This window comes from Arachis hypogaea, chromosome 3, assembly GCF_003086295.3.
Source record: "Arachis hypogaea cultivar Tifrunner chromosome 3, arahy.Tifrunner.gnm2.J5K5, whole genome shotgun sequence".
Taxonomy (NCBI): Eukaryota; Viridiplantae; Streptophyta; class Magnoliopsida; order Fabales; family Fabaceae; genus Arachis; species Arachis hypogaea.
Window position 1 is genome coordinate 84,612,026 of NC_092038.1, and position 72,089 is coordinate 84,684,114.

General features: G+C 38.9%; 1 protein-coding gene, 1 non-coding gene and 1 pseudogene across 3 annotated transcripts; 1 reads left to right on the forward strand and 2 right to left on the reverse strand.

Moving 5' to 3' along the window:
- Positions 1-4,943: 4,943 nt before the first annotated feature.
- LOC112770548 (uncharacterized) lies at positions 4,944-49,297 on the forward strand (annotated as a pseudogene).
- On the reverse strand, positions 10,188-10,295 carry LOC112793309 (small nucleolar RNA R71). The gene has a single exon (XR_003198007.1). It is a non-coding gene; the product is annotated as a small nucleolar RNA R71 (small nucleolar RNA).
- Positions 49,298-49,848: 551 nt separating the features above from the next.
- Positions 49,849-57,109, reverse strand: LOC112790572 (probable inositol transporter 2). Of its 2 annotated transcripts, none has more exons than XM_025833031.3 (6): positions 56,557-57,109; positions 55,944-56,014; positions 52,323-52,658; positions 51,950-52,057; positions 51,246-51,845; positions 49,849-50,585 (listed from the first exon to the last, which is right to left on the reverse strand). In XM_025833031.3, exons 1-6 carry the CDS (start codon positions 56,687-56,689, stop codon positions 50,112-50,114), a joined length of 1,722 nt encoding a protein of 573 aa, XP_025688816.1. In that variant the 5' UTR covers positions 56,690-57,109; the 3' UTR covers positions 49,849-50,111. The 2 variants fall into 2 exon arrangements, with proteins under 2 accessions (XP_025688816.1, XP_072089261.1); XM_072233160.1 differs by having other exon boundaries at positions 52,323-53,332; positions 56,557-56,836.
- Between the last annotated feature and the right edge of the window lie 14,980 nt (positions 57,110-72,089).

The following is a 72,089-nucleotide window of genomic DNA, read 5'->3' on the forward strand; positions in this document are numbered from 1 at the left end:
ACGGCACGAACTAAAGTGGCACGCCCTAATGATGCTTTAGCCTCTGAATGACACTGGCGTGCCACACCTAGTTGCTCTAGTGGCACGCCTAAGTGAAGAATAGTGATTGGCGTGCCATGCCTTCGATACCAAGTGGCACGCCCCATGTAATTGGCCTCTTCCACCCTCTCTGGAAACTTATACCAGCGTGCCATGCCTAAAGGTTGGCGTGCCATGCCTATGATCTTGTCTCGCTCCACTAAGTGGTGTGCCACGCCTTGGCCTTCAAGTGGAACGCCAAAGTGACTTTTTGGAACTGGCGTGCCACGCCTTGGATACCAAGTGGCACGCCCAGTCCTTATTTGCCTTCAGCCCCTACTCTGGATCATTGTACCAGCGTGCCACGCCATGTTGCTCAAGTGGCATGCCCATGTATTTGCGCAATCTTCAAGCTTGGCGTGCCATGCCTAGGTCTTCAAGTGGCACGCTAAAATGACTTTTGGAGTTGGCGTGCCACACCTTCGACACCAAGTGGCACGCCCAAGTGAGGTTGAGGGGTCAGGCGTGCCACGCCCAACCTGGCGTGCCACGCCCCTTTTGTGTCCTCCATTTTGCTCTCTGATATTTTGTACTAGCGTGCCACGCCTAGTCCCTGGCGTGCCACGCCTAGTCCTTGGCGTGCCACGCCCACATGCATGCTTGGATCTCCTTTCTGAAATTTAGTACTGGCGTGCCACGCTAGTGCATTTTCGTGGCGTTTGCCCCCAAGTGACATGCCAGTCTCACACGCCCAGCTTCTTGTTTGTCTTCTTCCGATTTTTGACACCTTTTTCACCTGCAATTCAGCACAACTCATCTCAAAGTAGTGTACCATAATATTCATCAAATAATGCATGAATTGTACTGATCAAATGAGATTTGTGCTCTTTTATGGTCTTCTTTATGCAAGAAAGAAGGGTAGATGATGCAAGTCATCACTACCTCGCACCCCACACTCTCAAGCATCGTGGTAAAGAAGGTGTCGGCTCGACCAGCTCTTCGGCCCTTTCTTCGTGTGCGTCCTCCCTCCCCGGCAATGTAAAAGAAGAAGAAGAATGGGTTAGTGGTGTGAAGGAGGAGGGTTGGTGGTGCTTTTCAACGTCACCGGAGCTCTCTGCCACTTTCGGAGCTCTCTGCCACCGTTGGAGCTCTCTTCTGACGGCCACATTAGTATTTTCTGTTCACTGTGATGTTATTTTTTCATGTTACAGGTGATTTTGTCAAATTTTAAAATCTTTCGTGGACTATTTTGTCAATAAAAAAAGTCAGGTACCATTTTCTCAGCGTCAAAATCTTTCGATTACCTTTTCTTTATTTGTACTAATTTCCTCAATTGATGCAGTTTAAAACTTTGTAGGAGAATGAAAATAACATCACAAGCAAATAGTATTCAACAATATGATATTGTTATTGTAGCACATTATAATATAATGTGGTACAATAACAATATCATATTTGTTTAGAAGAGAAAGGAGGTCGCGACAAAGAAGAAGCACAAGCAGAGAGAGGATGTCGCGACTGAACAGAGGCTGGCGAGGCTTTGTTATATGCTACTAAATATACCTTCCTGTAATCTGATGGTAAAAATGTACTCTTTTTTGTATTCAAACAAGTCTACAAGTGGTTTTAATAACTAGGTCACTTCTTAAGGTAGTCTTTATCTGAGTATCTGGCTGCTGAGGGAAGAAAGTTATATTTTATTCTCTATTCTTTCTTCTGAGTGAGTGAGTATGAGTATGAGTATGAGTATCAGTATGAGTATGATGTAGTGGTTGCCAATTTAGAACTGTAAATTTTGTTTATTTGATTCTTCGGATGATTGATGGGACTGGGAATCTTATGTGTGATTACCAGAAAAAATTTATTTTTTGAAAATATAATTTTTTTGAATAAAAGAGCTCAACACAAAAAGTGGAGCAAGAACAACAACAAGCAAATAGAAAAGTTAAAAAAGAAAAAAAAACATTACAAAGAAACTCATCAACTATTTTTTGTGCCCCTCCTTCTTATAGTGTACTCCTGATTTTCTACTCCTAATTTTGTATTTGGAAAAACATCTTTAACCACTTGAATCTTATTAAAACTCTGTCAATCCAATTGTAAGATCACTAAGCAAAAGTCCACCAGTTGCATATCTTCTTTTATCAATTCTTACTAAAACTCTGTTAATCTGACAACATCCTTTCTCCCCTCCACCTGCACAATCTCGTTGAAGTCTCCCATAAAGGCTGACATAACTCTGCAATATAACTCAATTTCTCCCACACAACAAATTTCTCTTCTCTTGTATGAACTCCATATACCACATAAAGCATAATTGAAATTATTTTTAGTAAGACCCCTTCAACACACAACCAAAACTCCGCTTTATGACAACGACTCATTTTAAACATTATTTCATCCCAAATTAATAGTAAACCACTTGAGGCACCCTCCGACTCAACATATTCTCATCCCGCAACATCACTCTCTCGAATTCTTATTACATCAAATTTCGTCACTACCGGCCACTTAATCTCAAACAAGCTCAACATATTCAACTTAAATTTTTTTCTTGAGGTTTTTGAGCATGCTCAATATTCTATCACCCATTAACCCCTACCATTCTAAGAACAAATTATTTTTATAAATTATTACACACCTTTTTTTATTTTTGGGCTTGCAACGTCTTTCTTTCTCTTTCTGTTTTGCCAATCTTCTTTTTTGAGCAATTTCTTCATTTTGTGCTTGGAGAATAGCCATAATATCATTTTCTTCATTGTATAAAATTGCACCTGATTCCAACGCTAGATCCCAAGTTTTTTTTATTTTCAAGCATCTGCTCCTCCAAAATATTATTTAAGTTTCCCTCACTTCCTTCATTATTGTCTGAACCACCATCATCAACCACCCTCTTCCTAACTACTTTTTCATCATGTTCCGATAGCTCTCCCTGTCTATTTGTCAATGTTGTTCCCTTTGTGCCGAAACCCATGCCTCTATTATTCACAATGCCATCCCTATCACGCGTTTCTTCATCAACGTCTTCTGTACCATCATCATCAACATACACACCCAACCCACCAGTCCCTCCATTCAATGTCATTGCAGGGAGAGTAGCGGCTTAGTTCTCCGCCACCAACTTTTCCTCGATCTCATGACCCAACATAGGTGGCGTTAGGGTTGCACATTTTTCTTGCCACATTAAACCTCCTTTTCCGCAGTCAGTCTTTAACTTTCCTCCTTCAACACCGATTCGGTCTCCCTCAATCTTCTTTAGGACAGTTTCTAGCGCATGTTTTGCAGATGCAGCTTCCTGCACACTTGTCATAGACCCTTCTCTAGCGTGCCCATCCCTATTGTGAAAATCGTGCTCTATTTCCATCAAGCCTGACTCAGATTCTAGACCCAACCCAACATCACCGAACCGGTTGATTAAGGAAGCCGGGTCCAAAGATCCTTCTCTATCTTTTTTGGACATCTTTGAATTGTTGGGTCTAGCACCAAGCCTAATATGAACCTTCTTTGTCTTATTCCTTTTGCCCCTCCTTTCTAATCCATTAAAGTTACCATCATAAATCCATGTTACTGTATCTTCAGAATCAGCTTCATAATTAATATGATCACATCCCACACAATCTGCTCTCCCTTCAATTTCTTCATAAATTGGTTGATATGTTACCATTTTTACCTGATATTGTTTTGAATGATCATTAATCCACTCATTCAAAATAATTTCAGGAATTACCAACCTGCCCTTATCTTTTCCGTCTTCCCTCAGCTCCCCCACCACCACATCGGCAGCCTAGTCGTTGAATACCGCCAATTTTGTAGCTCGTGCACTCCTTAAGCTCGTACCCACACACTCTCTTTCCGCAACTGTTCTTCGTTGTTCACAACTATAGTCACTTTTTTTATTAGCTTCTTCATAACAATTCAATCCAAAAGCCTCCCATCCCACTTCTTTAACTAGCACATCAAATCTACTGATACCTATTGTGATATGGACCCATTCATTAATCATATCCATGATACAAGTATCAATTTGTACTCGTCCAACACTAAAAGACATGCACGATTCTGTCACTTTGTCACAACCGACTACTTCCCCCCATTGGCCTCCTAACATACTAAAGGTATCTGCTGACCACGCATGTAACGGAACCCCGTAACATTCTAACCATACTCTTTGAGTTTCACATCGCTCTGTCTCATCCCATCTCTATATACTATAGAAGAATTGCAAGAGACTATGCATTTTAAACGTATATGCTTCTTCCACATTCAATGAAGAAACAAAAGTCAAAAGAACTTTATATGCTCTCAATTTCCGTACTTAGACAACTTGAGGCAGGTTTTTTCCAATAATCTTTTTCAAGGAACTTAAATCAATTGCCTTCGTCGTACTGCCGACCAGACTTATCTGTAGCCATTTCAGATTCTCTTTCACCATTGATACAATTATCAAAGAATAGAATGGTTTAATGTTTTGATCTGTCATGCTCATGAGACTGTATTGGCTTCATTGTCTACATCTCTAGCTATATTTTATTTTTGTTATGGTTTTGGTCTACAATAAATCAGTCTTATACCATCCCTTCTAACTTGTTAACAATATATTATACTTTTACAACTCTATCATTTAGCTGATTCGTTATTTTGAAATATAAAATACTGTTCTGGTAGAGTCATCACTTGATAGAGTCGTCTCCCTTTTTGTAGCACATTAAATATCACAGACTAATAAAAACTTTTGGGACTGTATTGTAACTTCCAACCTTTAGGATATTTTGACTCTATACATTGCATAAGTTACATTACTTAATTGATGGATTTCAATTTATTGTTACCAATCATATCTATTGCCAATTGCATGTCAGATCCAGATTATTAAAGGTTATGCCATATTTATTTGAGAGAGAAAGAACCATTCAGCAAATATTTAAGAAGAAGAGGTCAATCGATGCCAAATTCAAGAATGGTAGCTAAAGTTCAAATCTGTATCTATCAAGACCATAATTCATAAACTCCTTGAATCTTTTATTCAGTACCTTCTTGATGACTCTGGGACATTTTTGTTGCCTATTTTTGTGTTGGAAGAAGATGCCTTGCCGAATAGAATTCATAATTTAGATGATGAAGATTTTCAGGTGTCAGAAGGAACTACTGATAAAGCAGAAGAACCTTCTCCACTGCCTTCATTTCCAGAACTTGAGTTGAAAATTAAGGAATCCATTGAGTCCCTTGGGGGTGCAGTCTTCCCCAAGTTGAATTGGAGTGCCCCAAAAGATTCGGCTTGGATAAATACTTGTGGCAGCCTTCGTTGCACCTCTTTCAGTGAGATTACACTCTTATTCCGCGCATCTGACTCATTGGTGCATGATTTGTGCCACGCTTATGACTCTTGCCAAGATAAATCTTCGTCCAGAACCCAAGAGTTTTTTTCTTGCCCTTCGAAAATGGTATCCATCCCTTCAACATGACATGGAGTTTCGTTGCTTTTTGCGAGATCAGAAATTACTTGGAATTTCTCAGCGAGAAGTTACTACCTTTTATCCTCCTTCACTTGAAAAGAAGAGGAGCCTCCAATTGCTGATACAGGGATTTTTCAACAGTTATGTTAGAGATAGAGTTGAGTTTGAAAACTACTCATTTGATGTTTATATTACAAGGGACAAGAGAGTTAAGGTCATGGACTTCAACCCTTGGGTTGCCTTTACCAGAGAGGGAACCTAGAAAGTAAAAAAAAAGGGAACTGTGTATTCTTAAAAACTATTTCGACAACTGATAACAGATGAGCAATAAACATAAAGAAGTTTAACCCCAAGTATGTTGGGTCATTTGATGTATTAGAACAAACTGAACTAGTAGTATCTTAAGTGTTTTTATTACCGTACTTTTGAACTTGTGCAATGCATTCCTTACCTCGCAGCTCTTGAAATGTATTTCTCCATGCAACTTATGTCCGAGAACCTTAACCAGTTCAATTCAAGAAGATCTAGGATTTCGAGTGACTCCAATTAGGATTGACGATGTCAACATTAAGAAACTCCGAAGATAGGAGGTCTCATTAGTGAAGGCGACATGAGAATCAAGTCAAAGAGGAGAAGCATACCGGAGGATTTGAACTAGGATGAGAGAGGACTAACCGTGCTTAGTCGTAAGTAGTTAAATTTGGGAGCAAAATTCTAAATTAGGTGGGTAAGATGCAAAACCCGAAAAATTAGTAAATAATTAGCTAATAAATTAATTATTAATCAGAAAAATTAGAAAATGGGATTCTATAGTTTAATGAGGTAGAGCAAATTAAAATAAGAATTTTGACATTAATTTTAAACAATTTGGCCCAAAATTGAGCCGAACGAACCGAACTGATCGAATTGAACCCAAACTGGACCTGTGGGCCCAACCAACTCCTTTAAGTTAATGAGCATCCGTTTATTCTTCTTCTTCTTCTTCAATGAAGAACCCGTGGAGCATACAAGGAAAGGGGGGAAAGGTTCCAAACCCTTGGCATAGATTCAAACTCATGTAACTTTTGATCTGGAGCTTTGATTGATGCATCGTTTGCAGCCACGCGTCCACAATGACGAGCTCTACGAAGTCCGATACCTTTCAAGGTGAGAAAATCACATTCCTAGCTCTTACTTTCTCTTCTTCGGTTCAAAAATGTTGAGGTTTTGAGGTATTGATATTTTGTGTAATTTTGGGGTTTAAGATCAAATTGTCTTGGTGGACTTACCGAGTCTTGTCCCAATTTTCCATTGGTAAGGTGAGAATTCTAGAACTTTAGTTAATTCCCTAATTTTGTGTGTTGGGTATTAAATTTGGATATGTATATGTGTCGTGATGACTTGCATCATCTACCCTTTTTTCTTGCATAAAAAGGACCATAAAAGAGGCATAATCTCATTTGATCATTGCAATACATGCCTTAATTGATGAATATCATAGTATATTACTTTGAAATGAGTTTGTGCTGAATTTCAGGAGAAAAAGACATCAAAAATGGGAAGGAAACAACAAAACAAGTGGGGCGTGTGAAGCAGGCGTACCACTTGGAACAAACGCCACAAAATTACATTGGCGTGGCACCCCAGAAGCTGGGCGTGACACGCCAGTACAACTTTCTAGAGAGCGACAATGAAGACCATTGAAGGGGCGTGGCACGCCAATTCATCATTTAGAAGGGTTAATCACTAGGGCATGCCACTTTAGTTCGAAGGCGTGGCACGCCAGCTCCAAAATTCACTTGGGCGTGCCACTTGAGGATCAAGGCATGGTACGCCAAGCTTAAGAGACCTACAATTGAATGGGCGTGCCACTTGAGCAACATGGCATGGCACGCTGGTACAAGAATTCAGAGAGGAGGTTGATGGCTAAATGAGGTCTGGGCGTGCCACTTGAGCAACCAGGTGTGGCACGCCAATGAACAAGAAGGCAAAGCAAAGCTGGGAGTGCCACTTGGTGTCAAAGGCGTGGCACGGCAGCCCAATAATTCCACTAAGGCATGCCACTTGAACAACACAGGTATGGCACGCCAATGCACAAAGAAGACCCAAACCAAAGCTGCGCGTGCCACTTGGAGTCGAAGGCGTGGCATGCCAGCTCACATATCTCACTTGGGCGTGCCACTTGTATGACCAGGCGTGGCATGCCAACACTCAGAGAAGCCAAGCAAAAGCTGGGTGTGCCACGTGGTATCGAAGGCGTGGCATGCCAGCAAAGGAATCTCACTTTGGCGTGCCACTTGAACGTTCAGGCATGGCACGCCAGCTCTTGGAACCAAGGCTAGTGACGGGTGTGGCACGCCAGTCTCATGGCGTGGCACGCTGGTAGTGTTTTCCAGAGAAGGAGATAAGAAGCCAATGAACTGCGCGTGCCACTTGAACGATGAGGCGTGGCATGCCAGTAAGGGGATGGGGCATTTAGAGGGGCGTGGCACGCCAGACCATGGGCGTGCCACGCTGGTACAAGTTTCCAGAAAGTATGAAGATGAGGAAATAGCGTGGGTGTGCCACTTTGTATTGAAGGCGTGGCATGCCAGGCTACTTGAGGTTATTAAAATGGCCTGGGCGTGCCACTTTGGCTCGAAGGCGTGGCACGCCAGGTTACAAAGGTCAATTAAAATACCCTGGGCGTGCCACTTTGGCTCGAAGCCGTGGCACGTCAGGGATGCAATGAAGGAGGGCGTTCCACTTGGATGATGAGGCGTGGCACGCCAAGCCAGAATCAAAGGAAGCATGACACGCCAGTGAAGCGCCAGTCACATGCCAGCTGGAAGATCACGTTTGTTAAGTTTCTTTTCCCTCCAAATTGTAATTTTCTTTTCACTTTTGTATTTTCCTTTATTTTTTTAGACCTAGCAGTAGTATAAATATCCCTTGGAAGTATTAAAAAGGGAGATCTGAGTAGTAAGGGGATCGTGGATAGTTCTCGTTGGATTCACTTTTCACTTTTTACACTTTTTCTCTTCCATCTCTTATACTTTCTCTCTGAGCTATGAGTAGCTAAATTCCCTCTCATTGAGAGAGGGAGCTCTATTGTACTTGATGGATTAATGATAGTGAATTTCTTCTTCTCTTCATCTTCTCTTTGATTTGCTAGAAGGAATTTCATTTTTCATGCTTAGTGTTCAATTATCTTGGAAAAGAGATTGAATGCAAAATAGGTTTCATGGGAACCTTGGAAAAGAAAACATGAAACCATGCTAGAAATCCCTTCTCACACTTGAGTAGGATCTGGGTTTTGGTGCTTGGATATGGTGACATATAATCCTCCCTCTACTTGGACCTATGATGATGTGTGGTATAATCAGGAACCAATCATATCTCTCTTCATGAGCAATTAGACCAAGAAATTGGCTATTGATCAAGATCTGAGAGATTGAGTCACCAAGGGATTGGGGCTCAATCAATTATGATTGCCAAGAGGTCAATGAGTTGCATGATTGAAGAGGATATAAGCTGGATTTAATCCAAAGAGACAATATCTCCTGATCTCAATGAATCCCCCTTATTCTTATCTCTCCTATTCTTTTATAGCTTTCATTTACATTATGCAAATCCCCATTCCCTGTTTACATTCTTGCCATTTCTATTTCTGCACTCTATTACCTTTCTTTATTCATTTGCCATTTATGTTTCTGCCATTTATTATTCTGCAATCACAACTTATTCTGTTTAGCTTGACTAATTCACCAATTGATTAAAAATTGCTCAAATCTACCAATCTTTGTGGATACGATCCCACTTCACTGTGGGTTATTACTTGACGATAATATTGGTGCGCTTGCCAAAGAGCGAATTCACCATTTTTATTATGGGGAGTGAATTCAAACTCATCGAGTTTTATGGCGCCGTTGCCGGGGATTGGTTTGAATTGAACAATGATCAAATTGATTGGAGAACTAGATTAAGCATTTCATTCACCTTGTTGCTTTTCTTTTTTTTGTGATCTTTAATTTCTTTTTCTATCCTGATTTTTTTCTTTTTTTTTTGGGATCATCTTAACTATTCACTGCTCATATTTTCACTCTTCTAACTGTTTGATTTATTGCATCGACCAAGCTAATTGCTAATCTTAACTGAGGCTATTTTTTTTACTTGCTCTCTACCTACTGTGTGTATGATAGGTAGAAGGGGGAAAACTTCATCCTCTTTTGATAGTAAACCTGAGAGGACCTTCCTTAGATTAAGAAGGGAGGCTAGAGGCAAAGGCATAGTTGGAGAGGAACCAGGGGAAGAAGATCTAACCACTACCATGGATGACGAAGTGCAAGACAATGTTGGAGGAGGTGCTGGCAATCATGCTGGGCAAGAGAAGAGAGTCTTAGGCTCCTACATCAACCCGAATCCAGGAAACTGTGGCAGCAACATTCTCAAGCCACAATTCATACTAACAACTTTGAGTTGAAACCTCAACTCATCACACTTGTCCAGAATAACTGTTCATATGGAGGAAGTTCCCAAGAAGACCCAAATCAACATCTCAACACATTCTTGAGGATATGTGATACTGTAAAGTCCAATGGGGTACACCCTGACACCTACAAGCTACTCTTGTTCCCTTTCTCACTCAGAGATAAGGCAGCAAAGTGGTTGGAAGCATTTTCCAAAGAGAGCCTAACCACATGGGAGGATGTTGTAAACAAATTTCTAGAAAGATTTTACCCTCCACAGAGGATCAACAGGCTAAGAGCTGAGGTGCAAACTTTCAGACAGCTAGATGGTGAAACACTCTATGAGGCCTGGGAGAGGTTCAAGGATCTAACAAGAAAATGCCCACCGGATATGTTTAATGAATGGGTGCAACTTCACATTTTTTATGATGGACTAAACTATGAATCAAAGAAGGTTGTGGACCACTCTTCAGGGGGTTCACTTAACAAGAAGAAGACCATTGAAGAAGCCATACATGTCATTGAAACTGTAACTGAGAATGACTACTTCTATGATTCAGAAAGAGGCCAAAAGAAAGGGGTGTTGAAACTCAACTCTGTAGATGTCTTGCTGGCACAAAATAAGGTCATTGCAGCACAACTAGCAGCCTTGACCAAGAAGATAGAGAACAACCAAGTTGCAGTTATCCAAGCTCAAGCACCACCCCAAGAAGGAGATGCACTAGAAGTTGAATGTGAGCAACCAAACTATGTGCACAACCCCTCTCGACCACCATATGACTCCAACTCCAAGACATACAACCCAGGATGGAAGAACCACTCAAACTTTGGGTGGAGTAACCAACAAAACCACAACCAAGATTATAACAAGCCATACCAATCCAATTAGTACCAAAATCACAACCCCAACCATCAATCAAACAACAACAGACCCTACCACAATCCACCTAACACGTCATACCCTTCCACCCAGCAAACACACAACAACCACCATCAACACACATTAACCTCAACCATGCAACCATGTGAGATCAGAGGCAACTTTGAAAGAGTGGAGGCTGCAATCGCACAGCTATCATCACAGCTCACAGGGGCCATTTCCACCCTTTTGGAGAGACAAGCACGGGCTGAAAGGAAGATAGATGCCAATCAAGTAGAATATAGATTAAATATGAAAAATCAAGGCGCAGCAATCTCAAATCTGGAAGCACAAGTGGTGATTTTATCTAAGCAAATCCCAATGCTTACACACATATTTCCCAGCGACACCATAGCCAACCCAAGAGGGGAATGCAAGGCCATCACACTTAGAAGTGGAAAAGTGGTAGAAGAGGCAACCCCAAGCCAGGAGAATCATGAAAAGGAAGCTACAGAAAAGCCTGAAAACAAGAAAGAAGAAGATACCCCTGGCCCATCTTCACCGAAGCCAGTCTTGAAGCCTTATGTGCCAAAGGCACCTTATCCACAAAGGCTAAGGAAGGATGGGAAGAATAGCCAGTTTTTTAGATTCTTAGAGATCTTCAAAAAGCTCCAAATCAATGTACCATTTGCTGAAGCACTAGAGCAAATGCCCCTCTACGCCAACTTCTTGAAGGAACTCATGACAATAAAAAGAAACTGGGGAGAAAAGGAGACTGTAGTGCTACCTGAGGAGTGTAGTGCTATCATACAAAAGAAACTTCCCTAGAAAATAAAAGACCCAAGAAGCTTCCAAATCCCCTGCATCATAGGGGATATCAATATTGAGAAAGCCTTATGTGACTTGGGAGCTAGCATCAATCTCATGTCCTTGAACATTATGAGGAGGATGAGAATTGAGGAAGCCAAACCAACAAGAATGGCACTCCAACTGGATGACAGAACATTCAAGTTCCCACATGGGGTAGTGGAAGATTTATTGGTAAAAGTAGGAAAATTCATTTTTCCAGCTGACTTTGTTGTGCTGGATACGGAAGAAGAGGCTAACACTTCAATTATCCTATGAAGGCCATTCCTAGCTACTGCTGGAGCTATCATTGACGTGCAAAAAGGGGAACTAGTCTTGAGATTGCATGAAGAAAAGATGGTTTTCAATGTCTTCAAGGCAATGAGTTACCCCAAGGAATCCATAGGAGAATGCATGATGGTAGACACCATGGAACAGATAGTTCAAGGGGTTTTGAAAGAAGAGCAATGTGAAGGGACTATGGAATTGGAGCAGCAAACACCAAGTGGAGAACTACCACAAGAAATCATGGAGAGTTCAATCATGACAAACCACAAAGACAGCAAGGAAGGAGAGGCACCAAAACTAGAGCTGAAAACCTTACCATCAAACTTGAAATATGCATATTTGGGTGACAACAAGACTTACCCAGTGATTATCAACTCAAGCTTGAGTGAGGAACAAGAAGAGGAACTTATCCAAGTGCTGAAACAACACAAAGATGCTATAGGCTGGACGCTTGCAGACTTAAAGGGGATCAGTCCTTCAATGTACATGCACAAGATCCTACTTGAGGAGGGTGATAAGCCCTCAAGACAACAACAAAGAAGGCTGAACCCAACTATGAATGAAGTGGTCCAGAAAGAGGTGTTGAAGTTGTGGCAAGCTGGGATGATCTACCCCATCTCAAACAGCAATTGGGTGAGCCATGTGCAAGTAGTCCCTAAGAAAGGAGGGGTTACTGTTGTACCAAATGAGAAGAATGAGCTGATACCAACAAGAACAGTGACTGGCTAGCGCATGTGTATCGACTACAGGAAGCTCAATGAAGCCACCAGGAAGGACCACTTCCCCTTACCATTCATGGGCTAGATGCTTGAAAGACTGGTCGGACATGAATACTATTGCTTCCTAGACGGTTATTCGGGTTAAAACCAAATAGTTGTAGACCCCAAGGACCAGGAGAAAACTTCATTTACTTGTCCATATGGTGTCTTTGTTTATAGGAGAATGCCCTTTGGATTGTGCAATGCACCTGCAACATTCCAAAGGTGCATGCTCTCCATATTTTCAGACATGATTGAAAGATTCATTGAGGTATTTATTGATGACTTCTATGTGTTTGGTAACTCATATTCTGATTGCTTGTATCACTTAGCCTTGGTGCTAAAGAGATGCCAAGAGACAAACCTTGTTTTAAATTAGGAAAAATGCCATTTCATGGTTACAGAGGGGGTGGTCCTTGGTTATAAAATCTCAAAAAGAGGCATAGAATTGGACAGTGCAAAGGTGGAGGTGATTGAAAAGTTACCCCCTACCCTGCAATGTTAAAGCAATTAGAAGTTTTCTAGGACATGCTGGCTTCTATAGGAGGTTCATTGGAGACTTCAAGGTTGCCAAACCTTTGAGTAACCTACTCGTCTCTAATGTACCCTTTGTTTTTGATAATGAATGCATGCTAGCTTTTGAAGAACTTAAGAACAAACTTTCCTCTGCACCTATCATAGCACCACCATGCTGGGATTTACCCTTCGAGTTGATGTGTGATGCATCAGATTTTGCTGTGAAGGCTGTTTTAGGATAGAGGAAGGATAAATTGGTGCATGTCATTTACTATGCCACAAGGTTCTTAATGAGAATAAAAGGAATTATACCACTATAGAGAAGAAATTACTTGCCATTGTCTTTACTTTTGATAAGTTTAGATCATATCTCATTGGTTCTAAAGTAATTGTATTCACTGATCATGCAGCACTCAAATACTTGCTTAACAAACAAGAATCCAAGCCCAGACTAATAAGATGGATCCTACTACTCTAAGAGTTTGACATTGAAATTAAAGACAGGAGTGGAGTAGAGAACAAAGTGGCTGACCACCTCTCAAGGATTCCACAAGAAGAGGAAGAGGCACAGCATTTTGCAGTAAATGAAAGCTTCCCTGATGAACAATTGATGATGATCCAAGAAGCCCCTTGGTTTGTGGACATAGCCAACTTCATGGCCATTGGGGAATTACCAACCAACATCAACAAACACATGAGGAGAAAGCTCATCAAAGATGCCAAACACTACATCTGGGATGAGCCATATTTGTTCAAAAAGTGTGCTGATGGAATCTTGAGGAGGTGTGTATCCCATGGGGAAGGACAAGAGGTGCTTTGGCAATGTCATGGATCTGCATATGGAGGCCATTTTAGTGGGGAAAGAACAGCAGCCAAGGTACTCCAATGTGGATTCTACTGGCCAAGCATTTTCAAGGATGCAAAGGACTTAGTGTCAAGATGTGATGAATGCTAAAGGGCTGGCAATCTACCCAAGAAAAATGAGATGCCACAAAGGTTTATAATGCAGTTAGAATTATTTGATGTGTGGGGAATTGACTTTATGGGACCTTTCCCATCCTCCTACTCAAACAGTTATATACTTGTGGCTGTAGATTATGTATCAAAGTGGGTAGAAGCCATGGCCACTACAACAAATGACAACAAGGTTGTAATAAGCTTCTTGAGAAGGAATATTTTCAATAGATTTGGGGTTCTCAGAGCCCTCATTAGTGATGGAGGAATGCATTTCTGCAACAAACAATTGGAAACACTCCTTCTCAGATATGGAGTCAAGCACAAAGTGGCAACTCCTTATCATCCACAGACCAACGAGCAAGCAGAGATTTCCAATAGGGAGCTTAAAAGGATTTTTGAAAAAACTATTGGAAGCTCAAGAAGGGACTGGTCTAAGAAGTTGGATGATGCTTCATGGGCCTACAGGACAGCCTTTAAAACACCCATTGGGATGTCCCTATACCAATTGGTATTTGGCAAGGCTTGCAATTTGCCAGTTGAGCTTGAACATAGAGCATTCTGGGCTCTAATATTGCTAAACTTTGATGAGCAAGCTGCAGGAGAAAGGAGGCTAATGCAACTCAACGAGCTGGAGGAGTTTAGGAACCAAGCATATGAGAATGCAAAAATTTACAAAGAAAATACAAAAAGGTGGCATGATCAAAAGATAGCAAGGAGGGAGTTCACTGAAGGCCAAAAGGTGTTATTGTACAATTCTTGACTCAAATTCTTCCCTAGGAAGCTTAAGTCTAGATGGTCAGGACCCTTCACCATCATCAAAGTGTTCCCCTATTGTCAAGTGGAGCTCATGGAGGACAAAACACAAAGAACCTTCACTACAAATGGCCATAGATTGAAGTATTACCTAGGGGACTCATTGGATGAGAGGAGAGTGAGCTACTACCTCAACTGAGAAAGGAAGAACGTCAAGCTAGTGACGATAAAGAAGTGCTAGTTAGGAGGCACCCCAACACTTTATATCCTTTTGATTTATTGCTTTCTTAGAAGTAGATTGTAAATATTAGCTTAGGAGGTTTAATATCAGTTTTGGTAGTTAGGATATCTTTATGATCTATCTTCTCTTCTATTTTGGGAATTCAACTTGATGAATGCATTTACTGATGATGAGTGATTGGACTGAGAGCTAGCTAAAAAGCTAAGTTTGGTATGGCCACTCACCCACTTAATCTAGGCTTACAACCATTTGGATAAACTAATTTTGAAGAGTAAGCCCAGAGATTAAGTTTGGTGTGGCCACCACCACACAAGGATCACCGAGCAAGCCTAATATCACTCAATATGAAAGCATTTAATATATTGGTAGAAGCCTGAATATGGGTTTTAATATGTTCAGAAGAGATTAGAAGCAAAAGAATGTGAAAAGATTGGAATTATTTAGCCTCCATGAACACATTAAAAACCCAATGATGAACCCAATTTATTGAGATGCAAATGAATTAAGTTTGGTGTCCCAAGGGACACCATCAGTTGCAACTCCATTCATTGGCACTAAAAAGGAATGTGGAGGATTCTTTTGTCATTACAAATGGGGTTTCGATTTCATTTTTAGGAGGATGAGTGGGGCCCACATGATTGATAGCAAAGAAGTCAAAGTGTACTTGCACTTTGGAACTCAACACATGCAGGAAGCAAGTGAGATAAGGATTGGCGCCTCTTCCCACGCTAGGCGCCACTCCCCAAGTGGGAAAATGTTAAACCAATTCCACTTCCCACCATTCAAACCACGCCGTTCATCCCCTTTAAAACCCCTCACTTTCCCATCTCCCTCCCACTTCAAACCCCATTCCACACACGAAAGAAACCCGCACAGTTCCTTTCTTTCTCTCGTCTCTTTCCTCTTTTCATTCCCTTTCTTTCCCCTCTCTTTCTTTACTTGATTGCGATAATCAAGTCCTAAGTTTGGTGTTGGAGCAAAAACCTTGTTTTGCTTGCATTTCCTTGCAACATCCCCTTACCATCTCAGAATCCTCAAACACACTCTCTCAACCCAATGGCACCACCAAAATCCTCAGCTTCAAAGAAAAGAAAAAAACTAAAGAACCAACTTCTGGTTCCTCAAGCTCAACCTTCAATGAATACAAGTTCCTCTCCGCATTCAACCAAAACCAATTCTATGGTTGGGTGAGCGAGAGGGAAATCATCCCAGAGGTTGGCTTCCAATTGGGAAGGAACGAGCACCCTGAGATCAACATTGAGATAAACAATAGAGGCTGGACAATCTTGTGCAACCCACCAAAGAAGGTGGTAGAAAGCTTGGTGAGAGAGTTTTACGCCAATGCTGTGCCCCAGCCAGGACAGGCCTATGGTTACATCAGCTATGTGAGGGGGAAATCTATTGACTATAGCCCCTCTAACATAAAAAGGGTGCTGATGGTGAAGCGTACAAATTCCACCCAAAGCTATGAGGAGAGGATGAAACAACCAGACCCAGGATTTCATGAAATCCTGAATGAAATTTGTGTGCTCAATGTGCAATGAATAAATGACAAGGATGGGAGGCCCAACCAGCTGAGATGAAGGGACTTGAGCCCCCAAGCTAGAGGATAGCTAGATTTTGTGAGAAGATCTTTGATCCCCACATCCAACACTTCAGAGGTGACCAAGGAGAGAGCTGTGCTCATATACAACATTATGAAGGGAGAGAATGTAAATATTGGGGAGCTAATTGCCAACAACAACAACAATAAAATACTGAAAAGCACCAATGAAAGCACAAGGTTGGCATTCTAGAGCATCATACAAGAGCTATGTGATGAAGCTGGAGTTGAGAAAATAATTGATGAGGTGCTAGTGAAATAAGACAAGCCTATAACTGCCAAGAAAATGGCCAAAGTCTTGGCTGTCAACCCACTTCAGAAGGCCAGAGAGCATAGAGCTCATGCTCATATGCCACAACAACAAGAAGAGGCAGAGGAGCAACCATAGTTCCTAGCACTTCAACCGCCACAATATCACCAATACCAGTAATTTCCTGAAGTAGTAAACTGGGAGCAGCTGCAAGGAGATGTGCATCAAATGAAGGGAGATTTGCACCAATTGAGGGAAGATTGATAAACCACTATTTTATGATTCATATTGTGTTTAATTGTGTGGTTTTATCAAGTCTTTGCCCACTTATTCATATGATTTGCATGTAATTACAATTCCTTCCTAAAAATACTCTATGATTGAAAACATGCTTCTTTGGCTTTTATTTTCTTTTATTTAATCCTCTCTTATTACCATTAGATGCCTTGATATGTGTGTTAAGTGATTTCAGGAATTACAGGGCAGGAAAGGCTTAAAGGATGGAAAGGAAGCATGCAAAAATGGAAGGAACACAAAGAATTGAGGAGATAACCAGCGAGAAGTCATGCGGTCGCATGGCTGACGCGACCGCGCGAAATGGAAGAAATAACAGTGACGCGCTCGCGTGCCTGACGCAACCGCGTGGATTGGAAGCTGCATGAATGACGCGAATGCGTGGATGACGCGCACGTGTGGTACGAGAAACGCTGAGTGACGCGAACCCGTGGACGACGCGGCCGCATGACGTACGTGATCTGCAGAATTTCAGAAGTCACTGGCAGAGTTTTTGGGCCGGATTTTAACCCAGTTTTCAGCCCAGAAACATAGATTAGAGCCAGAGAACATGCAGAGACAGAGAACAACATTCATTCTGCATAATTTTTAGTTTTTAGATCTGAATTTACTTCTCCCCTAGGTTTTATTCACTTGGACATTCATTAGGATTTTGAAGATTTTGGCTTTAGCTTTTGAGAAGAGTCTACCTCTGGTACTAGTCATTATATTCTGTTATTTACTTTTCATTTATTCTTCCATATTCCTAATTCCTCCATAGTTGACATTTGATTATTTTCACAAGTTATTAATATAGGCTATTTTTATTTTCAATTAATCCCGTTCATTATTATTTATCATGTCTTCTTTTATTTTCCCCATTGATTCTGTGAAGTTTATAATTATGATGAGTGAGTAGTTCTATAACTTGATTGGGAGATGATGGAAAGGAAACCTTGAGTTGAATCACTCAAGAGAGAAATTATAATTGGGTTTATTGTTGGATCACCCTCTAATCATTGACACTAGTCCTTCCCAAGGGAGAGGATTAGGACTTGTGACTAGAAACAGCTTTCCAACTTGCCTGACTTTCCTTTACCTAGTAAGGGATAACTAAGCAGAGCAACTTCCAATTATTAATTAATCTTGAGAGTACTTCAACAAGAATAGGGCTTCCAACTAATCTACTCCCAGTCAAGGCTTTTATTTAAAATTAATTAAATTCTCTAAATTAATTTCCTATTTATCAACTCAACCATTTTTGAAAACACCTGATTGATAAAATAGCACATCTTTCTGCAACTTGTTGGGAGACGACCTGGGATTCATACTCCCAGTATTTTAATTTCAATATTATGACAACCCTTCTAAATTGATAAGCGAATTTTCAGCTGGTTAAGGACTGTACTTGCAACGTATTTCTATTAATAATTTCTTAACTCGCCAATTTTCGCCACGTCAATTTTTGGCGTCGTTGCCAGGGAGTTGCAACAGTGTGCTAATTTATTGATTGGCATTTATTTAATTACAATTTTTTTTATTTTGTCACTATGAGCTGTACGTTTCTTTCGTTAAATGACGCGTTCACTTCCTAATCCAAGCTTGCCAGTATTTGACCCTGAGATTGAAAGAACTATTTCACGTATAAGGCAAGCTCGGTGTCGGCGAGTCCTCTCTGAGGACGAACCTGAAACGTCATCTAAGGAAGAAACAAGCTCCCCCTCTACTGATCCAGTTGATTTACGTGCAGGTGACATGGCAGCACCTAGGAGAGTCACTATCCAGGAGGAAGGAGCTCCTGATTTTACACTACAACTATTCCAGGCACACCACCCAGCAGTGGCTGTGGATTTTGAAATAAAGTCTTCGCTACTCAACTTAATGCCCAAGTTTCATGGCTTACCTGCTCAAGAGCCTATCAAGCACCTTAGGGATTTTTAGACTGCTTGTTCTACTGTTAAGCATGATGGCACTGATGAAACTTCCATTTTGTTAAAAGCCTTCCCATTCTCTCTTGAGGGAAAGGCAAGAGAGTGGTACTACACTCAATCCGGAACAACTGTTTCCAACTGGGATATGCTTAGAAGAGAATTTTTGGAGAAATTCTTTCCAGCTGAGGTTACCGATAAACTGAGGAAAGATATGTCCATGATCATTCAGGATGAATATGAGACTCTCTATGAATACTTGGAATGCTTCAATAATCTTCTAGAAGCATGTCCCCACCATATGATTGACAAGATAGTGCTGCTTGGCTACTTAACACAGGGCATGAAATCTCAAGATAGGATCACATTGGAAGGTGCTAGCAATGGGTTTATGAAAAAGTACAAGACTACGGAAGAAGCATGACAATTGATAAACCCCGATTTCGTGGTTTATTTTGTGCTTATTTTGAGGGATTTATTCACCTTTTCCCACATTTATTCAATGAAATAGCATGGTTTCATAATTCTCCTTTGAATTGTGCTTGAATGTAAAAACATGCTTTTTAGGCCTTAAATCGGTAATTTTAATTCATTTTAATTCCATTCGATGCCTTGATGTGTTTATTAAGTAATTTCAGGTCCATAAGGCAAGTATTGGATGGAAGAAATGAAGAGAAAAGCATGCTAAAAGGAGAATGGATGAAGAAACAAAGATTTGGAATGCATCAATGGACGCGCACGCGTACAAAGCGCGCATGCGCAAAAGTGGTTTTCCACAAGGACGCGCACGCGTACATACCGCTTCCGCGCGGATGAGGATTTGCCAATCGACGCACACGCGCACATGGCGCGCGCGCGCCAATACTCTTACTTGGCCCACTTAAAGGCAAATCGCTGGGGGCGATTTCTGAGCAGCCCAGGCCCAATTCTAACTTGTTTCTGAGTGTATTTCATGCAGAATTGAAGTCCAAGCAAGAGGGAAGCAATTAATTGTAGGTTTAGCATCATGTAGGTTAGTTTCTAGAGAGAGAAGCTCCCTCTTCTCTCTAGAATTAGGTTAAGTTAATTTCCATCTTAGATCAAGGTTTAATTTCATGTTTTTATCTTGTTTCTTTTATGATTTCTTACTTCTACTCCTTCATTCTCATGATTTGTAGTGTTAATTTCCCTTTTTGCTCTCTTTTATGTTCATGAACCCATGTTGGATTGATTTACTTTTAATGCAATTTAATGTTTGTTGTTCTTTTATTGTTGATTTGAATTGTGGATTTACTTTTCTTGCAATTGGTAGTTGGTAGATTTTATATTCTTGCTCATTTTACCATGCTTTCCATTTGTATCCACCAAGTGTTTGACAAATGCTTCGTTGAACCTTAGAGTAGATTTTGAGCATTCTTGGCTTGGAAAGAGTGATTGGGCAATCTTGAGTCATGAAAACCCAACTCATGTTGGTAATATAGAGTTGTTAGCTAGTATTGTTTCCATTGACGCTAATCTTTTGCTAATTTAATTAGTGAGTTGATTAGGACTTATGGAAGATTATTTCCATTGACGCTAATCTTTTGCTAGTTTAATTAGTAAGTCGATTAGGACTTTTGGATTTAGATTAGCTAGTCTCATTAGACTTTCTCCCTATTCGTTGGAGTTGACGTAATGAGATAAATTCTTGTTTATTATTGTGACATGATTGGTTAATCTTGTTTGACATTCTCCCTATTTGTTGGAGTTAACTAAATAAGATGAATTAATCATGCATGACTAGGATAGAAAGCCTATGATCTCAATCCATTGCCATGAATGTCTCTCTTTATTACTTGCTTTCTTTAATTACTTGCTCAATTTACTTTTCTTGTCTTTTTATTTTATTGCCCCTCTCATCAACCAAAACCCCCTATAACCCTCATAGCCAATAATTATACATTTCATTGCAACTCTTCGTGAGATGACCCGGAGTCCAAATACTCCAGTTATAAATTCATTTGGGGTTTGTTACTAGTGACAACCAAAATTTTTGCATGAAAGGATTATTGATTGGTTTGGAAACTATACTTCATAACGAGACTTCATTAGATAAATTCTAAATCGTCAAGAAATCCGATCATCAACAATTGATCAGCGACTTAGCTGAATCTACTAGGAATCACAGGCAGAAACAAAGTTGGTCAAGAGCTATTGTAGAGGTATCCACTAGCAAAGAGACTGCTGCTATAGCTCAGAGCTTATGTGAAATGACTAGCTTGCTGAAGCAGATGCAGCTAAGTCAACAACAGGCTCAGCAAGTTTAGCCTTCTCCACCACAGCAGAGCCAGCAGTTGGTTCCACAAAGAGTATGTGGAATCTGTGCAGATTACAGTCATTACACTGATGAGTGTCCGCAACTCCAACCAGAAGACCACAATGTAGCAGCCACTCATAACTTCTATGACTGTCCCAATCAAGGGTACAATCAAGGTGGCAGCTATAACCATGGATGGCATGATAACTCTAACCAAGGCTGGAGAGATAATTCTAACCAGGGTTGGAGGGACAATCATAACAGAGGAGGTAGAGATAATAATAGAAATCAGAGGTGGAATAACAATAACAACTTCAGGCAGCAGAATCAGAATCAGGCCTACAGAGCACCTCATTTAAGACAGCCTCAAGAATTTCAGCAGACCTCTCAGATCACTTATCCTTCTTCATCTCCTAATGATGAGTTACTACAATCTATTGATTAGAGACAACAAGCCATGGAAAACAACCTCACTTCTACTCTGAATGGTCTGAATTCTACTTTGCAAGCCCTTGTCTCACAGATTGGATCACTGAACAACTCCAACAACCAGTCCTCAAGCTCTGGTGGACTCCCCTCTCAACCATTACCCAATCCAAAGGGTGGCATTAATGCCATCACCCTGAGGTCCGAAACCACATTGCAAGAGAGGAATCAGGAAGAGCCAAACCTACCTGAACACACCACAGCTGAAGAGGTAGTGGAAATAGAAGATGTTGAGGAAGAAAAGGGTACACAAGACATGGCTGAGGAAGAAGACGCTAGATCACAGGAAGAAGCACCAAAGGACGCAGACACTGTAGAAAATGCCATTCCTATTCCATTTCCACAACTTGCAAAGAAGCCCAGGAAGCAGTTGGAACCTGATCCCAAAATGGTAGAAATATTCAAAAAGGTTGAGGTAACTGTTCCCCTTTTTGATGTTATTCAACAGGTACTGACGATTGGATTTTTGACGGTTTAGAATTTCACTAATGAAATCTCGTTGTAAAGTATAGTTTCTAAACCAAGCAATAATCCTTTCATACAAAAATTTGTTTGTCACAAGTACAAACCCCTAAAATTAATAACCGAAGTATTTAAACCTCGGGTCGTTCTCCCTAGGATTTACAATAAAGTGTCTTGTTATTGGTTGTGAGTTATATTTGGGGTTTATAAGATTTTAGACAAGAAATATAAATGGCAAAGAAAATAAACTAACAACTAGCAAAGCTCTTGGCAAGATATGAGAACTAGAAGTCCTATCCTAGTTATCCTCCTCAATTGTGATGGCAAATTGTCCATTGCTCCCACTTAGTCAACCTCTAACCATGGAGGAAAGTTAAGTGGATGAATCAATTTGATTCCTCAAGTCCTAATCAATTCCCAAAGGAAAGACTAGCTTTAGAGGCATTCAAATCAATTAGCAACTTCTAATTATCAATCAACAAAGGAATTAGATAACTCAAGAGTCACTAATTACTCTACCTAGGCCAAGAGGAACAAAAACCTACACTAAAATCCAACCAAACATTTCATCAAACACTTAGAAGGCATAAAAGAAAAGCATAGTAAATTGATAACAAGAATAGAATCTAACTACAATTATTGCAAAGAATTAACAACAACAATCAAAGAAACACAATTATTATGAATTACCTTGAATTGAATTGAAAGAAAGTAGAAGGAACAATACTAGATCTACAACAAAATATAAGAGCAACATAAAAGAAATTACATCAAAAGAATAGGAGAAGGATGAATGTAACTACAAGGAATTGAGAAGATAGAGGTAGAAGAAGATGAATCTAAATCTAGATCTAAGAACTAAACCTAATCCTAATCCTAATTCTAGAGAGAAGTGAGAGCTTCTCTCTCTAGAAACTACTTCTAAAACTAACTATCTATCTAATTATTCCCTAATTAGTCTATGGGTGTGAATGTGTGTGAATGTATGTGAATGTATATCAATCCCCTTCAATCCTTGGCTCTTATATGCATTTTGGCGCCAAAGTTGGTTGCTGAAAACCTTCCAAAATCGCCAGGCACGTGTTACATTAATGAGGTCATGTGCCACCATCGGCGCGTGAGCGCGCGGTACGCGTGCGCGTCCTTTGCCTGTTTCGCAATGTGCGCGTGCGCGTGCATGGCCTGGATCAATTCTTTGGCTCTTTTGTGCTTCCCTCCACTTGTATGCTTCCTTCCTTGCTTCCTTTGATCCATGCCTAGCCTATTTCAACCTGAGATTACTAGCAAACACATCAAGGCATCTTATGGAATCAAAGAGAAACTTAGAATTCATCAAAATAAGGCTCAAAAAGCATGTTTTTACACTTAAGCACGAATATGGGAGAGATAACAAAACCATGCTAATTCATAGGCTAAATGTGACAAAAGGTTATCAAGACACTCTAAATTTAATACAAAACAAACCGTCAAATTGGGGTTTGTCAGGTACCTAAATACGCAAAGTTTCTAAAGAATTTATGCATACATAAAGACAAAATTAATGAATTAGGAACTATTCCTTTAGGTAGTTCTATATCCGCTTTAATGGGAAATATACCTGAAAAATGTAGTGACCCAGGCCCATGCATGGTTAACTGTACCATTGGAGGTGTGATATTTTCTGACTGCATGTGTGATTTAGGAGCGAGTGTTAGTATAATGCCTTTGTCTGTATATGATGTTTTGAGGCTCCCTCCCTTAAAAAGGTCAGCAGCTCGTTTTGTGTTAGTAGATAAAAGTATTATTACAGTGGCTAGAGTTGCTGAAGATGTATTAGTGGGTATTAAAGGTCTCACTTTTCCCATTGTTTTTTACATCCTGGAGATGCCCCAAAATGACTCAGAGAAGCCATCATCAATCCTACTCGGAAGACCTTTCTTGAAGACCTCGAAGTTCAAATTAGATGCTTTTTCAGGAACATACTCTTTTGAAATAGACGGCCGAGTAGTAAGCTTCAATCTGAATGGAGTTATGAAGCACCCTTCAGAAGATCATTCTATCCTCCAGTGTGACATCATAGATGAAACCGTAGCTGAAGTTCACCAGGAGGAGTTTGAAGAGAAGTACATAGGACAAGGTCCGAGTGTGGGGAATTCTGAGGACAATGAAAGTACTCTACCAGTGCCACCAGCTCCAGACAATCCAGAGCCTGACCATGAACAGAAGTTAGAATTAAAACCCCTCCCTCCACACCTCAAATATGCTTACCTCGAGGACAAGCAGAAGTTTCCAGTTATCATTGCACGGGACCTCACTTCTCAACAGGAAGAGCAGTTAGGCACAAGAAAGCAATTGGGTGGAGTTTGGCAGACATAGTAGGCATCGACCCTCAAGTTTGTGAGCACAGAATCTTTTTAGAAGAAGGAGCAAGACCCGTTCGTCAACCCCAAAGATGACTGAACCCCACTATCTTAGAGGTTGTCAAGAAGGAAGTGACCAGACTATTAGAGGCAGATATTATCTACCCCATCTCAGACAGTGAATGGGTGAGCCTAGTACAAGTGGTGCCCAAGAAGTCTAGAGTCACTACAGTGAAGAATGAGCATGGAGCGCTCATAGCGACCAGAGTACAGAACGCCTGGAGGGTCTGCATTGATTATAGGTGTCTCAACCAAGCCACTCGTAAGGATCACCTACCCTCTTCCATTCATTGATCAAATGCTGGATCGTCTGTCAGGTAAATCACATTATTGCTTTTTAGATGGTCACATAGGCTATTTCCAGATTCATATAGCCCTTGAAGATCAGGAAAAGACTACTTTTACATGTCTTTTTGAAACTTATGCCTATAAGAGAATGCCCTTTGGCTTTTGCAATGCACCAGCTACTTTCCAAAGGTGCATGATGAGTCTTTTCTCTGACCTTCTTGAGGACTGTATGGAGGTTTTTATGGATGATTTTAGCGTTTATGGTGATTCCTTTAGCCTTTGCTTGGATATTTTATCTAGAGTACTAGATAGATGTGTCAGTACAAACCTTGTATTGAATTTTGAGAAATGTCACTTTATGGTAAGACAAGGAATTGTACTAGGACATGTTGTGTCTAATACTAGCATTTCTGTAGATCCAGCAAAGGTGAATGTTATTTCTAGTTTGCCTTACCCTTCCTTTGTGAGGGAAGTCCGTTCATTCCTTGGCCATGCAGGTTTTTACCGAAGATTCATTAAGGACTTTAATAAGGTAGCACTTCCCCTATCCAGGTTACTGCAGAAAGATATCGAGTTCGAGTTCAGCGAGGATTGCAAACAAGCGTTTGATAAGCTGAAGACCGCCCTGACTCAAGCTCCAATTGTGAGAGGACCTGACTGGAGCCAGCCATTCGAAATCATGTGTGATGCTTCCAACCATGCAGTAGGAGCAGCGCTGGCTCAACGTGAAGGTAAAGATCCTTTTGTCATTGCTTATGCGTCTAAGACTTTAGACACTGCTCAGTCTAACTACACTACTACTGAAAAAGAGCTTCTTGCTATTATTTTTGCTCTGGATAAATTCCAAGCCTATTTACTTGGTGCTAAGGTAGTAGTGTATTTAGACCACGCAGCTCTAAAGTATTTATTAGCTAAAAAGGAATCCAAACCAAGGCTTATACGTTGGATACTGCTACTACAACAATTTGATTTAGAAATAAAGGATAGGAGTGGTAACCAGAATCTAGTGGCAGACCACTTGAGTCGCCTTGAGCACATTAAAGATGACTCCACTCCTATAGCTGATAATTTTCCATTTGATAACCTACAAGCAGTATCTGAAGTAGTCCCTTGGTATGCACCTGTCGCTAATTATCTAGTTAGCCGCACTTTTTCTCCAAACTTTACTAAGCACCAAAGAGACAAGCTGAAAAGCGAGTCTAAATATTATATATGGGATGACCCATATTTATGGAGATGTGGCGCTGACCAGGTAATTAGAAGGTGTATGCCTCAATCAGAATTCCAGTCCATTTTAGATGCCTGTCACGCATCTGAGAGTGGAGGACATTTTGGCTCTCAAAGTACAGCTAGAAAAATCTTAGACTGTGGATTCTGGTGGCCTACTCTTTTTAAAGACGCTGCTGAATTTGTAAATCTTGTCCCCCATGCCAAAGGTTTGGTAATATATCCCAGAGGGATGAAATACCTCAACAAATTATGCTTTTCTGTGAAATTTTTTATGTTTGGGGCATTGACTTCATGGGTCCATTTCCAAATTCTAATGGCCACCTTTATATACTGTTAGCTGTAGATTATGTTTCTAAATGGGTGGAAGCAATTCCTACCCGTACTGATGATGCTAGCACTGTTGTTTCCTTTGTTAGAAACCACATTATTTGTCGCTTTGGATCACCACGAGCAATCGTGAGCGATCAAGGCACCCATTTTTGTAACAGGAGACTAACAGGATTACTGAAAAAGCATGGGATCATTCATAAAGTAGCAACAGCCTACCATCCTCAGACTAACGGGCAAGCCGAGGTGTCTAACAGAGAGATAAAGCGCATATTGCAGAAGATAGTCAAACCTCACAGACGAGACTGGAGCACCAGGCTACAAGATGCACTCTGGGCATACAGAACAGCGTACAAGACACCCATTGGGATGAGTCCTTTTCGCTTAGTCTATGGAAAGGCCTGTCATCTTCCAGTTGAAGTGGAGCACAAAGCTTTTTGGGCAGTAAAGGAGTGCAACATGGGATTTGAGAAAGCCGGAGCTGAAAGGAAGTTGCAACTGCAGGAATTGGAGAGCCTTCGCCTAGAAGCTTATGAGAACTCAAGGCTGTACAAGGAGAAAATGAAAGCTGTACATGATCAACACATCAAGAGGAAGGAGTTCCAACATGGGGATTTAGTCCTCCTTTACAACTCTAGACTGAAGCTCATGCCAGGCAAGCTGCGACAAAGGTGGGAAGGTCCATATAGAGTCGAGAAGGCTGAGCCATACGGAGTTTTTCACCTAAGTCACCCTTCAAGCTCTGAACTCATCAAGGCTAATGGACATCGTTTGAAGCTCTACCATGGTGAGAAGGTGACAAAAAACAAGGAGTTAGATATCTTCCTCTTGGAGGATCCACTCGCAACAGAAAACTGAGCTGAGGAAGCGTCCAACTTAAGGACGTTAAAGCAAAGTGCTAGGTGGGAGACAACCCACCACGGTATGATCGTTCCTCTTCTTCTCCTTATCTTCCCTCATCTATAACTCTTCTCTGTACTACTGCCTATATCTTGCACCTCATCTGCATACTGCATTTGCATAATAAAAAAAACAAAAAAAAACAAAAAAAGAAGAGAATTCGCACGCGATGCGCCAGCGTCACCAAAGCGTCCGCGTCGCATGAGCATTGGAAATAAATAAGATTGGATAGAGAGTTGCGCCGGAATGTGGCTGGAGGTGTGCCTTTGGCACAAATTGATCCACGCGACCGCGTCGCTGACGCGTCCGTGTCATGTGGGAAAAATGCCTCCCACGCGTCCGCGCCACCCACGCGAACGCGTACCCTGCAATTCGACATAACAAGGGTGAATGGCCGAGAGTTGAGCTGGACTTCGGCTGCATTTGTGCTAGTCGCCCAAGTCCTGACACGCGAACATGTGCCCTACGCGTCCGCGTCGTTATTTCCATCTGGCCATCCACGTGATCGCGTCAACCACGTGATCGCGTCACCCCAAATTCTGGCAAAACACAATTTAAACAGAGAGTTGTGCAAGCGCAAAGCTGCCCTTGCGCCACTAGTGCAAATCACGTCACGCGTCCGCGTGACCGATGCCTTCGCGTCACCTCACTTAAGGGCTTTCCACGCGACCGCATGCCCCACGCGTCCGTGCCGTTTGCGCCGCCCAACTCATTCAAATTTGCGAGCCTGTTTTATCGTTTCTTTCCCCCCAATCTTATTTCTTTCTCCCCTTTTCCTTCTTCCTCCCCTCTTTCTCTCTTCCACCCCCTCTCTTCCACCACCATTATCAAGGTTCTTCTTCTCTCTTCTTCCCTCCTTACTTTTTCATTCTTCTTTTTATTATCATGTTTTCTTTTTCTTTCTCTTCTACTTTCCCTAACCATGTTTTCTTTTTTCTTTTCCTATTCCTCCTATTGGTGTTGAAATTTTATTTGGGTCATTATTTTTACATGTTGCTTATGGACTGTTTGGGATTTGTTTAAACAATTATATATTATTTTTATAGGGTTACCTGCATGTTCTAATTAATATTTTCCATACCTTATTTAACATGCATGCTATGTGTTTGTGAAAACCCCCATATGGCATTTTGCATTAATTTTGGATTTCTTTTAAATCTACTAATCTAAATGCCTGCTTTTCACATAACCCCTTCTCTATTTTATTATTTAAATATAATTGTTTTTACAAACATATTATTAATTTGAGAGACTTGGTAATCTAATTTGGACATGGAATGCTTGATCTATGCTACTCGTGCCCTTTGCCGGCATGCTAATAAACACTTTGCATTCAATTTTCCTCACATGCACTTGGTATATTTCCATTGTTGATTTGCCACATGTAGTCATGACCATGTGTTCATATCATTATCCATACCTGTACATTGATTACCACCTTTCCTATTCTTTTCCTTGCTATAACCCTTGAATGTTAATGTCTTTCCTCGTTTCCTTTCAGGATGGCCACCAAGAAAGGGAAAGAGAAAGCTACCCCTAAATCCACAGCAAGGAAAGGAACAAAAAGAGCATTAGTGGCAGAGCCTTCTTTAACTGCAGTCAAGCCCTCAACAAAAAGAATTAAAAAGATTATAAAGGTTGATGAAAAGGAGAGAGCCTTCCCAGCAAAGGACACTGCACGATTTTCAAATCGCTACTGTGAGCAGATGTTTCCTATTCTGGCAGCTCAGAATTACAACAATGAACACCTTCTTATCCTTCCGCCTCGTATTGCCGATTTTGTTGAGCTGCAAATTGCACAAAGACATTGGGGATTCCTACAGAGACAGCCACGATAGGTCAATCTTTCTTGGGTAGTTGAGTTCTACTCTAACTTCCACCTGCCGACTCTGCAGTCTGTTTATATACGTCAGAAGCAAGTCTCCATTACAGAAGAGTCCATTCAGCGAGCCTTAGATCTTCCCCCTGCTCCAGAAGGATTGGACGTTTTTCAAGAAGTCGCACTCAAACGCCTGGCGTACAACTTTTACTGGGACGCTGTTCTCAGAGTTATCGCTTAACCTGGCAGCAAATGGATCTTCGGATACTATCATTCCCATCCTAAGGGAATCTCGGCTTCCACACTTACCTTAGAGGCTCACGTATGGGCACAGATTATGTCCCATTACGTCTTTCCGAGCACTCATGAGTCTTCCTTCACCGTAGACATGGCCATTCTACTATGGTGCATCCTCACAGACCAGCCTCTAAATTTACCGAGACAAATCCGGAATGCTATGGGATACGTGCAAATCGCGGGCAACCTACCTTTTCCCACCTTGGTCTCTGATCTTGTCTCAGTAGCCAGAGTCTCCTACAGAGCTAGAGACACCAAAGCCATACTTCCACGAGATGATCAGTACGTCCCTAACGGGAGATATCTCAAGCCACCACTTGCCACTACCAGCCAGTCCACAGAGGATGCTGCAGTTCCTCTACCATCTACTAGTCAGCTGCTGCATCAAATACTGAAGCGGTTGGACCAACAAGACAAGAAAGCAAAGCTCCGAGAACGTCGCAACCACCGCCGTTTCAAATACCTCAAGGAGCTACTCACAGGCAATCGCAGACCTGACGAGGACCCAGGCACTCCGGACTCCACTTCCTTTACCAGCACAGGGAGCCATGACGGTCCCGACTATGTAGATACTGCCACCAACCCACGATTGTTCCTGACAGATGGCACCGAGGACGGTGCAAAGCCTTAAGTGTGGGGAGGTCGTCAGTACCTGACTTCCGGAGGTAATTCTTTTCCCCCTAACACCAATTTCTTCTTCTTTAGAATAGGATAGATTGCATATTAGTAGGTTAATTGCATGCATGTTCTACCTAATTGAAAAGACAATAAATTTCTTTTAAGACCATATATTTTTCAAAATTTCGCTAATTTAAATCAAAATATTTATATTAAATTTGTTTGAAGTTGAAATTGGAACAGAATTTTTGAGCTAAAAAAGAAAAAAAAAGAGAACACACAATTCGTGAGAGCTTGAGCCTAAATACATGGTTACACTATTTAACCATAAACATTTTTTTTCTTCTGTTTTTACTTCTCTATGATTGTAATCTGAATTTTGTTTTATCCTATATGTCCAAAATTAATGTGTTATGTGCATGCATATGATTGAGGCTGTTGTTTGTTTAACTCACATATCCCAAATAAGCCAACCCTTTTTAACTACCTTTGTTAACCACTTTGAGCTGTTTTTAATCCCATTCATTCCATATTGTACCACATTACTAGCCTTAAGCGAAAAATAATTGAAAAGCCCAATTGAATCTTTGGTTAGCTTAAGATAGAATTTGTGTGTTAATTGAGTATGGGAAAATTGTGGGAATAAAAGGTAATAGGAAGTATATCATAATAGAATAAAGGGAATTTGGGTACCTATTCATGTGAAACCATAAAAGGAAATTACAAATCTATGTGCATTGGTAAGCTAGACAAAATATATATATCTTCTTTATTTTAGTGAATAAGGGGACAAAATCACCCCAATGATAAGTCAGAATTTAATAATCAATGCACATATGATAAAATTAAAATAACGGTTGATACATGAATATGGAATGTGAAAAGGAAATTCTGGGTAGCTAAGATGAATGTTGAAATTATATAGAGTATATGTATGTTAGGTAGGAGCTTGGGTTAATTAAAGATTCAACATATAAGCTCACTTAGCCATATGTGTATCCTCACCTTTACCTTAGCCCCATTACAACCATGAAAAGACCTCATGATGTTTGCATTGGCATTTTAAAATTGTTGATTGATTAGGTGAAAAACAAAATCTTTTGAAAGCATGATTAGAGAAGGATAGAGTGATTACCCCATATGCTAGAGATGATTAAAGTGCACATGCACCAACAGTAAGGGTTCAATGCTCAGTCCTGTATCCCCTGCTTTCACAAGCTGTCTTCTTACAAATTTATCTGCTTTTACAATATGCTCTGAATTAGTGAAATCTGCCCCATATTTTGTCTTAGAGAACTTATCTATTTTTAATCATGTAGACTGATGAGCGGATAATTTATACGCTTTTTGGCATTGTTTTTAGTATGTTTTTAGCATGTTTTAGTTAGTTTTTAGTATATTTTTATTAGTTTTTAGCTAAAATTCACTTTTCTGGACTTTACTATGAGTCTGTGTGTTTTTCTATGATTTCAGGTATTTTCTGGCTGAAATTGAGGGACTTGAGCAAAAATCTGATTCAGAGACTAAAAAGGACTGCAGCTGCTGTTGGATTCTGACCTCCCTGCACTCGAAGTGGATTTTCTCGAGCTACAGAAGCCCAATTGGCGCGCTCTTAACGGCGTTGGAAATTAGACATCCTGGGCTTTGCAGCAATATATAATAGTCCATACTTTGCCCGAGATTTGATGGCCCAAACCGGCGTTCCAAATCAGCTCAAAACTGCCCGGCGTTAAACATCGGAATTGGCACAAGAATGGGAGTTAAACGCCCAAACTGGCACAAAAGTTGGCGTTTAACTCCAAGAAGAGTCTCTACACGAAAATGCTTCAATGCTCAGCCCAAGCACACACCAAGTGGGCCCGGAAGTGGATTTTTATGTAATTTACTCATCTTTGTAAACCCTAGGCTACTAGTTCTCTATAAATAGGACCTTTCACTATTGTATTTTCATCTTTTGATCACTTTAGATCTTAGATCAGATCTTGGTTCTTCTGGTTCCCTCTCTGGGGCCGAAGCCAATGATCACTTTTGTTCTTATGTATTTTCAACGGTGGAGTTTCTACACACCATAGATTAAGGTGTGGAGCTCTGCTGTACCTCGAGTATTAATGCAATTACTATTGTTCTTCTATTCAATTCAACTTGTTCTTGTTCTAAGATATTCATTTCACCCAAGAACATGATGAATGTGATGATTATGTGACGCTCATCATCATTCTCACTTATGAACGAGTGCCTGACAACCACTTCTGTTCTACAAGCAAACAAGGCTTGAATGTTTATCTCTTGGATTTCTTAACCGGAATCTTCGTGGTATAAGCTAGAATTGATGGCGGCATTCAAGAGAATCCGGAAGGTCTAAACCTTGTCTGTGGTATTATGAGTAGGATTCAATGATTGAATGACTGTGACGAGCTTCAAACTCGCGATTGTGGGGCGTTAGTAACAGACGCAAAAGAATCACTGGATTCTATTCCGACATGATCGAGAACCGACAACTGAATAGACGTGCCGTGACAGGGTGCGTTGAACATTTTCACTGAGAGGATGGGAGGTAGCCACTGACAACGGTGAAACCCTACATACAACTTGCCATGGAAAGGAGTAAGAAGGATTGGATGAAGACAGTAGGAAAGCAGAGAGACGGAAGGGACAAAGCATCTACATACGCTTATCTGAAATTCTCACCAATGAATTACATAAGTATCTCTATCTTTATCTTTATGTTTTGTTCATACATCATCCATAACCATTTGAGTTTGCCTGACTAAGATTTACAAGGTGACCATAGCTTGCTTCATACCAACAATCTCTTTGGGATCGACCCTTACTCGCGTAAGGTTTATTACTTGGACGACCCAGTACACTTGCTGGTTAGTTGTGCGAAATTGTGATAAAGAGTTGAGATTACAATTGTGCGTACCATGTTGATGGCGCCATTGATGATCATAATTTCGTGCACCATAGACCAACTCATATAGTTGCATTCATATGCATATAGGTTGCATTGCATTACATGAGTCTTGCATGTTCCTGTTCATTCATATTTATCTCTTTCAACTTAGCATGAGGACATGCTAATGTTTAAGTGTGGGGAGGTTGATAAATCACTATTTTATGATTCATATTGTGTTTAATTGTGTGGTTTTATCAAGTCTTTGCCCACTTATTCATATGATTTGCATGTAATTAAAAGTCCTTCCTAAAAATACTCTATGATTGAAAACATGCTTCTTTGGCTTTTATTTTCTTTTATTTAATCCTCTCTTATTACCATTAGATGCCTTGATATGTGTGTTAAGTGATTTCAGGAATTACAGGGCAGGAATGGCTTAAAGAATGGAAAGGAAGCATGCAAAAATGGAAGGAACACAAAGAATTGAGGAGATAACCAGCGAGAAGTCACGCGGTCGCATGGCTAACGTGACCGCGCGAAATGGAAGAAATAACAGTGACGCGCTCGCCTGCCTGACGCAACAGCGTGGATTGGAAGCTACATGAACGACGCGAATGCGTGGATGACGCGCACGCGTGGTACGAGAAACGCTGAGTGACGCGAATGCGTGGACGACGCAGCCGCATGACGTGCGTGATCTGCAGAATTTCAGAAGTCACTGGCAGAGTTTTTGGGCCGGATTTTAACCTAATTTTCGGCCCAAAAACATAGATTAGAGCAAGGGAACATGCAAAGAAAGAGAACAACATTCATTCTGCATAATTTTTAGTTTTTAGATCTGAATTTACTTCTCCCCTAGGTTTTACTCATTTGGACATTCATTAGGATTTTGAAGATTTTGGCTTTAGCTTTTGAGAAGAGTCTACCTCCGGTACTAGTCATTATATTCTGTTATTTACTTTTTATTTATTCTTCCATATTCCTAATTCCTCCAGAGTTGACATTTGATTATTTTCACAAGTTATTAATATAGGCTATTTTATTTTCAATTAATCCCTTTCATTATTATTTATCATGTCTTCTTTTATTTTCCCCATTGATTCTGTGATGTTTATAATTATGATGAATGAGTAGTTCCATAACTTGATTGGGAGATGATTGAAAGGAAACCTTGAGTTGAATCACTCAAGAGAGAAATTATAATTGGGTTTATTGTTGGATCACCCTCTAATCATTGACACTAGTCCTTCCCAAGGGAGAGGATTAGGACTTGTGACTAGAAACAGCTTTCCAACTTGCTTGACTTTCCATTACCTAGTAAGGGATAACTAGGCAGAGCAACTTCCAATTATTAATTAATCTTAAGAGTACTTCAACAAGAATAGGGCTTCCAACTAATCTACTCTCAGTCAAGGCTTTTATTTAAAATTAATTAAATTCTCTAAATTAATTTCCTGTTTATCAACTCAACCATTTTTGAAAACACCTGATTGATAAAATAGCACATCTTTCTACAACTTGTTGGGAGACGACCTGGGATTCATACTCCCAGTATTTTAATTTCAATATTATGACAACCCTCCTAAATTGATAAGCGAATTTTCAGCTTGTTAAGGACTGTACTTGCAACGTATTTCTATTAATAATTTCTTAACTCGCCGATTTCCGCCACGTCAAAGATGTCAACCAATTCCAGGATAGCCAAAGAAAGCAATGAGACCAAATGAATAAGAATAACAAAACCTCTAAGGAAGCTTTGAGCACCTGAAGGAGCAGCAAGACCAGATCAACTGGGGAGAATTGCAAGGCAGCTTAGGGATGATGCTGGAACATTAACAACATCAAATGGAGAGCCTTGCTGAATTCAGGCATCTATATGAAGCCAGAACTGTATCAAGAGGGGAATATGACTGCTATGCACAAACTAAGTTGAGCTACTTGTGGAATGCAGTAGCCAACATGAATCCCAATTATCCCACCTATATGCAGAAATTAGAGGAACTCAGTGCACGACAGGAGGAAATCGCATACCAGCACAAAGAAAATGTGAAGTCCTACATGAGAAGGCTTGGATTTTGGAAGCCCAAGGACAAAAAAGCACAAGAAGGATCCTCCAAAAAGGATGAAGATGACTCTTCCCCTTCCAAGAAGAAAGACAAAGACAAAGGGCCAATGAACTGAAGTTGAAGCTGCACAAGGTTGTTAAGTCCCATGGTTGACATTTTCCAAATTCTGAATTTTGCTTAAGCTTTTCTTTCTGCTTTACTTTATGATTGAGAATAAATAGTAATATTAGGATAGTTTATTTTTCATTTTTAGTTTTTATGCTTAAAGTCTTTTGTGAGTCCTTTGAATTACAAGAAAGACAACGCAGTGTTATTTCTAGTCTTTTCAACATCAATAAAGTATAGTTTGTCTCCATAAGAGTTGTTGTGAGTTGTGCAAAAACAAGAGTAAATGAGACTAAGACCAAGAGAGATCATTCAAAAGCTAAGAAATAAAAGACTAAGTGTGGAACCCTAAATGAACAAGAAAAAATGAATCATGAAAGGTAACTAGTCTTAGAAGGTATGACAAGTAAAGGTTGATGGGTGTTCCTTGAATATCTATAGACCCAAGAAGTAGTAAGCAATAAAGATCCAAGGCTGTGAGCATCAAATACTAGGATGAAAAGAAAACATTAAAAAATCTCAAAAGAGTTGAAAACCCTAGTAGATGCTTGTGGTGAAGATGTGTCAAGAAGAGACCTAGGCAAGTAGATTCTCAGGGGTGTTTCAACACCAAGTACCCTAAAGCCAACTGGTTTGGGAGTGCTGATTGAAAGACTAACTAAAGGGTTGTCTTGAGACAAAACACTTAGAGTCGTGGTCAATAAATAAAAAAGAGAAAAAGAGAACAATCAAAAAGAGAATGAAGAAACTGTTGCTACTTCAAGGTGACAATCAATAAAGAGGACCCCTGAAGCATTCACTTGAAAGAACCCTCAAGGATCTAGGGACCCTTTGTGACATTAAAATATTCATGCATGAGTTAAACACTTAGTCCTATTCTTAGTCATGTTTGCATCATTTCAAAGCCAATGTCTCAATTCATAAAAGGACCACTCACAATGATTTGCTTGGGACAAGCAAAGCTTAAGTTTGGTGTTGTGATGACTTGCATCACCTACACATTTTTCTTGCATAAAAAGGACCATAAAAGAGGCATAATCTCATTTGATCATTGCAATACATGCCTTAATTGATGAATATCATAGTACATTGCTTTGAAATGAGTTTGTGCTGAATTTCAGGAGAAAAAGACATAAAAAATAGTAAGGAAACAACAAAACAAGTGGGGCGTGTGAAGCAGGCGTACCACTTGGAACAAACGCCACAAAATTACATTGGCATGGCACGCCAGTACAACTTTCTAGAGAGCGACAATGAAGACCATTGAAGGGGCGTGGCATGCCAGAGGTTGGGCGTGGCACGCCAATTCATCATTTAGAAGGGTTCATCACTAGGGCGTGCCACTTTGGTTCGAAGGCGTGGCACACCAGCTCCAGAATTCACTTGGGCGTGCTACTTGAGGATCAAGGCGTGCCACGCCAAGCCTAAGAGACCCACAATTGAATGGGCATGCCACTTGAGCAACATGGCATGGCACGCTGGTACAAGAATCCAGAGAGGAGGTTGAAGGCTAAATGAGGTCTGGGCGTGCCACTTGAGCAACCAGGCGTGGCATGCCAATGAACAAGAAGGCAAAGCAAAGTTGGGCATGCCACTTGGTGTCGAAGGCGTGGCACGCCAGCCCAATAATTCCACTAAGGCGTGCCACTTGAATAACACAAGCGTGGCACGCCAATGCACAAAGAAAACCCAAACCAATGCTGGGCGTGCCACTTAGAGTCGAAGGCGTGGCACGCCAGCTCACATATCTCACTTGGGCGTGCCACTTGTATGACCAGGCGTGGCACGCCAACACTCAAGGAGGCCAAGCAAAAGCTGGGCGTGCCACTTGGTATCAAAGGCGTAGCACGCCAGCAAAGGAATCTCACTTTGGCGTGCCACTTGGACGTTCAAGCGTGGCACGCCAGCTCTTGGAACCAAGGCTAGTGATGGGCATGGCACGCCAGTCTCATGGCATGGCATGCTGGTAGTGTTTTCCAAAGAAGGAGATAAGAAGCCAATGAACTGGGCGTGCCACTTGAATGATGAGGCGTGACACGCCAGCAAGGGGATGAGGCATTTAGAGGGGCGTGGCACGCCAGACCCTGAGCGTGCCACGCTGGTACAAGTTTCCAAAAAGCATGAAGATGAGGAAATGGTGTAGGCATGCCACTTTGTATCGAAGGCGTGGCACGCCAGGCTACTTGAGGTTATTAAAATGGCCTGGGCATGCCACTTTGCCTCGAAGGTGTGGCATGCTAGGTTACAATGGTCAATTAAAATACCCTAGGCATCCTATTTTGGCTCGAAGGCGTGGCACGCCAGGGATGCAATGAAGTAGGGCGTGCCACTTGGATGATGAGGCGTGGCACGCCAAGCCAGAATCAAAGGAAGCATGACATGCCAGTGAAGCGCCAGTCACACGCCAGCTTAGATCACATTTGTTAAGTTTCTTTTTCCTCCAAATTGTAATTTTCTTTTCACATTTTCTATTTTCCTTTATTTTTCTAGACCTAGCAGTAGTATAAATATCCCTTAGAAGTATTAAAATGGGAGATCTGAGTAGTAAGGGGATTGTGGATAGTTCTAGTTGGATTCACTTTTCACTTTTTACACATTTTCTCTTCCATTCTCTTGTACTTTCTCTCTGAGTTATGAGTTGCTAAATTCCCTCTCATTGAGAGAGGGAGCTCTATTGTACTTGATGGATTAATGATAGTGAATTTCTTCTTCTCTTCATCTTCTCTTTGATTTACTAGAAGGAATTTCGTTTTTCATGCTTAGTGTTCAATTATCTTGAAAAAGAGATTGAATGCAAAATGGGTTTCAATGGGAACCTTTGAAAAAGAAACATGAAACCATGCTAGAAATCCCTTCTCACACTTGAGTAGGATATGGGTTTTGGTGTTTGGATATGGTGACATATAATCCTCCCTCTACTTGGACCTATGATGATGTGTGGTATAATCAGGGACCAATCATATCTCTCTTTATGAGCAATTAGACCAAGGAATTGGCTATTGATCAAGATCTGAGAGATTGAGTCACCAAGGGATTGGGGCTCCATCAATCATGATTGCCAAGAGGTTAATGAGTTGCATGATTGAAGAGGATATAAGCTGGATTTAATCCAAAGAGACAATATCTCCTGATCTCAATAAATCCCCCTTATTCTTATCTCTCCATTTCTTTTATAGCTTTCATTTACATTCTGCAAATCCCCATTCCCTGTTTACATTCATGCCATTTCTATTTCTGCACTCTATTGCCTTTCTTTATTCATTTGCCATTAATGTTTCTGCCATTTATTATTCTGCAATCACAACTTATTCTCTTTAGCTTGACTAATTCACCAATTGATTAAAAATTGCTCAAATCTACCAATCTCTCTGGATACGATCCCACTCCACTGTGGGTTATTACTTGACGATAATTTTGGTGCGATTGCCAAAGAGAGAATTCACCATTTTTATTGGGGGGGAGTGAATTCAAACTCATCATGTGGTAATGTGAAATTAGGTGTATATATATTAATTGGAGCTTGATTTGTGGACACTTGAGACTTGGTGGAGGTTGGGTATCACTGTTTTGAAGATCTTGGAACTTTGGGGATGTGTTTGGTGCCTTTGGTGGTGTCTCGGGAAGTACGTAGAAATCGACCAAGGTATAGTTTAAGTTTTAGATATATAATATGTAATGTTCTGTGAAAACTTAGGATAGGTGACCATAGAATAGGTTGAAATGAATGAATATATTTGATACTTAGTAACCTTCATATTAAGGGTGTTTTGGTTTTGGTGCTTATTGAATGGATTATAAGTGATGAGTTGATGATGATATGTGTGTATATGTATATTGAGTAAGAACATGTTAAACTTGTTGATGTATAGTAGAGGTTTTTGCATGATGTGGTTGGATTGAGAAATGATAGGATATGAGGATAGTTGTGGTATGGCTAAAAATATGTTGTGTTGATAGTATACTTAGTACTACTTGAGAATTTTCCATAATGCATGTCCCTTTCCGGTCGGGCATCAATTCCAAGCAAACTCGTTAAAAAAGATATGAATTGTTTTTGCCTCTCTCAAGGAACGAGTACTCAACATGATTAAGTCTCAACACCAGGGTATTCATGTCCTCCACAAGTGGTTTGCATGTATAACCAAAATTTAACCCCAGCTTACTAACTATACATTGTTAAATTTCTACATGATCTTAGTGATGAGCGGATAATTTATACTCTTTTTGATATTGTTTTTAGGTAGTTTTTAGTAAGTTCAAGCTACTTTTAGGGATGTTTTCATTAGTTTTTATATTAAATTCACATTTCTGGACTTTACTATGAGTTTGTGTGTTTTTCTGTGATTTCAGGTAATTTCTGGCTGAAATTGAGGGACTTGAGCAAAACTCTGCAAAAGGCTGACAAAAGGACTGCTGATGCTGTTGGAATCTGACCTCCCTACACTCGAAATGGATTTTCTGGAGCTACAGAACTTCAAATGGCGCGCTCTCAACGGCGTTAAAAAGTCGACATCCAGAGCTTTCCAGCAATACATAATAGTCCATATTTTATTTGGAAATTGATGATGTAACTTGGCGTTGAACGCCAAGTACATGCTGTTGTCTGGAGTTAAACGCCAGAAACACGTCATTATCCGGAGTTGAATGCCCAAAACACGTTACAACTTGGCGTTCAACTCCAAAAAAAGCCTCAGCTCGTGGATAGACCAAGCTCAGCCCAAACATACACCAAGTGGGCCCCGGAAGTGGATTTATGCATTAATTACTTACTCATGTAAACCCTAGTAGCTAGTCTAGTATAAATAGGATAAGTTACTATTGTATTAGACATCTTTTGACAGTTTAATCTTTTGACTTTGTAGTCTTTGATCATTCGGTCTCTTGATCATTCAGGGGGCTGGCCATTTGGCCATGCCTGAACCTTTCACTTATATATTTTCAACGGTGGAGTTTCTGCACACCATAGATTAAGGGTGTGGAGCTCTGCTGTACCTCAAGTTTCAATACAATTATTATTACTTTCTATTCAATTCTCTTTTATTCTTATTCCAAGATATACGTTGCACAACACTTTGATGAATGTGATGATCCGTGACACTCATCATCATTCTCACTTATGAACGCGCGTGACTGACAACCACTTCCGTTCTACCTTAGGCCGGGCACATATCTCTTAGATTCCCCAACAGAATCTTCGTGGTATAAGCTAGATAGATGGCGGCATTCATGAGGACCCGGAAAGTCTAAACCTTGTCTATGGTATTCCGAGTAGGATTCTGGGATTGAATGACTGTGACGAGCTTCAAACTCCTGAAGGCTGGGCGTGATGACAAACGCAAAAGAATCAAGGGATTTTATTCCAACCTGATTGAGAACCGACAGATGATTAGCCGTGCTGTGACAGAGCATAGGACCATTTTCACTGAGAGGATGGGATGTAGCCATTGACAACGGTGATGCCCTACATACAGCTTGCCATGGAAAGGAGTAAGAAGGATTGGATGAATGTAAGAAGAAAGTAGAGATTCGAGAGGAGCACAGCATCTCCATACGCTTATCTGAAATTCCCACTATTGATTTACATAAGTATTTCTATCCCTTTTATTTTCTATTTATTATTAATTTTCGAACTCATCATAAACCAATTTAATCTGCCTAACTGAGATTTACAAGGTGACCATAGCTTGCTTCATACCAACAATCTCTGTGGGATCGACCCTTACTCACGTAAGGTTTATTACTTGGACGACCCAGTACACTTGCTGGTTAGTTGAACGGAGTTGTGTCCACACATAGGTGCCATAATAATGATTCCATACAACAACAAAGAATACTACATTGATGTGATCACAATTTTGTCCATCAAGTTTTTGGCGCCGTTGCTGGGGATTGTTCGAGTATGGACAACTGACGGTTCATCTTGTTGCTCAGATTAGGTAATTTTCCTTTCAAAAACTTTTTCAAAATTTTTTTTTCTTTTCTTTTTCGTTTTTTTTTCAAACTTTATTTTCGAAAAAAATTAATAAAAATCCAAAAAAATTAATAAAATCATAAAAATCAATAATATTTTGTGTTCTTGTTTGAGTCTTGAGTCAATTTTTAAGTTTGGTGTCAATTGCATGCTTTAAAAAATTTTTCTTGCATTTTTCAAAAATTCCATGCATTCATAGTGTTCTTCATGATCTTCAAGATGTTCTTGACAAGTCTTCTTGTTTGATCTTGATGTTTTCTTGTTTTGTGTTGTTTGTTGTTTTTCATATGCATTTTTCGTTTGTTAGAGTCCATGCATTAAAGATCTCTAAGTTTGGTGTCTTGCATGTTTTCTTTGCATCAAAAATTTTTCAAAAATATGTTATTGATGTTCATCACGATCTTCAAAGTGTTCTTGGTGTTCATCTTGACATTCATAGTGTTCTTGCATGCATCTTGTGTTTTGATCCAAAATTTTCATGTTTTGGGTCACTTTTGTATTTTTCTCTCTCATCATAAAAAAATTCAAAAATAAAATCAAAAAATATCTTTTCCTTATTTCCCTCCAAATTTTCGAAATTTTGGGTTGACTTGGTCAAAAATTTTTAAAAATTAGTTGTTTCTTACAAGTCAAGTCAAATTTTCAATTTTAAAAATCTTATCTTTTCAAAAATCTTTTTCAAAAATCATATCTTTTTCATTTTTTTCTATTTTTCGAAAATTTCAAAAATATTTTTCTAAATATTTTCAAAATCTTTTTCTTATCCTTATATCATATTTTCGAAAATTCACTAATAATTAATGTGATTGATTCAAAAATTTGAAGTTTGTTACTTTCTTGTTAAGAAAGGTTCAATCTTTAAGTTCTAGAATCTTATCTTGTAGTTTCTTGTTAGTGAAGTAAGTAATTTCAAATTTTTGAATTAAATCTTTTTATCTTTTATCTCATCTTTCTCAAAAATTTTATCTTTTTCAAAATTTGATTTTAAAATATCTTATCTAACCTCTTATCTTCTTATCTTTTCAAATTTGATTTTAATATCTTTTTCAATCAACTAACTAACTTTTTGTTTATTTCCTATCTTTTTCAAAACCAACTAACTACCTATCCCTCTCTAATTTTCGAAAATACTTCTCTCTTTTTCAAAAATTCTTTTTAATTGTTTTAAATTTTAATTTTAATCTTATCTTAACTCTAATTTTCGAAAATTACTAACACCTTTTTAAAATTATTTTTGAAATTCTCCCTCTCTTTTCTTGTTCTATTTAATTATTTAATTACTAACACTTCTCTTCACCTCTCTCCATCTAAATATCCGAATCCCCTCTTCTACATTCTTCTCCCCTTGCTTTTTCTACTAACATAAAGGAATCTCTATACTGTGACATAAAGGATTCCTCTTTCTTTTCTTCTTTTCTTCTCTTTCATATGAGCAGGAACAAGGATAAAGGCACTCTTGTTGAAATTGATCCAGAACCTGAAAGGACTCTGAAGAGAAAATTAAGAGAAGCTAAGTTACAACAATCTAAAGGTAACCTTTCAGAAATATTAGAACAAGAGAAGGAGATGGCAGCCGAAAATAATAATAATGCAAGGAGAATGCTTGGTGACTTCACAAAGCCAACGTCCAAATTTGATGGAAGAAGCATCTCCATTCCTGCCATTGGAGCCAATAATTTTGAGCTGAAACCTCAGCTAGTTGCTTTAATGCAACAAAACTGCAAGTTTTATGGACTTCCATCTGAAGATCCTTATCAATTTTAACTGAGTTCTTGCAGATCTGTGAGACTGTAAAGACGAATGGAGTTGATCCTAAAGTCTACAGACTCATGCTTTTCCCTTTTTCTGTAAGAGACAGAGCTAGAATATGGTTGGATTCACAACTCAAGGATAGCCTGGACTCCTGGGATAAGCTGGTCACTGCCTTCTTGGATAAATTCTTTCCTCCTCAAAAGTTGAGCAAGCTGAGAGTGGATGTTCAAACCTTCAAACAAAAAGATGGTGAATCCCTCTATGAAGCTTGGGAAAGATACAAACAGCTGACTAAAAGATGTCCATCTGACATGTTTTCAGAATGGACCATATTAGATATATTCTATTATGGCCTATCTGAATTTTCGAAAATGTCATTGGACCATTCTGCAGGTGGATCAATTCACCTAAAGAAAACACCTGCAGAAGCTCAAAAACTCATTGACATGGTTGCAAACAACCAATTCATGTACACTTCTGAGAGGAATTCCGTGAATAATGGGATACCTCAGAAGCAAGGAGTTCTTGAAATTGATGCTCTGAATGCCATATTGGCTCAGAACAAAGTGTTGACTCAGCAAGTCAACATGATCTCTCAAAATCTGAATGGATGGCAAAATGCATCCAACAGTACTAAAGAGGCAGCTTCTGAAGAAGCTTATGATCCTGAGAACCCTGCCATGGCAGAGGTTAATTACATGGGTGAACCTTATGGAAACACCTATAACTCATCATGGAGAAATCATCCAAATTTCTCATGGAAGGATCAACAAAAGCCTCAACAAGGCTTTAACAATGGTGGACGCAATAGGCTGAGCAATAGCAAGCCTTTCCCATCATCTTCTCAGCAACAGACAGAGAATACTGAACAAAACACTTCTAATTTAGCCAATTTAGTCTCTGATCTGTCAAAGGCCACTTTCAGTTTCATGAATGAAACAAGATCCTCCATTAGAAATTTGGAGGCACAAGTGGGCCAGCTGAGTAAGAAAATTTTTGAAACTCCTCCCAGTATTCTCCCAAGCAATACAGAAGAGAATCCAAAAGGAGAGTGCAAGGCCATTGATATAATCAATGTGGCCGAATGCACAAGGGAGGAGGAGGACGAAAATCCTAGTGAGGAAGACCTCCTGGGACGTCCTTCAAGCAAGAAGGTGTTTCCTATTAAGGATCCAAAGGAATCTGAGGCTCATACAGAGACCATAGAGATTTCATTAAATCTCCTTCTGCCATTCATGAGCTCTGAAGACTATTCTTCCTCTGAGGAGGATGAAGATGTGACTGAAGAGCAAGTTGCTCAATATTTAGGAGCTATCATGAAGCTGAATGCCAAGTTGTTTGGTAATGAGACTTGGGAAAGTGAACCTCCCTTGCTCATTAATGAACTAGATACCTGGATCCAGCAAACTCTACCTCAAAAGAAACAATATCCTGGCAAGTTCTTAATACCTTGTACCATAGGCACCATGACCTTTGAAAAGGCTCTATGTGATCTGGGGTCAGGGATAAATCTTATGCCAGTCTCTGTAATGGAGAAGCTGGGGATCATTGAGGTACAACCTGCCTTGTTCTCATTACAATTGGCAGACAAGTCATTGAGACAAGCTTATGGAATAGTGGAGGACGTGTTAGTAAAGGTTGAAGGCTTTTACATCCCTGCTGATTTCATAATCTTAGACACTAGGAAGGAAGAGGATGAATGCATTATCCTTGGAAGACCTTTCCTAGCCACAGCAGGAGCTGTGATAGATGTCAATAGAGGTGAATTAGTCCTTCAATTGAATGGGGACTACCTTGTGTTTAAGGCACATGGCCATCCCTCTAGGACAAAAGAGAGTAAGCATGAAGAGCTTCTCTCAGTTCAGAGTCAAGAAGAGCCCCCACAGTCAAACTCTAAGTTTGGTGTTGTGAAGCCACAACCAAACTCTAAGTTTGGTGTTAAGATCCCATATCCAAACTCTAAGTTTGGTGTTGGGACTATACAACATTGACCTGATCACCTTTGTGGCTCCATGAGAGCCATTGTCAAGCTATTGACACTAAAGAAGCGCTTGTTGGGAGGCAACCCAATTTTATCTAATTTTTATTTTATTGTTATTTTGTGTTTTATTAGGTACATGATCATGTGGAGTCACGAAAAAAAATCATAAAAATTAAAAACAGAAGCAAAAACAGCAGAAAAAAATTCGCACCCTGGAGGAAGCACAGGCTGGCGTTCAACGCCAGTAAGATGCATCTGGCTGGCGTTCAACGCCAGAACAGAGCATGAATCTGGCGCTAAACGCCAGAAACAAGCAACATTCTTGCGCTGAACGCCAGGAATGTGCCTAGAGGAAAAAGCTGGCGCTGAACGCCAGTAACAAGCATAAAACTGGCGTTCAACGCCAGAAACATGCTTTACATGGGCGTTGAACGCCCAGAACGTGCACCACTCGGCGTTTAAACGCCATAATGGTGTGCAAAGGCATTTTACATGCCTATTTGGTGCAGGGATGGAATTCCTTGACACCGCTGGATCTGTGGATCCCACAGGATCCCCACCTAACATATTCCCACCTTACCTCCTAATCCTATTTCACTCTTCCCCATGTCACACTTCCCATCAACTTCAACCTCTCTTCCTACCTTTAAAATTCAAATTCTCTTTCCCACCCAATCCCACCCATATCGCCGAATACACACATCCCTCAATCTCCTCCATATCTTCTTCTTATTCTTCATCTTTTCTTTCTTCTCTTGCTCAAGGGCGACCAATTTTCTAAGTTTGGTGTGGTAAAAGCATAGCTTTTTGCTTTTCCATAACCATTAATGGCACCTAAGGCCAAAGACATTCAAAAAAAAAAAGAAGAAGAAGAGAAAAAAGGGAAGACAAAAGCTTCCACCTCTGAGTCATGGGAGATGGAAAGACTCATGTAAAGGGTTTATAGCTCAGTGGTAGAACATTTGACTGCAAATCAAGAGATCCCTGAGATACCTCAGGGGATACATTGTCCTCCACAAAATTATTGGGAGCAACTAAGGATAGGAACACCAAAATTACTAGGGATCATGCAACAGAAGCAAGGAAGAGACATAAAGGAGCTCAAAAAGCACCATTGGACCTTCAAGAAGGCGCCACCCTCACTCAGGTGGATTCATTCCTTGTTCTTATTTCTTTCTGCTTTTCAGTTTTTATGCTGTGTTTATCTATGTTTTGTGTCTCTACTTCATGATCATTAGTAGTTAGTAACTATGTCTTAAAGTTATGAATAATTCCATGAATCCTTCACCTCTCTTAAATGAAAAAATGTTTTAATTCAAAAGAACAAGAAGTACATGAATTTCGAATTTATCCTTGAAATTAATTTAATTATATTGATGTGGTGACAATACTTTTTGTTTTCTGAATGAATGCTTAAACAGTGCATATTTTTTTATCTTGTTGTTTATGAATGTTAAAATTGTTGGCTCTTGAAAGAATGATGAACAAAGAGAAATGTTATTGATGATCTGAAAAATCATAAAATTGATTCTTGAAGCAAGAAAAAGTAGTGAAAAAGCAAAGGCTTGCGAAAAAAAGAAAAGTGGCGAAAAAAATAGAAAGAAAAAGAAAAAGCAAGCAGAAAAAGCCAATGGCCCTTAAAACCAAAAGGCAAGGGTAAAAAGGATCCCAGGCTTTGAGCATCAATGGATAGGAGGGCCCAAGAAAATAAATCCAGGCCTAAGCGGCTAAATCAAGCAGTCCCTAACCATGTGCTTGTGGCATGCAGGTCCAAGTGAAAAGCTTGAGACTGAGTGGTTAAAGTCGTGATCCAAAGCAAAAAGAGTGTGCTTAAGAGCTCTGGACACCTCTAACTGGGGACTCTAGCAAAGCTGAGTCACAATCTGAAAAGGTTCACCCAGTCATGTGTCTGTGGCATTTATGTATTCGGTGGTAATACTGGAAAACAAAGTGCTTAGGGCCACGGCCAAGACTCATAAAAGTAGCTGTGTTCAAGAATCAACATACTTAACTAGGAAAGTCAATAACACTATCCAAAATTCTAAGTTCCTAGAGAAGCCAATCATTCTAAACTTCAAAGGAAAAAGTGAGATGCCAAAACTGTTCAGAAGCAAAAAGCTAACAAGTCCCGCTCATCTAATTAGAATTAATATTCATTGATATTTTGGAATTTATAATATATTCTCTTCTTTTTATCCTAATTGATTTTCAGTTGCTTGGGGACAAGCAACAATTTAAGTTTGGTGTTGTGATGAGCGGATAATTTATACGCTTTTTGGCATTGTTTTTAGGTAGTTTTTAGTAAGTTCAAGCTACTTTTAGGGATGTTTTAATTAGTTTTTATGTTAAATTCACATTTCTGGACTTTACTATGAGTTTGTGTCTTTTTCTGTGATTTCAGATAATTTCTGGCTGAAATTGAGGGACTTGAGCAAAACTCTGCAAAAGGCTGACAAAATGACTGCTGATGCTGTTGGAATCTGACCTCCCTGCACTCGAAATGGATTTTCTGGAGCTACAGAACTCCACATGGCGCGCTCTCAACGGATTTAGAAAGTAGACATCTAGAGCTTTCCAGCAATATATAATAGTCCATACTTTATTCGAAAATTGATGACGTAACTTGGCGTTGAACGCCAAGTACATGCTGCTGTCTGGAGTTAAACGCCAGAAACACGTCATGATCTGGAGTTGAACGCCCAAAACACGTTACAACTTGGCGTTCAACTCCAATAAAAGCCTTAGCTCGTGGATAGACCAAGCTCAGCCCAAACATACACCAAGTGGGCCTCGGAAGTGGATTTATGCATCAATTACTTACTCATGTAAACCCTAGTAGCTAGTCTAGTATAAATAGGATAAGTTACTATTGTATTAGACATCTTTTGACAGTTTAATCTTTTGACTTTGTAGTCTTTGATCATTCGGTCTCTTGATCATTCAGGGGGCTGGCCATTCGGCCATGCCTGAACCTTTCACTTATGTATTTTCAACGGTGGAGTTTCTGCACACCATAGATTAAGGGTGTGGAGCTCTGCTGTACCTCAAGTTTCAATACAATTATTATTACTTTCTATTCAATTCTCTTTTATTCATATTCCAAGATATACGTTGCACAACACTTTGATGAATGTGATGATCCGTGACACTCATCATCATTCTCACTTATGAACGCGCGTGACTGACAACCACTTCCGTTCTACCTTAGGCCGGGCGCATATCTCTTAGATTCCCCAACAGAATCTTCGTGGTATAAGCTAGATAGATGGCGGCATTCTTGAGGATCCGGAAAGTCTAAACCTTGTCTATGGTATTCCGAGTAGGATTCTGGGATTGAATGACTGTGACGAGCTTGAAACTCCTGAAGGCTGGGCGTGATGACAAACGCAAAAGAATCAAGGGATTCTATTCCAACCTGATTGAGAACCGACAGATGATTAGCCGTGCTGTGACAGAGCATAGGACCATTTTCACTGAGAGGATGGGATGTAGCCATTGACAACGGTGATGCCCTACATACAGCTTGCCATGGAAAGGAGTAAGAAGGATTGGATGAATGTAAGAAGAAAGTAGAGATTCGAGAGGAGCACAGCATCTCCATACGCTTATCAGAAATTTCCACTATTGATTTACATAAGTATTTCTATCCCTTTTATTTTCTATTTATTATTAATTTTCGAACTCATCATAAACCAATTTAATCTGCCTAACTGAGATTTACAAGGTGACCATAGCTTGCTTCATACCAACAATCTCTGTGGGATCGACCCTTACTCACGTAAGGTTTATTACTTGGACGACCCAGTACACTTGCTGGTTAGTTGAACGGAGTTGTGTCCACACATAGGTGCCATAATAATGATTCCATACAACAACAAAGAATACTACATTGATGTGATCACAATTTCGTCCACCATTTAGATATATAAATTAGTTTCTTTTTAATATTAATTTTAGTTAGTGCGTGGGATGAATTAGAGCATATCTACAGTGAAGGAGGGGATGCAGAGTTCAGAATTATTTATGATCATTGTGTTGTTAGGCCAGGCTTCAAACTGCTGTTCCATATGATTACTTGGATACTGCCCCAGGAAGTGGTTGGGATCAATTTCTGAGGAATGCACATGAGGAGTTACATCGACAAACCATGTCTACTGATGCAGGTGCATAACAATTAGATGCTGTTTCTCATCTGCCAACTGTGGTAGAAAACTGAAAAGAAGATATTTTGTTTCCTAGTCTGAGCTGTTTGACATTGATATTGGATGTCAAAAAACATTAAAAATTTGTACCTGTTCCAGATGTATTTCTTTCCTTTTTAAGAAATATGTAACTGGTTTTGTTACGCATATGCTTAATGTCTTGAATGCTCCTTTCCATGTAGATTTACATATATGATTATATGAGGTTATCAAAGCTTGACTTAATGCGTGGTATTGTATGTTAGGTCCTCAATTGAGTCGAGTTTACATGTTTAGTTTTATGATTCAAAATTCACCTAAAATCATGTTAAGTGAATTGTCAAGTTTGATTAGAGAAGACAAAAAGGGGAGGTTGGAAAAGGGGGGGGGGGGGTCAGGGGTGTTAGGATTTAGGAAATAATATCAGTCCACTTGATCAAAGCAGGGAAAAATAGTATGATCAAGTATGGATGTGTTATGTTCGGGTACTGCTGTAAACATATACAAAGGAAAAAGTAGTAACCAATTCAAAATGTTCGGATTTTGTGACAGACTGATAGATAGGAATCTTCCTTTTTTAGTTTAACCTCAACAATGAAGATATTAAGGGAAAAATACAATGCAATTGAGATCACTTAACATAATTTTCTTATTGATTACCAATTAAATAGTATTATCAATCCTTTCTTTTTTCCATCTCGTGTGGATTTGGTAAAAAGGATTCCCATCATTAACCAACTAATAATAATCAACTAAGCATCTAAACTAAAATGCTAACTATTGCTTAATAACCCAAATAGAAACCATAGTACCCAATCTACTTTTACAAGCCTGTATCACTAACAGTTCACAAACACACGAATTTTTGTTTCCTTCTTTCCCCTTGAATCAGTATTTCTCAGATACTGAATTCCTCTTTTGCCAAAACTTGAACTGCACAGATCTTTGTTCCAGCATCTTCTCTACTTCCTCCATTGGAACTCCTTTAGTCTCTGGGACAAAAATAATGACAAAGAAAATGCCCACAATAGCTACAATCCCAAACATCATGAATGTCCATGCTGTCCCAATAGCTTGTGTAAGTGATAAAAATGACTGTGAAACAATGAGATTTGACACCCAAACTGTTGTGGATGCCATTCCTCCACAGACTCCTCTGTACCTTAAAGGGTAGATCTCAGAGTTCACAACCCATGGAACAGTTCCCATTCCTGGTGAGAAGAATATGATGTAGAGTGCAAGGCCAATAAGTGCTGCCCAACCGAATTTGCTTGGGCATCCCCTTGTGTACCATGACCTGTGATCATTGCCACATATGTCCTTTGATGTGTCATTGGAGATCAAACATGCCCCAGGTAAGAGCTGCAAAATTGAATACATTTTAGTGTTAGGAACACAATGGCTTACAATAGGATACTTCTGTTGTCTCCACCCATTTGTAAAAGGCTTACTGTTGTTAAGGAATACACAAGAATGTACATAAATAACATAAGGATGTTAAGTTTCTACCTTATTGTAGAGATTCCATATAGATTTTAACATATTAAACTTGGTATTATTTAGCAAGTGTTTTGTAAGTATGCAATGGCCTTAAGATTCCATCCCTTGATGCCGATAACGGGTGGAGCAACTTAGATATAGTTTTGAGAGCATGCAAAGCTTTAGTTGAAATGGTAGTGGACCAAAGGACACTTCCTCCTTCCCTAGTGATAAGTGCGCGTTGGTGGAGTCTATGGTGGTTATCATTATTGTAACTACATTGGCTATACAACTTTGGCAACAGTTAAAAAGTGTTGCTAAAATTAAAGTAACGATTTTTTAAATATTCGAAAACACTTTTTAGTTTGAAAAATAAAGGTAAAAAGTGTTGCAAAAATATAGAAAAGGGTGACTTTAATTTTGGCAACAATGTTTAAGTATTGTCGAAGTTATATAACCACCAAAGCCATTATGGCATGCACCATGTATATTTTGGTCTAGTGATAAGTACTTGATCGAAGATAATGGCACAAACATAATCACCTTGTCATTAGGAGCAGCGCAAAAGCCGCAAGATGGTGATGAAGCCTTTAAGCATGTCATACAAGTCCATCTACCAGGGTCTACGGTTGATGTGAAGTCAGGGCAGGTGGTATTGAAATGAGATGTTTCAATGGCACTGACCATTGGAGAGTGAATCTCACTCTCACGGAAAGTGACAGTTAGGAGAGCCAGAGCCACCACGACGCCGGACAAACTGATGAGAGCAAGCTTCTTCCTACCGGTCTTATCAATGAAATATATGCTCAGAATTGAACCAAATGCATTGAGGCCAGATGTGATGAGTGACAGAAGTAGTGCTGTTCTGTTAGATGCAAAACCAGCCAACTGAACAATGGTGGGACTGTAGTACATCACAGTGTTGATACCAACAAATTGCTGGAAGATTTGGAGGCCCATTCCTGCATATAAACCTCTTCTTACAGCTGTGGTTTTCAAGAGTTTCATCATGTTGATTTTCTCTGACGACTCGGATTCCTTGATCTCCAAGTCAACTGATTCCTTCAAAGCTTGGATTTCGCCTTCCACGTCCTCGGGTGGGTAGATTTTCTTAAGAATTGCCTGCCCTTCCTCATACCTACCCTGTTATGTTATTGTAAATGGAAGGAGAAGAGTTAGTAATTCATAAGCTGAAAATGTAGTTAGTGGTGGTTAATGATGATTGATGAATAAACCAATGAACTTACCTTCCGGTACAGCCAACGAGGTGATTCTGGAAGCGAAAACATTAGTATGATCTGCACTATTGCAGGTACTGCTGCTACCCCTAACATCCACCTCCATGTCCCTGGTGCCTGAATGAAAATTCATCCACAAATTCTCATTAGAATTCACGTTAAAGCCACATATGTGAGTTGGCTCGACGTACTATACAAAATTAATCATTTAACATATTTCAATAACATGGAAACTCGTGTGCAATTGTCTTAACGTGGAATTGATAGTTGAGATTCATTATATGACAATTTATTCAAACATGTCAAATTATTTAAGGATTTTCAACTCTCAACTCTGCATGAAAACAACTATATTAGTCTTTGTCCGTCAATAACGACTCACCTTAGTGAAGGCCAAGTTGATGAGGTACGAGAGGAATTGCCCCCCGGTGATGAGAAAACTGTTGAGACTAACAAGAGCACCGCGAACTCTGGTCGGAGAAGCTTCTGAGATGTACAATGGGGATGCCATCGAAGCCATGCCAACGCCGAGTCCAACGAAAACTCGACCAACAATGAGAATAGCAGGATTTGTTGCTGCAGCCATGATGATTGCACCTGTCAGAAAGAGTGCATCTGCAAGAATGATTGCTATTCTCCTTCCAAATCGATCATTGATCCATCCACCAACTGCAGCTCCTATGATAGCTCCAGCTAGTGCCGTACTTACTATGGCTTCCTGTCACCATGTTCCATTTATATTTACAAATTAGACAATGTGATATTCATTGCATACCGAAACTCGTACGGGCAGATCTTTATCTTCTTAGGTGAATATAAAGATTGAATTCTTTGGATTATACTACTATTCAAAACTGATAGTGTAAGAAGATGTTATTTTTATTAACAATGCCAACTAGGTGTATACCAAAATCGGTATTAATCCATCATCGTATATAAAAATACGTATTTGATCTTTTATAAATTTTTTTTATTATACTACTTTAAATAAAATTGATGCTTTTATTATGATAACTGATTATTTAATTAAATTTTAAAAATCATTTTTAAAAAATAAAAGTTTTATAGAACCATCATTATAGTGTGTCTGGAAAGTTAAGTTCAATATAATCTTGTGTTATTTTTCAAATTGGATACTCTTATCGAAAATTTTGTATGCTATCTACGTATAAGATTTCAAAACTCCTTAAATTATTCGATAATACACTATTATATGTAAACTTAAAATAATTACATTAATAATATATAAACATGAAGTTAATTAAAAAAAAAAGAAAATATTTATTTGAATCTTGAAATTAATTCAATATTGACTCCTCTCTTTTCTTTCCAACCCCTAAATTTGCTGCTTCCCATTTATATTTCACTCGAATTTGAGCCCAGAGGCCGGAACTGCATAATAAACTACACATAGTAAATATATCAACGCATAATAAACTACACATAGTAAATACATATTCCTCATTTTATTACACACATCAATGGGTTTATAACTATTGATTGACTAAAGCTGGTCTCATACCCAGGATAAGGTTGTTTATCTTCGCAGAGGTTTTTTTCTTTTGGTGTGAACGGAAAGAACATTTTTGAAGAAAGAATAAAGGGTTTCTTTCATTGGATAAAGAGAAGTGGCTGAGGCCCAATAAAACATATAAAACCAATAGATCGGTGGTTGGTGTAGTAAACTAACTTTAAGCTCATAAAAGAAGGTTAATTTTTATGTGATCTGTAAAAAGAGGTCCGTCACATGATTTTCGTGAAATTCGTTTGGTGTCTTCACTTTCGTGAAATTGACTTGTAAATATGCATTTTTATTTAGACATGGACTCAGAAAATTACTTTTGGTATAATAAAAGAGTTATTGAATTACAGGCATAATTAAGAGGGTCCCATCTATTATTACTAGGGTTGCTTTAAGTGAATGATGGAGTTAAGAATACAATAGGGTTTGGGGATATTAATTGGGTCCACTGGGCGGCAACTGCTATTGGGCCAACTGTATATGAAGCCTACAATTGTTGAAGTGAAACATGATTCGGACACTTGTCAACTTATGTGGGGCATCAAACACAACCCGAAAAATAAAAAAGAACTTAAAAAAGTACACAGAAAATTATTATAAAAAAGAAAAAGAAAAAAACTTATGTGGAGGTTATACTTCATGGACAAAGAAGGGCTATAGACCAAAATAAATAAATAAATAAATAAATAAATATATAAATAAAAGTTAAGAGAAATGAAAAAACGAGAAATGAAAAAACGAATCTAATTCCGGTTCTATTACATAGATAATGTATTATTTTTAAATTTAATTGTTCATGCGTTGACAGCGTAAAATAATTTTATGCAAATATTTAGTTAGATCATATATTAATACATTATAAAAGATAACTAATTTTTAAGTCTATTATTTTAAAAAATGATCCAAATACATGAATTTAATTAGTTTATAATATAAATTTTGTTACATTCTGAAGTGCATTAAAATTACAATCTTATTTTTTATTCACACAAATTAGGCTACAAATCTTAATTAAGCCCTTGAAAATTGTAGTATATGATACTATCCTCCCTTACCAAAGGAGTTTTCAAAATTTGGATTTCCAATCTTGTGAGTGAAGTTAATTTATGATTTAGCCATTTTCCCCATGTATTGCATAGAATGATAAAAGCAATTATCATTAGATAGTTGATTGCAGTTTTTAAACCTAAGACAGATTTACTTGATTAGCTGTCATGTAAAACATTTTTATATAGATAAGAACATAGACTAAATCATTAAAGTATAATAATTAGGAAAATGTAATAAATTTGAAAATTAAAATGATGGTAAATATTATTTGATTTTTTTATGGATCGGATCTCTTCCGATGAATATTATATCTGCAAAAACCAATCTGAAAGGTTTAACCCCTAAAGAAATTTTAAGAAACAGCATATACATATCATAAAACAAAACAAAATAAAATAAAATAGTAAATGAATTTTAACATGTAGTGCAAAAGTTTTATATATTTTTTTAATTGTGTATTGTGATATAGTAGAAATAACTATTTTAGTAATCAGTGATTATGTAAAAAATTTGCACTTTAACTATTCTTGTATTAAAATTAAATTTATAAAATAAAAGTTTCATAGTTGTAAAAAGAAACAAAAGCAAGGTTTTAACTAAATAAATAAATAGATAGATAGAGCAAGAGTTTGCAATGTTTTCAGCGATGATGCAACATTTTGGACTCGGGTGATGTTTAATTGTCAAAGGGGGCATTTGAAACAAAACATCAGAAAACTATGTGTCTGTTTTTTCCCTGCAAGTATTGGTAGGTTACGTTGTGGCTGTAAATAGCAGAGAAGGCGTAAGGGCCTTAAAGTCTATTCGAGCAAGTGGAGATTGGGATTCACAACACACAAATAATAATAAACTTTAGCTATCATGTGCTCTTAAAGTTGTTATAAGTAAAAATAATTAATTTTTTTATTTTAATAAATACATAATAAATTAAAAGAATGATAGGGGTCAGCAATTTTTGTGATTGTTAGCCATTAACTAGCTATCAATGATGATTTGATGGTGTGAAATTGGTGTGAAATTTCACTGGCCAAAATTCAATAGAATTGTTGGCTCTTTAAACTTTCTCAATTAAAAATTAAAAAATTAATAAAATTTATTATTTTTGGTTAATAATTAATTAATAATATTTAAAGATATGAAATAAAAATATATTATTAAATTATTAAATTAAAAAAATTATATTAATAATTAAAAATATTATTAATTAAAAATAATAAATTCTATTAATTGTTGAGTTTTTTTTATAAATGAATTAAAAACTAAAATTTGTATTTTTTATTAAAATGTTTTAATAGAAATTTTAACTTATGTCTTTATGCACGTATTAACTAAACCCATAACAATATTAGTGCTCATTGATTTTTCAACATTTTGACTCCAAAAGTGTTTGATGAGAGAAAATTATTATATATATCTCCCTCTAATGTATACCTGAAGCCAAGTCTTTCTGTCTACCGCTTTGAAGTCATCTCTGATATATAGAAGAGCCCCAGATATAACTCCTGCATAATTATAATTTTAATAATAAAAATATTACCAACGTGTCAATATACTAACAACAATATAATATGTGTTTGCAATAGTAAAAATAATAAATAAAAAAAATTATATAGTCTAGTAGCACTAAAAATCAAGTATTAAGTCTACAAATTATTATTATTATGTATAAGAAAAGTTTACATGGTGATAGTTGAGAGTTTAACAGAGGGAGAGAAAACAGATAAATGGGTCATATATATATATATATATATATATATATATATATATATATATATATATATATATATATATATATATATATATATATATAAATAAAAGGGAGCTCTCTTTCAAACAAAAAAAATAAAATAAAAAATATAAAACATATATATAGGAGGGAGCTAGCTAGCTAGAAAATAGAAATAAAGGAAGAATAAAATTTGAGAGATGATGAGAAAATAAGTTGTGATTACAATATTAATAACACACAAAATATACACGGACATAATAGTTTATTTATTTAAAATTCTTTATAAAAAAATTTTTTGAATTTATTTTGAATTACCTGTGTCGTAGCCAAAGAGAAGGCCACCAATCCCAGCAGAGAAAGCAAGACGAAGAACATATGGATTCTTCCATGAAAGTGCCAAACATTCTCTGAAAGCAGACATATCAGCTTCTGGTATGCCTCCTTCCATGGTTCCTTCCTTTTCTTTTTATTATAACTTCTCTTCACCAAACTAAAGCTATGTTTGTATTCGATTTCTAAAGACAGAAGAAGAAAGGAAAAAACAAGAAAGTATATATTGTTCTTGCTTTGAGCAAGAGTGTGTTGAGTGTGGGAGGAAGAGGCATAAGGGATGCAGTGTATTTATAATTGGAAAAAAATGTTGAGATGACGAATTTGGACACTAATAATTGACTTAACAAATTTTATTTTATTTTTTAAATTATTATATTACGTCAAAGAAAAGATAGGCTATATAGTACGTGATCAATTTTCCACACTATTTATTATTAAAGCCGAAAAAATAAAGTAAAATAAAGCCGGAAATGGCTAAAATGGTCAAAGCGAAAATCATCATTACTTCGAAGTTCAAATTTCGTATTTTGGCGATACCTATGTTTTTTAATGAGCATTATTAAAAGTTAATTCTGGAGTTCTTGTGGTTTTTCTTTTTCCTTTAATTATTATTATTATTATTAGTTGGGATTTAAGTAAACAGTAAACATCTGAGCAAGGTATACAAGTCAACTTGGTTGGCTTGAAGATTTTAAGAGCACAGACTATAGTCTACATTGGATTAAATTTAACTCCATGTAGTCTACATTGGATTAAATTTAACTCCATGTATCATGATTTTACATAACTTTCAAAGAAAAAGAGGCGTCATAATGCAAGCTACTATCAATTTTTTGACGTAACTAACTGCAAATTCTACTTATATTTAGCTTAAATTTGACACGGATTAACTTAAGATCCTCAGCAGATTTTTTGTCGTGTACTATAAATAACGGATATGAAATTCCAAATATACAATTTAGCCTAACCATTACATTTTTAACATCTATTTAATAGATTATCAAAAGTTTTTTATAAGTACTCCCTATATAATTATTTTAGTTCGTCGCTGATTGGAAGTCCGTCTCTCTCAACCACTAGAATTGTATCAACTAGGGATCTAGGTTAGCACCTCTTCGACATTGATACTGTCTGTGGAAACTTCTTCACATAGGAACACCCTTAAAACCACTTAAATTGATCCTTTCTTGGCATACACTACAACAGATAAGGATTTTCGTAACGGTAAAAGACGATTGTCATAAATCGAAAAACTGTTTTCGAAACTTTAGACAACGCTTTGACAATAATTTTTGAACTGTTGTATATGTGGTTGTTACCAATACTAATAGGCAACGGTTTTTTATTTAAGATAACAATAACAAAAAATACCATTGCTCTTGTTACCTTAATAGACAACGATTTTTACAATAATTTTTAAAGAACGATTTTTACCATTGCCATTTTGTAGCTAAAATAGGCTTGTGCCCCACTTTTTTCTTGCCACGCTTTAAAAGCGTGCCCAAATGGGGTCAATGACCACGCTTTTATAAGGGTGGCGATTGATTGGAGATTCGGTCACTTTTTTTTTGTCACGCTTTAAAAGCATGGTGAAAAGGGTCAATGACTACGTTTTTATGAGAGTGGCAATTGACTAAAGATTTGACCACGCTTTTGAGACTAGACAGAAACAGGGATGCTTTTGAAGCGTGGCGACTTGGTTTCGTTATAGCGACATTTTAAACGCGTGACCGTTTCTTACAACTCTTTTGGCACGCTTCAAAAGCGTGGCCAAAAGGTTCCCAAAAAAAAGCTTTCATTCAAAAAACTTTCAAAACTTTTGTTCAAAACTCTTTTGGCCGTTTCCTATAAACCCTTTTATGCTTCTCACTAGAAAATAACCTTAAACACTGAGGGCATTCCACGAAGAACCCTCAGCACTCCGAAGAACATCGCCGGTACTGGTAATGCCTCCTCGGCACCCCTCTTCCGGCACTCCCACTAGCGCTGCTCCCACCAAAAACCTTTAATCGTCTTCTCAGCGATGACTTTCTCTGATGGTGACTCCCTTGGCACTTACTGTCCCTCACAAACCCTTCGTCAATGGTCCCTCCACTGCCGCTCCCTTCCATTGCTGCAAACCCCTAACTCCTTTTGCTGCTCATGCAGGGACGAGAGGGTTTTGAGACCTCTGCCACCGCTGTTATGTAATGAGATCTCGACAAAAAGCCTTTCTAGGCAGAGCTGGTTTTCTTTACTCTATTGCTAGACAAGTCAAGTTCCTAATTTTCATATATATTTTGTATGTTCCGTGTGGACTTGATAGATGGTCATTGTGATTACATTTCACTTTGGACTGTTATTTGTTGTATACTTTCCATATCTACATGAGTAGAACTTTTAGTAGGATAAACTTACTTAGTGCTTATTTTGAAACAGGTAATTTTGGGTATGTGATGACTTCGATTCACTACCCCTTTTAAAAATTTAGTGAACGAGTTCTTTTGGCAAGCGCACCAAAATTATCGCCAAGTAATAACTCACAGAGGAGTGGGATCGTATTCACAAAGATTGGCAAATCCAAGCAGTTTTAATTGATTGATGAATTAGTCAAGCGGATCAATAAGATTGTGAAGTGCAGAATTGTAAATGGCATAAATGTAAATGACTAGAATATAAAGAAAAGTAATAAAGTGCAGAATTAGAAATTGCAGAATGTAAAGTGCTGAATCATAAATGACTTGAATGTAAATGGGAATGGGGAATTGCAGAATGTAAAATTAAGCTATAAAGAAATGGATAGATAAGAGTGGGGAAATTCATTGAGATTGGGAGATGTTGTCTCTTTGGATCAAATCTAGCTTATATCTTCTTCAATCATGCAACTCATTGACCTCTTAGCAATCTTGATTTATTGAGCCCCAATCCCTTGGTGACTCAATCTCTCAGATCTTGATCAATAGCCAATTCCTTGGTCTAATTACTCATGAAGAGAGATATGCTTGGTCCCTGATTATACTACACACCCTTGTAGGTCCAGGTAGAGGGGGGATTATACGTCACGTATCCCATCACCAAAACCCAGAATCTACTCAAATGTGAGAAGGGATTTCAAGCATGGTTTCATGTTTCCTTTTCCAAGGTTCTCATAAAACCCAATTACATTCAATCTCTTTCCCAAGATGATTGAACACTAAGCATTAAGAACGAAATTCCTCCTAGCAAATCAAGAGAAGATGAAGAGAAGAAGAATTTTACTATTATCAATCCATCAAGTACAACAGAGCTCCCTCTCTCAATGAGAGGGAAGTTAGCTACTCATAGCTTAGAAAGTACTCAAAAGTGGAATGTAAAAGTGGATCTAGAACTAACTGCTTTTTAATGTTTCTTTTCTCTTCTATCCCAGTAGTTGATGCTCAGAGCCTTGGGTCTTTACTGCTTACTACTTCTTGGTTCTATGGATATTCAAGGAACACCCCTTAGTCTTCCCTTTGTTATACCTTCTAGGACTAGTTCTCTCCATGACTCATTTTCTTTTTAGTTCATCCAAGGTTCTACACTTGGCTTCTTGTTTCTTAGTTTGTTTGATGATCTCTCTTGGCCTTGGTCTCTCTTATTGTGTTTGCACAACTCACAACAACTCTTATGAAAATAAGCTCTACTTTTATTTAAGTTGTAGTGAAGACTTGAAATACATGGCATTTTCTTTCTAAACAAAAGACTCATAAAGACTTCAAACAGGAATTGAAAATAAGCATAAAACATAAACTATCCTAGCATGATTATTCAAAAAGTAAATAAAGCAAAAGCTTAAACAGAATTCAGAAATTGGAGAGTGTCAACCATGGGACTCTACAACCTTGAGCAGCTTCATCTTTAGTTCATTGGCCCCTTCCCTTTGTCCTTCTTCTTGGGAGGGGATGAACCACGTTCACCTGGCTTGGATGAACCTTCTTGAGCCTTGGTGTCCTTGGGCTTCCAGAATCCTAGCCTCCTCATGTAATCCTTCTCATCTTCTTTATGTTTGGCTAGGATCTCCTCTTGTCTTCCACTTAGCTCTTCCATTCCTTGCATGAAGGTTGGGTAACCTGGGTTCAGAGCGGAAACAGCATTACACAAGTGATTTAGCTTTGCTTGTGTGTTGATGTCATACTGCCTCCTGGATATGGTCCTGGCAACATAGAGATGCCTGAACTCGGCCAAGTTCCTCTGTTGCCACTTGCCTTGCTCTCCTATTTTATTCAGTGTGCTTTGCACCTCTCTCCAGTCAAATTGTTCTTGCTGCTCCTTCCTCATATGCTCCCAACACTCTTGGAGTTGTTGAATATTTTGGTTGACTTGGCTCCATTATTGTTGCTAAGCCTCCTTGAATTGATTGACATCTTCCCTCAAGTGGTGTAGATCTCCCCTCATTTGGTGTACATCTCCTTGCATTTGTTCCCAATTGAATCCCTCTGGAAATTGTTGATATTGGTATTGTGGTGGTGGTGGTTGAAGTGCTAAAAATTGAGGTAGTTCTTGTGCCTCCCCCTCTTGTTGTTGTTGTTGTTGTTGTTGTTGTTGTGGTTCATAAGCATGGGCTCTTCGTTCTCTAGCCCTGTTGAGTGGGTGGACAGCCACCACTTTTGCCATCTTCTTGGCAGTGATGAACTTATCTTGCTTCACAAGCACCTCATCAATAATCTTTTCAACTCCAGCCTCATCACACAGCTTTTGTATGAGGCTGGAGAATGCCAACCTTGTGTTGTCACTGGTGTTTTTCAGTACTTTGTTGATGTTGTTGGCAATCATCTCCCCCACATTGATGTTCTCTCCTCTCATGATGCTGTAGATGAGCACAGCTCTCTCCTTGGTCACCTCCGAAGTGTTGGATGTGAGGATTAGGGATCTCCTCACAAATTCTAGCCACCTTCTAGCTTGGGGGCTCAAATCTCTTCTCCTCAATTGGTTGGGTATCCCATCCTTGTCATTGATCCACTGCACATTCATCACACATATTTTGCTCAAAATCTCCTCAAACCCAGGGTCTTGTTGCTTCATTCTCTCTTCATAGCTCTGAGTGGAGCTTGTCCTCTTCACCATTAGCATTCTTTCTATGCTAGAGGGGCTGTAGTCAATAGATTTACCCTTCACATAGCTAATGTAGCCATATTGTTGCCCTGGTTGTGGTACCGCGTTGGCATAAAACTCCCTCACCAAGCTTTCTACCACTTTCCTTGGTGGATTGCACAGGAGTGACCAACCCCTCTATTCAATCTCAATGTTGATTTTGATGTGTTCATTCCTCCCTAGTTGAAATCCAACTTCTGGAATGATTTCCCTCTCACTCACCCAACCATAAAATTGGTTTCGATTGAATGCGGAGATGAACTTGTAGGTATTGAAGGAGCTTGTGGATCCAGAGGTTGGTTCCCTGGTTATATTTTTCTTTGAGGCTGAGATTTTTGGTGGTGTCATTAGGTTGGGAGAGTGTGAAAAAAATAGGGGGGTTGAAAAAGAAAGAGAAGGAAAAACAAGGTTTTGCTCCAACACCGAACTTAGGACTTGATTGTCCCAATCAAGAAAAAGAAAGAAAATAGGGGATAGTAGAAGATGAAAGGAGATGCGAAGGTGAGTGTTGTAGGGGTTATTGAAGGGGGAGGAGATGGGGAGTGAGGCTTTTATAATGGGTGAATGATGTTGTTTGAAGGTGGGAAATAAAAGGGATTAAATGTTTTCCCACATTGGGAAGCGGCGCCTAGCGTGGGAAGAGGCGCCAACTCTTTTCTCACTGTGTCTTCTGCGTGTGTTGAGTTCCAAAGTGCAAGTACACTTTGACTTCCTTGTTTTGTGAGTTGTTTACTATGTGGGCCCCATCTTCTCTCCTGAAATTGAAACTGAACCCATTAGTGATGATAAAATAACCCCTTCACATTCCTTCTCATCAAGAGTAAATTGGGTTGCAACTGATGGGTGTCCCTTGGGACACCAAACTTAATTCCTTGGCATCTTAATAAATTGATTTCATCATTGTGTATTTAATGTGTTCATAAGAGTGGAATAACATCAATCTTTTTATTTTCTTTTGATTCCAAACTCCTCTGAACTCATTAAATCACGTTTATTCCTTACCCAAAATATTAAGTGCTTTCAAATTGGGTTATTTGGGCTGCTATGTTATCATTGGTGGTGGCCACACCAAACTTAATCTCTGGGCTTACTCTTCAAAATCAAACTTGTTAATTGTTTGTAAGCCTAGATTAAGTGGGTGAGAGGCCACACCAAACTTAGCACTTTAGTTAGTTCTCAGCCCATTCACTCATCATTAGTTATGCATTCATTAAGTTGCAAATCCCAAATAAAAAGAAAGAAAAAAAAGAGTGTAAAGAAGATCTAACTATCTAAGCTAACATCAAACTTTCTAATCTACAATTGTAAACTAATCCTAATTACTGAAAATTAAGCTATCTAGTTCACAGAATTTAAACTACATCTAAGAAAAGCAATTAAATAAAAAAGGATAAAGTGTTGGGGTGCCTCCCAACTAGCGCTTCTTTATTGTCATTAGCTAGACATTCCTTCATCTTTAGCTGAGCTTGTAGCTCACTCTCTGCTCCTCCAAGGAGCCTCCTAAGTAGTGTTTGAGTCGATGGCTATTGATAGAAAAAGTTCTCTCGGTCTTGTCTTTCATGAGCTCCACATGACCATAGGGAAACACCTTGAGTATGGTGAAAGATCCTGACCATCGAGACTTAAGTTTTCCAGGGAAGAACTTGAGTCTTGATTTGTAGAGTAACACTTTCTACCCTTCAGTGAACTCTCTTCTTGCTATTTTTTGGTCATGCCACCTTTTTGTATTTTCTTTGTAGATTTTTGCATTCTCATATGCTTGATTTTTAAACTCTTTCAGTTCATTGAGTTACATCAATCTCTTCTCTCTAGCAGCTTTCTCATCAAAATTCAGTAGTTTTAGAGCCCAGAAGGCTCTATGCTTTCAACTGGTAAGTGGCAAGCCTTGCCAAATACTAATTGGTATAGTGACATCCCAATGAGAGTCTTAAAGGCTGTCCTGTAGGCCCATAGAGCATCGTCTAGCTTCCTAGACCAGTCCTTTGCTGAACTTCTAACAGTTTTTTCAAGTATTCGTTTCAGCTCTCTGTTGGAAATCTCGGCTTGCCCGTTGGTCTGTGGGTGGTATGGAGTTGCCACTTTGTGTTTGACTCCATATCTGAGAAGGAGTGCTTCCAATTGTTTATTACAGAAGTGTGACCCTCCATCGCTAATGAGAGCTCTGGGAACTCCAAATCTGCTAAAGATATTCCTTCTCAAGAAGCTTATCACAACCTTGTTGTCATTTGTTGCAGTAGCTATGGCCTCTACCCATCTTGAAACATAATCCACAACCACTAATATGTAGCTATTTGAGTAGGAGGTTGGAAAGGGTCCCATGAAATCTATTCCCCATACATCAAATAGTTCCAGCTCTAGTATGTATTGCTGTGGCATCTCATTCCTCTTGGTTAGATTACCAGCCCTTTGACATTCATCACATCTTAACACCATTTCCTTGGCATCTTTGAAAACTATTGGCCAATAAAATCCGAATTGGAGCACTTTTGCTGCTGTCCTTTCTCCACTGAAGTGACCTCCATATGCTGACCCATGGCACTGCCATAATACTTCCTGCCCTTCTTCATGGGATATACATCTTCTTAGGACACCATCAGTACACTTTTTGAACAAGTAAGGGTCATCCCAGATATAGTGTTTGACATCCTTAATTAGCTTCTTCCTCATGTGCTTATTGATGTTAGTTGGTAGCTCCCCAATAGCCTTGAAGTTAGATATATCTGCGAACCAAGGGGCTACTCAAATCATCATCAATTATTTATTAGGAAAGCTTTCATTCACTGCTACTTCCTGCATTTTTTCTTCTTGTGGAATCCTTGAGAGGTGGTCAGCTACCTTGTTCTTTGCTTCGCTCTTATCTTTAATCTCAATATTAAATTCTTGGAGCAGTAGGATCCACCTTATCAATCTGGGCTTAGATTCTTGTTTGGTAAGCAAGTACTTGAGTGCTGCATGATCAGTGAACACAATTACTTTTGAGCCGATGAGATATGATCTAAATTTATCAAAAGTAAAAACTATGGCCAAAAGTTCTTTCTTTGTGGTGGTATATTTCCTTTGATTCTTATTAAGGACCTTGCTAGCATAGTAGATTACATGTACTAGCTTGTCTTTTCTCTGTCCTAGGACAGCACCAACAGCAAAATCAGATGCATAAGACATTAGTTCAAAGGGAAGTTCCTAACTTGGTGGTGCTATAATATGTGCAGAGGACAGTCTCTTTTTGAGTTCATCAAAGGCTACCATGCATTCTCTATCAAAAACAAAAGGAGTATTTGAGACAAGTAGGTTGCTAAGGGATTTTGCAATCTTTGAAAAATCTTTAATAAACCTCCTATAGAACCCAGCATGTCCCAAAAAGCATCTGATTGCTTTGACATTGCAAGGTGGAGGTAATTTTTCAATTACTTCCACTTTTGCTCTGTCTACTTCTATGCCATCTTTTGAAATTTTGTGACCAAGAACCACCCCTTCAGTCACCATAAAGTGGCACTTCTCCCAGTTTAAAACAAGGTTGGTTTCTTGACACCTTTTAAGCACAAGAGAAAGAAGGTATAGACAATCAGAATATGAATCCTCAAAAACTGAGAAATTGTCCATGAATACTTCTATGAACTTCTCAATCATATCTGAAAAAATGGAGAGCATGCACCTTTGGAATGTGGCAGGTGCATTGCACAATCCAAAGTGCATCCTCCTATAAGCAAATACACCATATGGACAAGTAAATAAAGTTTTTTCCTGATCCTTGGGGTCTACAACAATCTGGTTGTAGCCCGAATACCCGTCCAGAAAATAGTAGTACTCATGTTCTGCCAATCTTTCAAGCATTTGGTCCATGAAGGGCAGGGGAAAGTGATCCTTTCAGGTGGCTTCATTAAGTTTCCAGTAGTCAATGCACATACACCATCCGGTCACTGTTCTTGTGGATATCAATTTATTTTTCTCATTTGCCATAATAGTGATCCCTCCGTTCTTGGGAACTACTTACACTGTGCTTACCCAAGGGCTGTCTGAGATGGGGTAGATCACCCCTGCTTGCCACAACTTCAACACTTCTTTCTAAACCTCTTCATTCATAGTTGTGTTTAGCCTTCTTTGTTGCTGTCTTGAGGGTTTGGCATCCTCTTCAAGTAAGATTTTATGCATGCACATTGAAGGGCTGATCCCCTTTAAATCTGAAAGTGTCTGATGTGTGGAAAACGATCCAACACAAAACTCACCGGCAAGTGTACCGGGTCGCATCAAGTAATAATAACTCACATGAGTGAGGTCGATCCCACAGGGATTGAAGGATTGAGCAATTTTAGTTTAGTGGTAGATTTAGTCAAACGAATCAAATTTTGGTTGAGTGGGTTGTATTTAACAGAAGCTAAATTGCTTGGAATGTAAAGGGAGAGGGGGAAATTGCAGTAAATTAAAGAGCAGGAAAGTAAACTTGCTGAATTGTAAAGAACAAGAATGTAAATGACTGAAACTTAAAGTGCAAGAAATGTAAATTGCAGTAACTTAAAGTGCAAGAAATGTAAATTGCTTGAATATAAAAGGGGAATTAAGGATTGGGAATTCAGAATTCCAGCAAAAGAAAGTAGATTGCAACAATTAATAAAGTAGAAGATGAATTAGAAGCAATTAGAACTCAAACAGTAAAGAAATTAAGTGCAGCAAAGGTTCACAGAAGAACCAAAAGGAAATTGGGATCTCAGGACTCCAGAGACTAGGTAGCAAAGCCTAGATCTCAATTGCCCTCCCAGATCCAAGTTCTCAAAGCAATTGACAAGAAATTGAAGAAGAAGCAGTAAAGGGGATGTAAGTGAATTCAATTATGCAGAAGAGAAATTAAAGAGCTCTTGAGTGGAGATTGAGACAGAATTTCCTCAATTCTTAACACGCAAAACTCAAAACAAGGAAATGAAAAATGCCCAAGCAAGAACGAGGAAGAAGAGAGATCAATTCTCCTCCCCAATTCTCTGAAATCTCGGTTCAGTCTCTCAAGAAAAGTTGCAAAAATTCAAAGCTCAAAGAAAGTGCAAAATTCAAAAGTCAAGCAAAAAGTCCTAATTACATCAAACTAGCTCCTATTTATACACTTTCTATTCTTGGCTCTTGGGATTTGGATGGGCTTTTGATTTGGTGAAGAAATGAATTTTATTGGATTTTTAATCCAATTTTAGCCCAAAAATAATAGCTTCCAGGAGGCTGCCCTGCCCTTGTGGAGGGCAGGGTAGAAAATTGATGTGTGGTGCGTGCGTGGTGCGGGCGTGGTGCGGCTTGGTGCGCAGGATGCTGCCCTGCCCTCGCGGAGGGCAGGGCAGAAAAAATTGGTGCGCCAGATTGGTGCCTTGGTGCGCTGCTGGTGCTGCCGAATGTTACTTTGGTGCGCCAGATTTGTGTGCTGGCTGTGCCACAACAAAATGCTGCCCTGCCCTCGCGGAGGGCAGGGCAGTGTTTCCAACATGAAGTCCCGCGTTCGAAACTTGGATGCTACACACGCTACCCATTTTCCTTGGCTTTCTTAGTACAAAAGTGAGGCTTAATTCCTTGCTTCCTCATGGTCCCGTGTTCAACTCTTGTGGCAAGCATTGTAGGCATTTTCCTTTGATTTTCTTCCCTTGGTGAGCCCGATACTGCCCTTGAGGAGGGCAGGGCAACATTTTGTTCTTCTTGATTCCAAGGCACAGATTTGTGCTCTGCCCTTGTAGTGGGCAGGGCAGAGTTGCCTTTCATGCTTTGTTCCCTTATGTTGCCCTCCTAGAGGGCAGTGTGCCCTTGTGGAGGGCAATGCTTGCTTCCCTCCTTCATAAGCCACGCCTTTTTCTCCTTTGGCCACACTTTCTTAGGCCACGCTTTTCTCTTTTATTCTTTTCTTCACCTACAATAAACCAAAACAACCACTCCAAGTATCACTAAATTCACAAGGCTTATAAATCAATTAAAATTCAATTAAAATTAGCTTAAACCTCATGAGTTACATTAATTTCATGGTGGTTATTTGATTTCAAGAAGTTATGCATTTTCACTCCAAATCACTTACTTAGGATGCAAGAAAGTGCATAAAGATTAATAAAACAAGTGAAATTAGCTTGAAAAATGGGTATATGATGACTTGTCATCACAACACCAAACTTAAATCTTGCTTGTCCCCAAGCAAGCATCAAAATTAAGAGCAATTGAAATGAATTAAGAAAAGAACACATATCCTTATTAGGCATATAACAGAACTTGATTTATGGGATCTTTATGCAGACAATGATAACTCAATTATTGTTGTTGTTACATAATATACATCTTTCCTCAAAGGCTTGCTAAACTTGCTGTTATAAGACTTACTTTTTAATTACTCCCTTGCTAACTTTTCTTTCTTATAATGCTTAACAAGCTTATTATTCTTTTGGAGGTTTGGTGTCAAATGTTGCAGTAGTAGCCTTTGGCTTTATTTTTTTTCTTTTGCTCAACATCTTTCCACCACAGACACATGGCTCACTAATTCTTCCTAGGATCATTGATGCCCAGCATCTCTTTGGATAACTAAATGTTCTGTATCTAAGTTGCTCTTTATTGTGGACTTTCAATTGGCCATCCCAAATCAGTTGATCTAAGTGACCGGGTTTTAAAATACCCCTTAGAATTTACTCATCCAAGCATATCTCAGTACAAGAACATCACAGGCATATGTCCTAGGGTCCAAGCTATTGGTGTCCAACCTTTATTCTTTGTTTTTCTTGCCATTTTGGCTTTTTCTTCTTCCTTTTCTTTCTGTTTTTGTTCTCAAGGGCTTTTTCTTTATTGATGAGAGTCTTTACAACAGCAAGCTAACTCACACTTAAATGAGAATGATATTATGCAACAATTATTTCATGAGTCATGCATTTAATCAAACACATATACCACCATTAACTTCCATTCTTATTTATGCAACATTGGATATTTCACTTTTCAATTCAAACAAATCTCTTTTATTTAAGCATGTGGGAAACAAAACAAAATTTCAAGCTATGTGATGGATAACAAGCATTATGTAGATTTAGCATTTTTAACAAACAATTTCACTTGCAACTAGATAAACACTTTAGCAAGACATACAATGGTTTCCAGATTCAAAACATTTCACAGCAGCAAGGATTAAGTTTAGATACAACCTTTGAAGTTGCAGCCCTTTGATTCTTCCTTCTGTTGTGTTCTCTTTGAGTTAAGATGCATAATGTCTTCAATTGTTGACTCATGTCCTACATAATTCTCAAAGTTGCTTGCTTCTCAAGTCCTTAATTATATGGTTTGTATGCATAAACTGAGTGTGGTTCCTGGATTGATTTTGGTGTGGGAACACCAAACTTAATTGTTTGCCACTGCCTCTTATGCAATAATTTTAACCATATGTGAAACCTTATGTCCTTGCTAAAGGTTAATGAAATTAAAGCTAGAAAGCAATTAAACAGTCGAATAATGTGTTTGATTGCTTGGAGCTAGCATCATGCAAGAGGTGAGAATGTGTTTTTAAATGATATTTTTGGTGGAACACCAAACTTAGAATCTTTCATTCTCCCTTAAATTGTTTTGGTATGCAACACCAAACTTAGCTCCTTGCAATGCATACCAATTATTCAACTTTTTTTTATTGAAAAAGCTATGAAAAGAAAACTACCTCAGGTTGGGTTGCCTCCCAACAAGCGCTCTTTTATTGTCACTAGCTTGACATTCCTCCATTTTTACTTCAAGGAGGATTTAGGTTCTGAACCTCTTTTTCTTTGTTCCATTGTCCCCCTAGGTATAGTTTTGCTCTATGACCATTTGCTGTAAACCGACTCTTTGTTGCTTCATCTAGCAATTCAATACTCCCATAAGGAAAGACCTTAGTTACCAAGTACGGACCAGTCCACTTAGACTTAAGCTTGCCAGGGAATATCTTGAGTCGTGAGTTGTACAAGAGTACTTGTTGTCCAGGTTTGAATTCTTTCTTCAAAATCTTCTTGTCATGCCATCTCTTGGCTTTTTCCTTGTATATCTTGGTATTTTCATAAGCTTCTAGCCTAAACTCATCTAGCTCATTCAGCTGCAACAACCTTTTCTCCCCTGCTGCTTCAGAATCCAGGTTTAGAAGTTTAGTAGCCCAAAAGGCTTTGTGCTCAAGCTCTACAGGGAGATGACAAGATTTGCCATATAACAGCTGAAATGGGGACTTCCCAATAGGAGTTTTGAAAGCTGTTCTGTACGCCCAAAGTGCATCTTCCAACTTCCTAGCCCAATCCTTTCTTGTGCTACCTACTATTTTTTCTAGGATTTTCTTCAGTTCCTTGTTTGCTAATTCCGCCTGCCCATTAGTCTGAGGGTGATATGGTGTGGCTACCTTATGAATAACTCCATATTTGTGGAGAAGTTTCTCCATTTGTTTGTTACAAAAATGACCACCACCATCACTGATGAGACCCTTGGGTACTCCATATCTAGTAAAGATGTGCTTTTTTAGGAATTGAAGGACAATTTGTGCATCACAGGTAGTTGTGGCTATGGCTTCCACCCATTTTGAAACATACTCCACTGCTACGAAGATATATCTGAACGAATAAGAAGGGGGAAAGGGTCCCATGAAATCAATGCCCCATAGATCAAACAATTCTACTTCCAAAATGAAGTTCTGTGGCATCTCATTCCTTCTTGTTAATCCTCCTGCTCTCTGGCATTCATTACATTGGTGGACAAACTCCCTGGCATCTTTGAAGATGGTTGGCCAATAGAAACCACTTTGTAATATCTTTGCTGCTGTTCTTTCTGGACCAAAGTGTCCACCATAAGCTGAGCCATGGCAATGCCATAATATATCTCTTATTTCACTCTCAGGAATACATCTCCTGATTATTCCATCAGAGCACCTTTTGAACAGATAGGGTTCATCCCACAAGAACTTCCTTGCTTCATTGATTAGTTTCTTCACTTGTTGCTTGGTGAATTCTTGAGGTATCTTCCTCCCTACTTTGTAGTTTGCTATATCAGCGAACCATGGTGTTTGTTGGATCAGCATAAGATGTTCATCTGGGAAGCTTTCATTCACAGGTAGTGAGGCATTTTGAATTGTTTCTTGTGGCAGCCTTGACAAATGATCAGCAACTAGGTTTTCAGTGCCTTTCCTGTCCCTTACCTCAATGTCAAATTCTTGTAGGAGTAGAATCCACCTGATAAGTCTTGGTTTAGCATCCTGCTTTGTCATCAAATACTTGAGAGCGGCATGATCAGTATAAACCACAATTTTAGATCCTATCAAGTACGATCTAAACTTATCAAATGCATAGACTACAGCTAACAATTCCTTCTCTGTTGTAGTGTAATTTTTTTGAGCCTCATTCAATACTTTACTTGCATAATATATGACATGATGCAAGTTTCCCTTCTTCTGTCCAAGTACAGCACCAATTGCAATATCACTTGCATCACACATGAGTTCAAACGGTAAGTTCCAATCTGGGGGTGTGATAATTGGTGCTGTTGTGAGTTTATGTTTTAAAGTTTCAAAAGCATGTTGGCAATTTTCATCAAAAACAAAAGGTTTATCAATCATTAACAGGTTACTCAAAGGTTTGGCTATTTTAGAAAAATCTTTGATAAACCTTCTATAAAATTCTGCATGCCCCAAGAAACTTCTAACAGATTTCACATTAGTTGGTGGAGGGAGCTTTTCTATTATTTCCACTTTTGCCTTGTCAACCTCTATCCCTTTTCTTGAAACTTTATGACCAAGAACAATCCCCTCAGGCACCATGAAATGGCACTTCTCCCAGTTCAAAACCAAATTAGTTTCTTGGCACCATTTCAAGACAAGAGTTAGATGGTTTAGGCAAGTAATGAAATTATCACCAAAAACAGAAAAGTCATCCATGAAAACCTCTAAAAATTTTTCAACCATATCTGAGAAAATGGAGAGCATACACCTTTGAAAAGTGGCTGGGGCATTGCATAATCCGAATGGCATTCTTCTATAAGCGAAAACTCCAACTGGGCATGTGAATGAAGTCTTTTCTTGGTCCTTTGGATCTACCACTATCTGATTATACCCGGAATAGCCATCCAGGAAGCAATAATAAGCATGGCCAGCCAACCTTTCAAGCATCTGATCAATGAAAGGAAGTGGGAAGTGATCTTTGCGTGTGGCATCATTCAGCCTTCTATAGTCAATACACATCCTCCACCCCGTCACAGTTCTTGTGGGAATGAGTTCACTCCTCTCATTAATAATGACTGTCATCCCACCCTTCTTTGGTACCACTTGGACTGGGCTTATCCATGAGCTATCGGAAATAGGATATATGATTCCTGCATTCCATAGTTTCATTACTTCCTTCTGGATGACTTCCTTCATTACAGGGTTTAGTCTTCTCTGAGGTTGAATTACTGCTTTGGAATTGTCCTCCAAAAGAATCTTATGCATACATACTGTA

What these genes read in the sequence shown, in the direction of transcription:
- LOC112790572 (XM_025833031.3), bottom strand. Translation starts at nt 56,689, where the DNA reads ATGGAAGGAGGCATACCAGAAGCTGATATGTCTGCTTTCAGAGAATGT. An exon ending in ACAGAAAGACTTGGCTTCAG is followed by an intron (nt 52,659 to 55,943) that starts GTATACATTAGA and finishes ACATGGTGACAG; the next exon opens with GAAGCCATAGTAAGTACGGC. An exon ending in CTCGTTGGCTGTACCGGAAG is followed by an intron (nt 51,846 to 51,949) that starts GTAAGTTCATTG and finishes ATAACATAACAG; the next exon opens with GGTAGGTATGAGGAAGGGCA.